This window comes from Stomoxys calcitrans, chromosome 1 (assembly GCF_963082655.1).
Source record: "Stomoxys calcitrans chromosome 1, idStoCalc2.1, whole genome shotgun sequence".
Taxonomy (NCBI): domain Eukaryota; kingdom Metazoa; phylum Arthropoda; class Insecta; order Diptera; family Muscidae; genus Stomoxys; species Stomoxys calcitrans.
Window position 1 is genome coordinate 147,709,766 of NC_081552.1, and position 72,089 is coordinate 147,781,854.

A 72,089-nucleotide genomic window follows, 5' to 3' on the forward strand; every position below is an offset into this window, starting at 1 on the left:
CGTCCAATTTCATTTTTACCAGCATTATCGAAGGCTTTGGATGTGATAATAAGAAACCAACTTGTAGATCATCTGAATAGCTTTTCACTAATTGATCCTTGCAAATCGGACTTTAGAAGCGTGGAGAGATGCATCTCAAATCTTGATGATGACATTGGTCGAATGTGTCAGCGGGCTCGTTCCAATAACCAGACAATTAACATTGGCAAGACCAAATGTATTGTATTTAATGGATCTCGCCGTGTTTACTCGCATCAAAATATTATTGTCCAGAATAATGTTGTCACTTCAACAGATTGCGTAGCTTTTTTAGGCCATGAAATTGATTCAAATGTCCTCTTTACACTGCACATAGCGCATATATGTTCTAAATTAAACCTTTTACTTAAAAAGCTATACAGTCTAAACGTTATTTTACCAACCCAAATAAAATAAGTAAAAGCTTGCTAAGGTCGGCCGGGCCGAATCTTATATACCCTCCACCATGGATCGCATTTGTCGAGTTCTTTTCCCGGCATCTCTTCTTAGGCAAAAAAACGATATAAGAAAAGATTTGCTCTGCTATTAGAGCGATATCAAGATATGGTCCGGTTTGGACCACAATTAAATAATATAATGGAGACCTGTGTAAAATGTCAGCCAATTCCAATAAGAATTGGGGGCTCAAGAAGTAAAATAGAGAGATCGATTTACATGGGAGCTGTATCAGGCTATAGACCGATTCAGACCATAATAAACACGTATATTGATGGTCATGAGAGGATCCGTCGTACAAAATTTCGGGCAAATCGGATAATAATTGCGACCTCTACAGACTCAAGAAGTCAAGATCCCAGATCGGTTTATATGGCAGCTATATCAGGTTATGAACCGATTTGAACCTTATTTGACACAGTTGTTGAAAGTAAAAATAAAATACGTCATGCAAAATTTCAGCCAAATTGGATGGTATTGGGTTGCCCAAAAAGTAATTGCGGATTTTTCATATAGTCGGCGTTGACAAATTTTTTCACAGCTTGTGACTCTGTAATTGCATTCCTTCTTTTGTCAGTTATCAGCTGTTACTTTTAGCTTGCTTTAGAAAAAAAGTGTAAAAAAAGTATATTTGATTAAAGTTCATTCTAAGCTTTATTAAAAATGCATTTACTTTTCTTTAAAAAATCCGCAATTACTTTTTGGGCAACCCAATAATTGCGCCCTCTAGAAGCTCAAGAAGTCAAGTCCCCAGATCTGTTAACATGACAGATATATAAGGTTATGGACCGATTTGAACCATACTTGGCACAGTTGTTGGATATCATAACGAAACACGTCGTGCAAAATTTCATTCCAATCGGATAAGAATTGCGCACTGCAGAGGCTCAAGAAGTCAAGACCAAAGATCGGCTTATATGGCAGCTATATCAAAACATGGACCGATTTAAACCATACCTAGTGCAGTTGTTGTAAGTGATACCAAAACACTACGTGCAAAATTTCAGTCAAATCGGATAAGAATTGTGCACTCTAGAGACTCAAGAAGTCACGACCCAAGATCGGTTTATATGGCAGCTATATCAAAAGATGGACCGATATGGCCCATTTACAATCCCAACCGACCTACACTAATAAAAAATATTTGTGCAAAATTTCAAGCGGCTAGCTTTACTCCTCCGAAAGTTAGCGTGCTTTCGACAGACAGGCGGACGGACATGGCTAGATCGACATAAAATGTCACGACGATCAAGAATATATACTCTATTGGGTCTCAGACAAACATTTCTAGTAGTTACAAACAGAATGGCGAAATTAGTCTACCCCCATCCTATTGTGGAGGGTATACAAAAAAATTGGCTCATTTATTGCATATGACTCACATATTATACGGTGCCGGGGTCTATACAGGGTCAAACAGAACTAATCTTCCCGTCTACACCGGTCGACGGTTATGAATACTCTTCTCATCAGTTTCTTGGGTGTTCTTTTAAACACTTTCTAAATATTAGATGTTTTTGATTCTTCTATGATGCCTTAAAGCATGGAGAACCGATTTATCATCGCCCTAACTTTCAATTATTGAGTTCAACTCGAAATTCGCTTTCATAATATTGTAGTTTAGAGATCCTTTGTGATACGTTCGGCGAGATTATTTTTAAAGCCTTCTTGGAGTAGGCCAAAAAGGACTCCAAAGACCCCACTGCTGCGGTGGTGGCGTCAGACCGTAGCATGTTGTTCTCCTCTCCTTTTGGCACTTTTAGTAGAGAGTAAGTTTGGCACTTTTAGTAGAGAGTAAGTAAAGGGTGATTTTTTTGAGGTTAGGATTTTTATGCATTAGTATTTGACAGATCACGTGGGATTTCAGACATGGTGTCAAAGAGAAAGATGCTCAGTATGCCTTGACATTTCATCATGAATAGACTTACTAACGAGCAACGCTTGCAAATCATTGAATTTTATTACCAAAATCAGTGTTCGGTTCGAAATGTGTTCATTCACCGTTCAGCGATGAGGCTCATTTCTGGTTGAATGGCTACGTAAATAAGCAAAATTGCCGCATTTGGAGTGAAGAGCAACCAGAAGCCGTTCAAGAACTGCCCATGCATCCCGAAAAATGCACTGTTTGGTGTGGTTTGTACGCTGGTGGAATCATTGGACCGTATTTTTTCAAAGATGCTGTTGGACGCAACGTTACGGTGAATGAACACATTTCGAACCGAACACTGATTTTGGTAATAAAATTCAATGATTTGCAAGCGTTGCTCGTTAGTAAGTCTATTCATGATGAAATGTCAAAGCATACTGAGCATCTTTCTCTTTGACACCATGTCTGAAATCCCACGTGATCTGTCAAATACTAATGCATGAAAATCCTAACCTCAAAAAAATCACCCTTTAGTAAGAGCACTACTAGTCGTCAGACTTATTAATCAGGAAGAGACGGATAAACCAGAGGTATGCACAGTTCGTCACTAGCCTTTAAATAATGGTGGTGTTTCTGACTCGGATTCCGACATTGACGGTGTCAATGAAACAGTAATCGCAGCTGAATCGAGAGATGAGGGCATGAGGATTACGGTAGAAGTGAACGATGGCTTTACTAAGATCACAAGCAGACAGAGAAAGCTATCCGGGGCATGACGAAGGAGGCAGAGAAGAATGTACCGGCGGCGCAATCATGCGGAAGTGCAGGATGCTGGAAGGAATAGAACTGACATTCCAGGCACTTCTACGGAAGCTGGAAAGAGAATCAGATCTCCCGAAGAGCATAACACTGCAAAAATGGTGAAGAAAAAAGAGTTCCCCGCATTCAAGTACTCTGGGAAAACCAAGCCAGCCATCTCGCAATGGAGACTCCAGACAGTGTCCTGCGGAGGAAGACAAAGTCGGAACATGATCGAAGGAAACGCACACGGCCCCTGAGTCTTCATGGTGGACTATGACTTCTAAAAGGATGCCACAGCCATTACGGAAGGGGAAGATGGTCGCTGACAATGGTAAGGAGTCGCCCTCTTACGCCAGAGTGGCAAGGAAGCACAACAGGGATGAGATGACTTATGTAGTCATCAATATCGGCTTTGCATCCAGTGGGGTTCCCCAGATCATCGGTCCCAAGTGGAGGATCTGGTTAATGACCGGATTTTCGTACATACAAATGATGAGCTGCTAGTATAGAGGGGACGTCTTTACGCTGCGTCTTGCTTCGGCGGAATGTATTGATACCGTGAAACAGCTCGTCAAAGGTATCCACGCTCCCTAGGGAGCGCAAAGCTCGACCTGTTGAGAAAGATTGATATCCCCCAGCTCAAAAAGGCGACGGTCTTCATCAAAGGACGGGGCAGTATATTTGCGACGGAACGTATCTTGGGCTTCTTGGGCAAGCAAAACCAAGGTTTGGTCGCAGAGAAGTGGGAGGTCTTCCACAGGGAGCTGAAGGAGGAAGGAACTCTTTCTGTGGTTGGCATTGATAAAGTCTCCGTGGCGAGTTTGGCTAAGACTAAAGGCATGGCGCACTACGGGAGTATGGCTGTATTTTTCAAGATTGGGAGGACTAGTATAGACAAAAATCCCCGTTTTTCTCAAGATTCGGAAGACTAGAATAGGTACAGTTCTTAATATTGAAATATCAAGCAGCGCAGCGACAGGAATCTCAATGCAGCTTAACGAACATTTACTTAAGATTTGGAAGACCAGGATAGGCAAAGATCCTAATATTGAAACATCAGGCAGTACGGGGGCGGGAAATTTAATACAGCCTAATGAACCAACACTAATAAGCGGGGCCAAGCCCTGGCAGAGTTCTTGAATACTATCGATCTAATAACACTTAATATTGGTTAAAACGCTACCTTTGATAATAGAATTAGGGAGAAGGTATTAGATGTGACGATATGTTCGGAAAACCTAATCGATGAAGTTCAGGATTGGAGGGTCTCTATGGAACACTCTTTCTCTGGCCATTGCTACATTAGGTTTAGAATAGCACGGCCAACACCGGATCCGATAAACTTCCGGAATAAGTTGAAACCCAACTGGAAACAAATCGGAAGACTACTTAGAAGAAGACTTGGGCAAAAAAATTTAGATTGTCCAAGCACATAAGACATTGCCAACAATGTCAACAGGATTACAACTGCACTAGTGGGGTCTTTCGAATATAGTTGTCCTCTTCGCGAAAGGAAATCTGCACAAGAAAAACCCTGGAAAGCCGGCGAGATTCCCAATATTGAGAAAGAAGTCCGCAGACTTTTAACAGAGCACGTCGTAAAAAAAGAAGAAGATTGTTGGGACGTGTATTACTCACGACTCTAGCAATACAATAAGGTTACCAGAGCGGCAAAACGTGCCTACTGGAACCTTGTCTGCGAACAGGTCGATAGCGTTAATGACGCCGTCAAGGTAAAAAAGTTTCTCAAAAACCCATGTCAAAACTTTAGTAAACGTCACAGGAGTAATAGCAGAGACAACGGTGGACATGTTGAGCTTTTGATGAAAACCCATTTTCCATAGGATACGACGGGACTCACGGAGACACCGGAATCTTGGAATAATAATGTTGATCGAAGGTTTATAATTACGGAATTGATGGTGAAGGAAAACTTGAGGAGCTTCAAACCATTCAAGTCACCCGGACCTAATGGAATATTTCCGGCGTTACTACAGAAGGAGGCAGACTATCTGGCGCACCACCTGGCCAATATTTGCACAGCGTGCCTGGGACTTGCATATACTCCGAATGCCTGGCAAGGCAAGTTATGCGACACCAATGGCCTACAGACCTATAAGCCCGTCCTTTCTACTCAAAAAACTTGGAACGTATTGTGGTCACCATGATAAAGAGTAGGACATCCATCAAACTGTGCAAATACAAACACCATGCCTATGTCAAGGGAAGGTCTGTGAAGACTGCCCTGCACGAGGTTGTGCATAAAATAGAAGAATCCTTCGATGCCAAAACGTACACGCTGACGGTATACATTGACATCGAGGGTTCCTTTAACAATGAGCTGACCGACACACTGATCCAATCCTTAGACTAGTATCGGGTGAACCCGGACCTTAGAGACTGGATAAATCATATGCTAAGGAACAGGTTAATACATAGTGTGTTCCATAACATAAATACAAGGAAGAAAGTGGCACAAGGCACGCAACAGGGGGGCATTTTAATGCCTCTTCTATGGATGGCCACCATAAATGACCTATTACGGATGCAGACTAAGGAGGGATTTGAACCCGTATGTTACGCAGACGATGTTATAATACTTCTAAGGGTACGGACCCGAACCAGCTATACAGAAGGGCCGAAAAGGGTCTTGCATATGGCATATGACTGGGCTAGACCCAGAGGTCTCAATATTAACCCAGGGAAGATTGACCACGAAGAAGACGAAGGTGGAGCAATTTAACGCACCACGTTTCCTCAATAAGACAATTTTATTATCTGACAAGTTCAGGTAGGTGAGATCTTGGACAAGAAACTGAATTGGAAGTGTCACATTCAGGAGCGTACTGAGAAAGCTCATAGATGTTGGGCACTATATTGACGGGCCGTAGGCTCGAAATGGGGCCTGAATCCGAGGATAGTCCACTTGCTCTACATGAGCGTGATTAGACCAATACTTACTTACGCCTCAGTAGTTCGAACTGCTATGGAGAAAAAGTGCAACATAAGGACCATACAACAGGTTCAGAAAATATATTGTCTTGGCATAGGCGGAGCGATGAGCACCACGCCCACTAGGGCACTGGAGACTATTCTAGATATCCGACTTATTGACATACAGATTAAGTGTGAGGCCGCCACTGCGGCTATGAGACTTAAGGCGATTGGAGAATGGATTGAGGATGGGAGCAGCTCATACCATCGCTTTATAATCGAGGCGACGATAGGAAACCTGGAAGGAAAGGAAGACGATTCCGACTTGAGGTCGAGTGCGGAGGAGAGTGGATTGACGAAACATTAGTATTGTCATCTGGAAGATCATGTTACACGAATATATCAAAGCTAGAGGACAGAGTGGGCCTGGGGGTCAACATTGAGGTCTGAGATCTGTTTTAGACTGCCTGATCATAATACGGTCCTGCAGTCGGAGATCCGGGCGATCACGGAATACGTGACGTGATGTGATGCTAAGGAATGTGAACTTCTTTACGGACATTAAAATGGCCATAAGGGCAATAACAACCAGGACGGTAAGATCACGAACGGTCTTGCAGTGTTAGAAGGAGACTAACGCCTTCTTTTAGGATGGGGGATGAAAGGGCAGACGATTTGGTGGTTAAGGCCAGAGGATTGTCGTCAATAAACTTGTTTAACCCGAAGCTTTTCGGGTCGACGCAGGCGGAGTCAAGGGTGTGAGCGTCGAATGCTCATGCATCCCTATGGAACAGCGAAACCGTCGGTAGGATGGCGAAAATCCTATGAAGGGATTCAGATCGTGAGAGGACGAGGCTATTACTGAAAGGAAGTAAGAAGGAGGTCAGTATAGCCATTGGTATCATAAAGGGACACATAGAACTACGAGCTTACTTACATAAAATCGGTGCGGCAAGGTGATGAGACGATGGAGCATTTCCTTTGTCATTGCCTGGCTTTCGCGACGAAGAGATACCGGCAATTAGGTGTTGACACAATACCAGACATGAACCAACTTAAGGGCGTGGCATGGGTTTTGTAAGTAGCACGAAATTCCTAACTTAGATTTTCTTTTTCAAGGTTATTTTTTTTTTTTAATATTTAGAGCGCACAACAGCCCGATTACTGGCTTAAGTGTATGTCCATAGTGGCATGTGGCGGATTAACCAACGAAAATACTTTTTTTGACCAAAAAATGCAAAAAATACACTATTTCACATTTTTTTATTTCCGATCTGTATAACTTTTAACTGAATTAGATGTGAACACTATTTGCTGCAAAGTAATTGTAAATTTTGCCACAATTCCAAATCATGCATAAAACTGAAAATCTAGCTTCAAATTCCATCGTAACTTGCAAAATATGCAACAGGTTTCGGTCAAAATTGCAAAAAAAAGTCGAAATATTGTAGACCTCAACCGGACATTCTGTAGTGGTTTTCGAGCATTATCCAGCAAATAAGAAAATTTTGGAAATCGCACCACAAAAGGTAATTTGGCAGCCCGAACAAATTATCGAAATTCCTAGCACTCCCTCGTTTGCTTCCACAAGTATCCATGCCTCGGAACCATATAACAACACTGGTAGTATCCCATGGCGACCGGTTGTACGTACCGGATTGACCAGTTGAGATCCTTCAACGGCAAGGGCTGCCGCCTCAGTGTACAACACTGTATTATTCTTCGCTTTACTTCAAAACTGGTGTCGTTCATTGCGGTTATGGCAGTGTCGATGTAGATAAAGTTGCTGACCATCTTAAAATTGGGGTTGCCAACTTTCTCCATTTTCTTTATCTGCTCGGTTGTACAAGGCGTTTTGGGAGTTGATACCATCCATTTCGTTTTATCTCCATTTACTGGCAGACCCACTTTCACTGATTCTCTTTCGATTCATTCGAAGGCTGTTGCTATCTGGTGACCGACCGATGATATCTATCGTCGGAATAGGCAAGAAGCAAGTGTTCTCTTGTGAATAATGTGTCACATCTGTTGACATCTGCATCTCGTATAATCTTCTCCAGCAGGTTATTAGAGGATCACACTATAAGCTGTCTCACTGTCTGAAATCTCGTTTGGTATTGAATGGTTAGGAGAGATTATTTCCTATTCTTACTGAGGAACGTTTGTTTTGCAAGGATGCTTTGTAGTCAACTATGGTATGGTAAGAATTGACCTGTCCTTGTCGTTTCTTTTCCAGGATGTGGCGCAGTGTGAATATCTGGTCTAGGTGGATTTATCAGGTCTAAAGCCGCATTGATTGGACCCAATTATCTCATTGACTTTAGGTTTTAATCTTTTACACAGTAGGCACGAAAGTTTCTTGTATGCGATGGGAAGGAAACTTATTTCCCTATAGTTGGCACATTCCGTTTTGTCTCCTTTTCTGTGTACGGGACATAGTATGTTCCAATCATCGGATATGTGTGCTGCTAGGCAAATTGCGCAGACGGTCATAAACAGTTCAGCGGGCCACCGCCACCATCGGCTCCTGCTGCCTTGTGGATCTTCAGTTGGGTCAGTATTACGTGGCTGATAATGTGTTCATGACTGGCATGGGTTTTTTTAATTTAAATAAAACCAGTAAGGAAAGGCAAAAGTCGAGCGGTGCTGGCTTTATAATACGCAACACCTACCCTAGAAGTACAAAGTGGTAGCTATTGTAAATCTAATACTGAATCATTTTTGAGCAAATATGTATCAAATTTCGAGCAAATATGTTCAAACCATTATATATATGGTTGACAAATGACAAGATTATTGCAAATTACGCAAAATCAGACGAACATATATATAGGAGCTACATCTACATCTGAGCCGATTTTGACAAAAAACTTCTTAGACATTGTGGTAGGCATCGAGGAAAGCGTTGTTCATAATTGTGGCAATATTGATCAATAAATGCGCTTGCAGTTGCTATAATAGTAAAAATCGGGCTATAAACATATATCGCAACCATATCTAAATCTGGAATATGAAATTCACCAGCAATATTAAAAGTAATAAGAAAATCCTTCCTGCCCAATTTCGAGAGAATAAGTTAACAAATGATCAATTTATGGCAAAATTTCTTAAAATCGGACGAATACATATATGGGAGAAATACCTAATTCTTAATTGATTTCGAGCAAACTTCTTAGATATTGTGAAAATCGTCGAGGAAAGCGTTGCACAACATTTTGCGAAGATAGGTAAAAAATGCACTTCCACAGTGGCTCTAGGAGTTAAAATCGGTTAACAAATGACAATTTTATTGCAAATTGGACGATCATATATATGGGAGCTATATCCAAATCTGAACCGATTTTTTTCCATTTTCAATAGACTTCGTCTCTTAGGCGAAAAACATTACTGTACCAAATTTCAAGATGATCGGATGAAAATTGCGACCTGTAGTTTGTACACTAATTAGCATGGACAGACTGACATAGCTAAATCGAATCAGAAAGTGATTCTAAGTCCATCGGTATACTTATCATTGGGTCTATCTCTCTTCCTTCTGGGTGTTACAAACAAATGCACTAAGTTATAATACCCTGTACCACAGTAGAGGTGTAGGGTATAAAAAGAATATGGAAAGTATACATTCAATGGTGATAATAAACACACCCTAAGACACACATTTGTATTTCATTTTTTGTTCTACCATATTTAAGCTGCAGTCATTTTCAGCAAACAACAGAGTTCTCAGCCGTCAGCCTGCTGCTCTGAAAGTGCAGAACTACAGCTAAAATAGCACCAAAATTCAGCGGACATTGTTGGCTATTTTCAGCAAAGTTTTTTCTATGAGTGTACTGATTGCAGGGATGCCTGTGTGCCGCTCTTGGTCTTGCCATGAGTTTCTTGAGGAGGCTTCTGGTACCCAAGTACAAATTTCGCAGTATTTTCCATGGAGTGGGCCCTTTAGCGTTAAAGGCCGTAATACTTTATCCAACCGATTCACAAAGTGTATGTTGAATCTTATCTTGAAGAAGAGGTTTCTTACAATCCGTCATTATTTAGGTATAGGATAATAGAAATTTGTGACACCTTCAGTTTCGCATAATATCCCCGGTTTGCCTTCATAATGCCTAATACAATCGCTTGCATGGCTAGAAAGTTGGTTGATTGTTTTGGCAGGAGATCAATTCTACATGTCCTCATGTCCATCAGTAAGAAGGAGCCAATGGACGACGAGTCTGTGGATGACAGTCGCATTAAGGACAATTCACCTAATTCCTCTAGACATCGTATGTGAGTATTGAGGGCACTTAAAAGCATTGCAAACTATGTGAATATGGCGGTAGTCGGCAATACGGATTACACACTGGCTGAGCCACTATTACTACATTGATTTGATAGATTTTCGTCAATACATTGGTTGGTGCCTGCACTACGGTATTTGCTATAAAATCTTGAAATTAGATGTCACATGCAGATGTAGCTAATATAAAAGTATTTCATCAAAAGATGTCATGATTTCCAAAAAGAAGACCTTTCAAAAAAGCTCAATCTGATATTTAGATAAAGCAGGAGCCAATCAAAAAAATTTTGATTATTACTTTTTTGTGATTCAAGGGAATCAACCTAAGCTTTTGTTGCAATTGAGTGTTTTCCTATTCTTAAAACTCAAATGTAGCTATATATGATTTCCATAACATTGTATGTCTGCCATTAGTGCAAGGCACTCCAAAAAAAAACCCTCAACAGGACAATTACCAATTGGAGCAATATGGGTATTAAATGAAAGGAATTAAAGGGAAAAGTGCGAATTTAATATACTCTTAGAAAAATTCTGCTGATAATAGCAAGCACTGTCTTTGTGTCTGCTGAATGTAAGTACTTTATGTTAATGTTACTACAGCAGTAGTTCTACTGCAGTTATTCAGCAAAGCACTTGCTCTGACCAGCATGCAACCTGTTAAAAGTTTTGTTGTTTGGTAAAAATGTCTGCTACTTAATCAACAATTGGGCAATTAAAAAGAGAAAAAAAAATAATTAATGAAAGGAAACAAAAGAAAAAAATATGATATAATGTATAAAATATCTTGTACATAAAAATTAAATTTTGTTTGTTTGTAGGTTTGTTTGTATGTTTGTGCGTTCCTTATAGACTCAGAAACGGCTGAACCGATTTTCTTGAAATTTTTACAGATGGTGCATAATGATCCCGTGGTGAAAATAGGTTACTACATTTTTTGATATCTGAAGAGGGAGCGGTCCCTCCCCCTTACCCTAATTTTCAGAAACGCCAGATCTCGGAGATAGGTGGTGCGATTTAAGCCAAATTTTGTGTGCTCTCATATAATACACTGAAAATAAAAATGTTGTGTCCAAATTTCGGATGGGGCACCTAGAGGTGACGCCCCACCCTAAAACCTACCAAACATATATTTAGACCAATCACGACAATATGGGACTCAAATGAAAGGCATTAAGGATAAGAAAACGTATCTGATATCCAATTGTCGTACCAAGTGTTAGGTGGACCACCCCAGCCCCCAAAACACCCCAAAATCGGGCATATTTTCCAACCATGGCAATATGGGACTCAAATGAAAGGTACTTGCGAGTAGAATACGAATCTAATATCCAAATGTGGGACCAGGTGTTTGGGGGGCTGTCTCTCACCAAAAACATCCCCAAAAGGGACAAATTTACGACCATAGCAATATGGGGCTCCAATGAAAGGTCTTTGGGAGTAAAGCACGAATTTGATATCAATATTCTATGGGGCCACCCCACCCCCATAACACCACCCAAATAGTAAGTATTTTCTGACTATTGCAATATGAGGCTCAAATAAGAGAGCTTTTAAAGTGGAACACGAATCCGATATATATTTTCAAGGCCAACTCACTGAGTGGCCGCCCATCCCCCAAGCCGGTTTGCCGACAATGGAAATATGGGGCTCGAATTAAAAGTAAGTGGGAGTAGACCACGTATCTGATATCAACATTAGAAGTCAACTGTTTAGCGGACATCCCACCACCATAACAACCCCCAAATAGGACGTATTTGCTCACCAAGACAATATGGGTCTTAAAGAGAGTGGAACTAACTATACATAGATTTTAGGGCCAATACCCCAAACCGGACATATTTGCTGACTTTTGCAATAAGGAGTTTAAATGAGATTAGAAAACGAATTTGATATCGAATTTTGAGGGCAATGGCAATATGGGGTTCAAATAAATGATATATAGATATATAAGAATAGAGCACATTGCTGATATATTTTCCGGGCTTAGTGTGTGGGGGACCACCCCAATCTCCAAAACACCCCTAATAATATTTACCGACCATGTCAATGTGGAGCTTAAATATGTGGAGCTCCAATAGCAAAACAGTTCTTATTCAATATTATTTGTTTGCCTAAAAAGAGATACCGCGCATAGAACTCGACAAACGCGATCCATGGTGGAGGGTATATAAGATTCGACCCGGCCGAACTTAGTGAGCAAAAAATGTGAGCAAAATCTGATTTTTTATTGCTACAAATTGCTCAAGTTGTAATAACAATTTAATTTGGGGTTACAACAAAAACAGCAGATTTCTTGGTGTTTTTGTCAGAAGGAATAGAGCACCGCTCTAATCGAAAAAATAACAGTGCTATTTTGAAAAGTGATTTCCATGTGTTATTTTTATTCGAACACTATGTGTGCAACTTTAGCAATAGAAAACAAGTAAAAAGGCGTTAAGTTCGGCCGGGCCGAACTTTGGATACCCACCACCTCGGGTATATATGTAAACCACCTTTCATAAAAATTCGGTGAAAATTTCATACCTTATGCTCATATACCTCATTCCGATCTGAATTATATACGTCAAGGATGTCGAAAAGCCGAACATAAGTCACTGTGTCAAATTTCAGTGAAATTGGATTATAAATGCGCCTTTTATGGGGCCAAGACTTTAAATCGAGATATCGGTCTACATGGCAGCTATATCCAAATCTGGACCGATTTGGGCCAAGTTGCATAAACATGTCGAAGAGCCTAACACAAAGCACTGTCTCAAATTTCGGCGAAATCGGACAATAAATGCCTCTTTTATGGGCCCTAAACCTTAAATCCAGAGTCTATCAAATCGGTCTATATGGCAGCTATATTCAAATCTGGACCGTTCTGGGCAAAATTGAAGAAGGACGTCGAAGAGCCTAACCAAACTCACTGTCTCAAATTTCAGCGACATCGGACAATAAATGCGTCTTTTATGGCCCCAAAACCTAAAACCAAGATATCGGTCTATATGGGAGCTGTATCCAAATCTGGACCGATCTGTGCGATATTGCAGAAGTATGTCAAGGGGCTTAACTTAACTCACTGTTCCAAATTTCGGGGACATCGGGCAATAAATGAGCATTTAATGGGCCCAAAACCATAAATCAAGAAATCGGTCTATATGGCAGCTATATCCAAATTTGAACCGATCTGGACCAAATTGAAGAAATATGTCAAAGGGCCTAACACATATCACTGTCCCAAATTTCAGCTAAATCGGATAATGAATGTGGCTATTATGGACCTTACACCATAAATCGGAGGATCGATCTATATGGCAGCTATATCCAAATCTGGACCGATCTGAGCCAAATTAACGAAGGATGTCGATGGGCCTTACACAATTCACTGCCCCGAATTTCATCAAAATCGTATAATAAATGTGGCTTTTGTGGGCCTAAGACCCTAAACCGGAGGATCGGTCTATATGGCAGCTATATCCAAATCTGAACCGATCTGGACCAAATTTGTGGCTTTTATGGGCCTAAGACCCTAAATCGGCGGATCGGTCTATATGGGGGCTATATCAAGATATAGTCCGATATAGCCCATCTTCGAACTTAACCTGCTTATGGACAAAAAAAGAATCTGTGCAAAATTTCAGCTCAATATCTCTATTTTTAAAGACTGTAGCGTGATTTCAACAGACAGACGGACAGACGGACAGACGGACGGACATGGCTAGATCGTCTTAGATTTTTACGCTGATCAAGAATATATATACTTTATAGGGTCGGAAATGGATATTTCGATGTGTTGCAAACGGAATGACAAAATGAATATACCCCCATCTTTCGGTGGTGGGTATAAAAACCCATGTCATAAAACTTGTCATAAGACAAAAACATGTATTGTGATGGCACCTTAATTGATGATCATGATTATCACTGGCCGATACAGCTGTGATATTTTTTTCAGTTCGCACTCTTCGTAAGCGTGTTGGTGGTTTAATGTCCAACAATGTAAATTTGGTGCGAAATTTAGTCACAATAGCCCGAATAACCCCTTTAGTGGGTCGATTAAACTGACCATAAAATGGAAGAAGCGCGCGACAATAAAGTTCAATAATTTGGTTAAATTATAGACCAAACTGAAGATGTTTGATAGTGAAACAAAACACGAAACGTTTGTGAGCTGTTCAAACCAGTGTTGCCAAAAAGATAAGAGCTAAAAAATCAGACTAATTGATTTTGAAGCAAAACCACTTTCGGATATAATTCGGTATGACATTTCTTCTTTTTTTATAAAAAAAAAACTTTAATAAAAATTTGTTATCAATGAGATTTTTGTAGTTCTGCAAAAGAGTAAGCACGAAAAACATGTGGAAAGACAACATAGATCCATCTTACACATTAATCTGCACGGTTTTCCGGAATTTTAACTGATATCGGAATCTTTGGCCGATTGTGTGCCAAATATCACAAAGATCAGATAATAACAAACGTGGGCAAATTGAGTATGTGATTTGGACCAAAATCAGTAATCACATATGAAATTTGGTCGTTTCTCTTCTGGTACAACCTATATAGAACCTATAGCAAGGACTGCTCTGCTGCGCCCGATAATGCTATATTCGAGAAAAGTACTCTTAATTGGGAAATTTCTGCCTAATTTCAGTTCCAATTTCTGCCTTATTGCAATTCCAATTTTCCTGTGGTCTTTTCTATCCTCAAATATATCTTACTTAAGCCCCAATAAGTAAAAGTCCTTTTTAGGGGTGTGGTGGATCCCCAGAGACTTGGTCTCAAAAGTGAAAGTAAACTTGGATAAACTTGGATATCAAATTTTCTCAAATACTATAACTTTAATACCCATACTGTAGTGGTTGGTCTTTAAATCCGTTTGAGCGCTTTTGGGGGAGGGCGACCCTCCTAGGCACCCCACCTCAGATTCTGATACCAAACTTTTTATTTTAGGTTAATGTGCCAACAAAAGTTCGCTTAAATCGCCCTACCCATCTCCGATATCTGATGTGTGAAAATTATTGTTAAGGCCCGTCTTAGAGTGGGAAAGTTAAAAACTAATAATACCGCAAAAACAGCAACGAAGTCATAACGAAGATAAATCCTGTATGGTCAATTTTGACCCTGCCCTCTTTCTATTCATGTTGGCTTCTCCAAATTAGCGCCATTTGCTGGCCGTTTTTGATTGGATCAACTAAATCCATTTAAAACAGCCTTTGAAAAAAGTCAGTAGATGGCGCTAACTTAAATGTTTGTGTTACTACTCGCTTCGAGTGGCTTAACGCCTATAGCATTGATCATTATGTGAAAGTTGTCTATAAATGACTATATGACTACCTACTAAATAGTCATCATTTAGTCTTTTTATACCCACCACCGAAGGATGGGGGTATATTCATTTTGTCATTCCGTTTGCAACACATCGAAATATCCATTTCCGACCCTATAAAGTATATATATTCTTGATCAGCGTAAAAATCTAAGACGATCTAGCCATGTCCGTCCGTCTGTCCGTCTGTCTGTTGAAATCACGCTACAGTCTTTAAAAATAGAGATATTGAGCTGAAATTTTGCACAGATTCTTTTTTTGTCCATAAGCAGGTTAAGTTCGAAGATGGGCTATATCGGACTATATCTTGATATAGCCCCCATATAGACCGATCCGCCGATTTAGGGTCTTAGGCCCATAAAAGCCACATTTATTATCCGATTTTGTTGAAATTTGGGACAGTGAGTTGTGTTAGGCCCTTCGACATCCTTTGTCAATTTGGCTCAGATCGGTGCAGATTTGGATATAGCTGCCATATAGACCGATCCTCCGATTTAGGGTCTAAGGCCCATAAAAGCCACATTTATGGTCCGATTTCGCTGAAATTTGGGACAGTGAGTTGCCTTAGGCCCCTTGACATGTTTCTTAAATTTGGTCCAGATCGGTTCAGATTTGGATATAGCTGCCATATAGACCGATCCTCCGGTTTAGGGTCTTAGGCCCACAAAAGCCACATTTATTATACGATTTTGATGAAATTCGGGGCAGTGAATTGTGTAAGGCCCATCGACATCCTTCGTTAATTTGGCTCAGATCGGTCCAGATTTGGATATAGCTGCCATATAGATCGATCCTCCGATTTATGGTGTAAGGTCCATAATAGCCACATTCATTGTCCGATTTAGCTGAAATTTGGGACAGTGATATGTGTTAGGCCCTTTGACATATTTCTTCAATTTGGTCCAGATCGGTTCAAATTTGGATATAGCTGCCATATAGACCGATTTCTTGATTTATGGTTTTGGGCCCATTAAATGCTCATTTATTGCCCGATGTCCCCGAAATTTGGAACAGTGAGTTAAGTTAAGCCCCTTGACATACTTCTGCAATATCGCACAGATCGGTCCAGATTTGGATACAGCTCCCATATAGACCGATATCTTGGTTTTAGGTTTTGGGGCCATAAAAGACGCATTTATTGTCCGATGTCGCTGAAATTTGAGACAGTGAGTTTGGTTAGGCTCTTCGACGTCCTTCTTCAATTTTGCCCAGAACGGTCCAGATTTGAATATAGCTGCCATATAGACCGATTTGATAGACTCTGGATTTAAGGTTTAGGGCCCATAAAAGAGGCATTTATTGTCCGATTTCGCCGAAATTTGAGACAGTGCTTTGTGTTAGGCTCTTCGACATGTTTATGCAACTTGGCCCAAATCGGTCCAGATTTGGATATAGCTGCCATGTAGACCGATATCTCGATTTAAAGTCTTGGCCCCATAAAAGGCGCATTTATAATCCAATTTCACTGAAATTTGACACAGTGACTTATGTTCGGTTTTCGACATCCTTGACGTATATAATTCAGATCGGAATGAGGTATATGAGCATAAGGTATGAAATTTTCACCGAATTTTTATGAAAGGTGGTTTACATATATACCCGAGGTGGTGGGTATCCAAAGTTCGGCCCGTCCGAACTTAACGCCTTTTTACTTGTTTTAAATCAAATCAAATTGCCATATAAAACGATTTTCTGTGGTAAAGAACTAATTTGCCAGTCTATATCTTTGGTGCGGTGGCGATTGTAGATAAACCATGTAAAACTCTTAAACAAAAAAGTGTTGCCCAGCAGCACGTCGTTTGGTCTAAACACGGTGTCCTGCTAGGTCATTATGATTGATCGACTGTTTTGGGGTGAGGAGCTCCGCTAGATATATGTGCAGAATGAAGATATCAGATTCGTAGTCCACAACCTCATACCTTTAATTTAACCCCATATTGTCATGATTGGTGTATACAGCCGTTCTATGGAGGGTGCCTATATGAGGGTTGTGCGCCACACTCCATCTGCCACTTGAGCACATATTTTAATGACGCACTCTAGTCAATAATATCTATCATTTGATCCCCCATTGTTTTAATTGGTCAAATAATCTATTGGAAGCGATTTTTGGAGTAAAGCGCCACCTTGATTATTCGACACAACGTTAATCAACTCCCAAATACCTATCATTTCAGTCTTATATAGCTATGATCGAGTAGAATTTCCATTTGAGGGGCCTTTGGGGATGGGGCGACCTGCAAATACTTAGACATAATTTTTTATGTCATATTCGTAATCTTCTCCCGAATGGCTTTCAATTGAGTCCCATATTGATATGTACGTCCAATATGTTTGTTTGTGGAACTTTTGGGGTTGGAGTGGCCCCTGGGTTCCTTGGATCCAACTTTTAATACCATATTCGTATTCTACTCTCCAATCATATTCGTAATCTACTCCCGAAAACCTTTCATTCGACTCACATATTGTCATTATCAATTTGTATTATACTCCCGAATACCTTTCATTTAATTCCACAATCGGTCCACTTTTATTTTTGGATGGTACATTTGGTGTAAGGGGGAGGGTCCGCCCCCTTGAGATATCAAAAAATTATATAGCCTACTGCTCCTTCCGGAGCACTTTCCACACTCTGTGCAAATTTGAAAGAAATCGTTTCAGCCGTTACATTTAAAGTGATTCAATAAAAAAAAACCTCACTTACAAAAAGATTTTTTCACCGTAAGCAGTTATATAATTAAATAAATTAGAGCCACATATATAAAACATCATCAACGGAGCCAGCGATCAGCCCATAAGTAAAAAATTAATTAACAGATTCTACGAAACCTGTTCTGGGTTTAGGCCTTAGAATAAACGCAAGAAGAGCTAGAATGACACGAGAGTATCAGCTATAATTTCAGATGTTTTGGGGTCTGGTAAGGTTGAAAAGAGGGTGCTTATATTAATCCACCCAATGCCACAATGGACATACACTTTAGCCAGTAATCGGCTTGTTGTGCGCTCTAAATATTAAAGACTTTGGAAAAGAAAATCTAAGTTAGGAATTCCGTGCTACCTACAAAATCCTTAATTATTGTCCATGCCACGCTCTTCTGTAAAGTTTAACCAGACACCATTGGTTATTCACTCCTCTCAGTGACGGAAAACACGAGAGAGGTATAAGAGAAATTTCATGACATCTCTCCAGCCGCCTGTTGCCTAAATATGTGTTTTACCAATGAAGGCTGCTTTCGATTCAAGATAATTGCTCATAAATTCCTGCACAAAGAAGTACTCGGTGTTTGGTGATATAGTCGATCCATAGAGCTCATCATCCATGATAACGAGAAGAACGCGATCCAGCACATTGTGCTGGCAACTGATGAACTTATGTGTGGGGTGACATTCTCTTCGAACATTTGCTGCAGTCGAACTAAAACGCCTGTGTTTGTACCGGTATTTACGCTTGTTTTATCGGCAACAATCATCAAAATTGATCCCCACAGGTTGAACTCATCCAACACATTCTGGAGTCCTTCTGCGATTGTTTGAGCTTTCCCATCTCCTGATTTGGGCGCATTCAACTAAATTTGAGGACTTGAGCACCAGGGCTGATATTCAACTTTCTTAAGGTGTTTGCCGTCAAAGTGCATGCTCCACTTCTCCAGATAAAACGTGCTTACCAAGTACTCCTTCACCCGAGCAGATTTCTTGTGGATTCCTGGCTGACATGGGGTTGAGACGACAGCTTTGAGTTTGTACTAGGGCGTTTTGCAATGCTTGCTGGATTATGATATATATACTATATATAGATATTGTAGAAGTTGTCGGGGAAAGTGTTGTACAAAGTTTTGGGAAAATTGGTCGTCCAATTTTCGGCAATAATGTAATAAAATGGTCATTTGTTAACCGATTCTCTCAAAATTTGGTACGAACTATTTTCTCTTGACTCTCGATATTACGGAAGTATTTCATAGAAATCGATTCAGATTTGGATATAGCTCCCATACATGTTCGTCCAAATTGCAGTAATAATGCAATAAAATGGTCATTTGTTAACCGATTCCCTTGAAATTTGGTAGGAATAATTTTTTCTTGACTCTCGAAATTACTAGTGAATTCCATTGAAATCAGTCCAGATTAAGATATAGCTCTCATATTTATATATATCGCCCGATTTTTACTCCTAGAGCCACTGCAAGCGCATTTATTGACTAATCTTTCCAAAATTTTGTACAACGATTTCCTGGACCACTTTTACAATAACTTTAGAGTTTGGTCGAAATCGGTTCAGATTTAGATATAGCTGCAATATATGTATATCGCCCGATTTTCATTTCTAGAACCACTGCAAGCGCATTTATTGACCAAACTTGCCAAAACTTTGTAAAACGCTTTCCTCAACGACTACCACAATACCCATAAAGTTTGGTCGAAATCGATTCAGATTTAGATATAGCTCCCATATATATATTTTCGTCCGATTTTGAAAAATATTGCAATAAAGTGTTCATTTGTTAACCGATTCTCTCGAAATCGTTTCGAAGGGATTTCATATGACTCTTAATATTACTGGTGAATTTCGTAGAAATTGGTTCAGATTTAGATATAGCTGGCATATATGTATATCGCCCGATTTTCACTTCTAAAGCCACCGCAAGCGCATTTATTGACCAATCATGTCAAAGTTGTGCACAACGCTTACCTCGATTACTTCCACAATGTCTAAGAAGTTTGGTTAAAATCGTTTTAGATTCAGATGTGGCTCTCTTATATATGTTCGTCAGATTTTGGGTAATTTGTTGTCATTTGTCAACTGTAGTTATTACATTTCGAATATATTTGCCTTGCTCGAATTTTGATACAGGGATTTTAATAACCCAACTGAAAACATCAGCCGAGGTCCATCAAAATTGGTTCAGAACAAGATATAGCTCCCACTTTGTATATATATAGGGTTGGTGTAGGGTATTATAAAGTCGGCATCGCCAGACTTTTGCCTTCCCTTACTGGTTTTCTTTAAATTGGAGAATCATACAAAAATTGTCAACAGTTTTTCCAAATAAGTTACCTTCACCTAATTGTTAACAAAAACGAAGTATGTAAACGGATATTTACGATCAATTTGTTCCTAGGTTTTTTAGGTTTTCGTGGAAGTTATAAGACTTGACACATTTTTCCGTTTTGGGTTTGATGATTTTAAGAAAAACAAGTAAAAGCGTGCTAAGTTCGGCCGGGCCGAATCTTATATACCCTCCACCATGGATCGCATTTGTCGAGTTCTTTTCCCGGCATCTCTTCTTAGGCAAAAAGGATATAAGAAAAGAGTTGCTCTGCTATTAAAACGATATCAAGATATGGTCCGGTTCGGACCATTGGGGCTCACAAAGTAAAATAGAGAGAACGATTTATATGGGATCTGTATCGGGCTATAGATCGATTCAGACCATAATAAACACGTTTGTTGATGGTCATGAGAGGATCCATCGTACAAAATTTCAGGCATATCGGATAGTAATTGCGACCTCTAGGGGTCAAGAAGTCAAGATCCCAGATCGGTTTATATGGCAGCTGTATCAGGTTATGTACCGATTTGAACCTTATTTGACACAGTTGTTGAAAGTAAAAATAAAATACGTCGTGCAAATTTTTAACCAAATCGGAAAGGAATTGCGCCCTCTAGAAGCTCAAGAAGTCAAATCCCCAGATCTGTTTATATGACAGCTATATCAGGTTATGGGCCGATTTCAATTATACTTGGCACAGTCATAACAAAATACTTCGTGCAAAAATTCATTCAAATCGGATAAGAATTGTGCCCTCTAGAGGCTCAAGAAGTCAAGACCCAAGATCGGTTTATATGGCAGATATATCAGGTTATGGACCGATTTGAACCATACTGGGCACAGTTGTTGGGTATCGAAACAAAACAAGTCGTGCGAAATTCCATTCTAATCGGATAAGAATTGCGCCCTCTAGAGGCTCAAGAAGTCAAGACCCAAGATCGGATTATATGGCAGCTATATCAGGTTATGAACCGATTTGAACCATACTTGGCACAGTTGTTGGATATAACAACAAAACACGTCGTGCAAAATTTCATTTCAATCGGATAAGAATTGCGCACTCTAGAGGTTTAAGAAGTCAAGACCCAAGATCGGTTTATATGGCAGCTTTATCAGGTTATGGACCGATTTGAACCATACTTGGCACAGGTGTTGGCTATCATAACAAAACACGTCGTGCAAAATTTCATTCTGATCGGACAAGAATTGCGCACGCTAGAGGCTCAAGAAGTCAAGACCCCAGATCGGTTTATATGGCAGCTATATCAGGTTATAAACCGATTTGGACCATACTTGGCACAGTTGTTGGATATCATAACAAAACACGTCGTGCAAAATTTCATTCCAATCGGATAAGAATTGCGCACTCTAGAGGCTCAAGAAGTCAAGACCCAAGATCGGTTTATATGGCAGCTATATCAAATATGGCCCATTTACAATACCAACCGATATGGCCCATTTACAATACCAACCGACCTACACTAATAAGAAGTATTTTTGCAAAATTTCAAGCGGCTAGCTTTACTCCTTCGGAAGTTAGCGTGCTTTCGACAGACAGACGGACGGACGGACGGATGGACGGACGGACGGACGGACGGACGGACAGACGGACGGACATGACTAGATCGACATAAAATGTCGCGACGATCAAGAATATATGTACTTTATGGGGTCTCAGACGAATATTTCGAGTAGTTACAAACAGAATGACGAAGTTAGTATACCCCCCCTCTTATGGTGGAGGGTATAAAAAAAAAAGTCCACAAAAATATAATTTCAAAGTTGTTTGCTCGTGACCTTTATTTACCCTACACCACCACTATGCTACAGGGTATTATAAGTTTGTACATTTGTTAACAACGCTAAGAAGGAGACGAGGTAGACTCATTGGTAAGCATACAGATCGGCTTAGAATCACTTCCTGATTCGATTTAGCTACGTCCGTCTGTCTGTCTGTCTATGTATTCTTCGCATTTGTTGTCTGACTGTCACAATATTTTACACAAGTCACTTTTTTGGTTCACGGACAAACGCTATTGATTTTGAAAAAAATCGGTCCAGATTTATATATAGCTTCCATACATATCTTTCATCCAATATGGCCTATTAAAGCAGTAGAGGCCACAATTTTGGTCCGATCTTTACAAAATTCTCCACAAGATTTTGTACTTGATGTCCCAATACGTGTGCAGAATTTCATAAAAATCGGTTCAGAGTTAGATATAGCTCTCATATATATCTGTCATCCGATATGGTCTTTGTAGGCTATAGAAGCCACAATTTTGGTCCGCTCTTTACAAAAATTTGCACGAGATGTTTTATTTGACGTTCCAATATGTGTGCAAAATTTCGTAAAAATCGGTTCAAATTTAGATATAACTCCCATATATATCTGCCATCCGATATGGACTTTTAAAGCTATAGGAGGCACAATTTTGGCGTGATCATGTCTCGTGTCCCAATATGTGTGCACAATTTCATAAAAATTAGATCAGATTTAGATATAGGTCCTTATATATCTTTCATCCGATATGGCCCATTAAGGCTGTAGAAGCTACAATTTTAGTCCGATCTTTACCAAATATTGGATGAGATGTTTTATATGATATTGCGATATGTGTGCAAAATTTCATAAAAATCAGGTCAGATTTGGATATAGCTCCCATATATATCTTCCATCCGATCCTTACAAAGTTGCATGAGATGTGTTGTTTGACGTCCCAATACATGTCGAAAATTTCATAAAAATCGGTCCAGATTTAGATATATTTCCCATATATATCTTCCATCCGATATGCCCTCTTAATACTATAGAAGCCACAATTTTGGTATGATCTTTATAAAATTTGGCGTAAGGTGTTTTATTTGACGGCTTAGTACTTACTTTACTTTAATTGGCTATGACAGAATATTTGTTCCACTAGCGCCTCGATCTTATGCGCTCATTCCAAAATTTCTGACACCAAGTTTCCAGGTGTCTCCCTCCATTTAATCTTGCCATCGGGCTTTTGGTCTTCCCGGTTTGCGTGTACCACCGTGTTTGCCTTCGAAAGACTTCTTTGCTGGAGCTTCTTCATCCATTCTGACAACATGACATAGCCAATGCCGCCGTTGTATTTTGATGCGTGTAACTATGCTATCGTCGTCATACAGCTCGTGGTTCATACGTCGCCTATATTCTCCATTATCGCAAACTGGTCCATATATTTTACGAAGAATCTTTCTCTCAAATACTCCAAGCACTGCCTCATCTGCTTTCACAAGTACCCATGCTTCAGAACCATATAACAGCATGGGTAGTATCAGTGTCTTGTATAGTGTAATCTTCGTTTCTAAACTGCTTACTTAGTCCGAGATATTATTCTTCGCTTAATCTCAAAACAGGTGTCATTCGTTTCGGTAACGGCAGTGCCGAGGTAGATAAAGTTATTGACTGTCTCAAAGTTGTGGTTCCCAACTTTCTTAGTACTTAGGCTTAGTACGTGTGTTAAATTTTATTAAAATCCGTGCAGATTTAGATATATGTAGCTCCCATATATATATTTTATTTGATATGGCCCTTAGGGCTCTAGTAGCCACAATTTAGGTCCTATTGTAAGAAAATCTTACAAGGTTCTATTCAATATATCAATAGGTATGCAAAACTGAAATCTGATTATATTGCAACATAGGTTTCATGCATTCAAAGTAGTACACTGACTGGGTGGTGTAGGGCATTATATAGTCGGCAACGCCCGACTTTTGCCTTTCCTTACTGGTTATTATTTAATAATTTATTTGAATAAACGTCACCCTAATTCTCATGGCTGATACAATATAAGAAATCGAGAAAAACTTAAACAGATCGGCAAAATTCGCAAGCTAGAGTTCCATAAGCCAAATCGGGCGATATATATGCATATGGAGTCTATAAAGAACCTGAACGCATTTAGATCTAATTAAGTACACCCAGTGAATGTTACACAAGACAACATCTTGCAAGGTTTTGGGAAAATTGGTTGTTAAAAACGTTTGAATCACAAATTCATATCGAAAGCTTTTTGAAAATTTAATTTAGTATAGAAGGAAAACAACTTAATGAGCGCTACACGTTTCTGTTTCTTGCGATTGCACTGAGCAAAAAAGTCCACAAGACCATACGTTTATAGTGAAAATCGAGTTTCCAGATTGATGACTTGTATTCTGTTACGACTGGCAAATATTCAGGTATTGTAAGTCTGCATTTGTTATGCTGACCCAACATGAATTCAGGAATTTTGCCTCAATTACATGGAGCTGTTTTGGACTGGCATTTCACGGTAATTTTTCAATAATCTGTCCAAATTCTGAATATTATTTTGTCCCAAAACATTTTATTTTGCGGTTTTGCAACGAGCGGCCAAGTAAACAAATAATGTTTCAAAAGGTCGCTCGTAGTTGGAAGTGGAATATCGCCTAATTCAGCCTCTAAGCCGAATGCCAATACATTTAGCTTTGATTATCACGCTGATGATTCTGGCTGCTTATCCGTCTCTACTTTCTCTGCATTATTAGAATCCTCTGGTTTATCCATATATTTTTGTATCATATATATAAAAATGTTTTGTATTAGCACTGCAAAGTTTATGCATGAAACAATTATCTCTAAATCTTACATTTGCACCAGATAATTTAGAATGCGTTATTAATTTTATGTGTATTTGATCCTGTGATCGTTTGCAATATACTCACAAAAATACCTCAAATGAATTGACTGAACAATAGCAGAATAAACAAGTGAGAGCGTGCTAAGTTCGGCCGGGCCGAATATTATATACCCTCCACTATGGATCGCATTTGTCGAGTTCTATGCGCGGTATCTCTTTTTAGGCAAAAAAAGAATATTGAATAAGAACTGTTATGCTATTGAAGCAATATCAAGTTATAGTCCGATTCGGACCATAAATGAATGCTGAACATTGTAGAAGTCATTGTCTAATATTTCAGTTCAGGCTCAAGGCCTATATAAACCGATCGGGAGATCGGTTTATATGGGAGCTGTATCAAGCTATTGATCGATTCAGACCATATTAGACACGTAATGTACAAAATTTCTTCCAAATCGGATGAGAATTGCGCACTCTAGAGGCTCAAGAAGTCAAGATCCAAAATCGGTTTATATGACAGCTATACCAAATTATGAACCGATTTGAGTCATACTAAACACAGTTGTTGGAAGGGATACCTAAACACTACGTGGAAAATGCCAGTCAAATCGGATAAGCATTGCGCCCTCTAGAAGCTAAAGAAGTCAAGATCCAAGATCGGTTTATATGGCAGCTATATCAAAACATGGACCGATTTGACCCATTTACAATCCCAACCAACCTACACTAATAAAAAGTATTTGTGCAAAATTTCAAGGCTAGCTTTACTCCTTCGAAAGTTAGCGTGCTTTCGACAGACAGACGGACGAGTCTGTCTGTCGAAAGCACGCTAACGGACGGACATGACTAGATCGACTTAAAATGACATGACGATCAAGAATATATATATTTTATGGGGTCTTAGACGCATATTTCGAGGTGTTACAAACAGAATGACGAAATTGGTATACCCCCATCCTATGGTGGAGGTTATAAAAATAATAAATAGAACTTATGATTTTGGGCTATGAGCAGCTGAAAATAGTAGGTAAGGTAAGGTTAGGTTGAAAAGAGGGTGCAGATATTAATCTGCCCCATGCCACTATAGACATATACCTAAGCCAGTAATCGGCTTGTTGTGCGCTCCAAAAAATAAAATAAGTGAGCTCGTAGTCCTATATGTCTCGTCATGATACCAATAGCTATTATGACTGCCTTCTTACTTCCCTTCAGTAATAGCCGCGTCTTCTCACGATCTGGATCCTCCAAAGGATTTTCGCCGTCCTACCGACCGATTCGCTGTTCCGCAATGTTGCATGCACATTCTTCGCCCACTCCCTTAACTCGGACTGCGTCGACCCGAAAGGCTTCGGGTTAAAAAAGTTTATTGACGGCAGTCCTCTGGCCTTCACCGCCAAATCGTCTGTCCTTTCCCCCTTATTCCGTTATGGCCCGGCACCCAAACGATGCAAATTTTATCATCCTCAAAGAAGGCGTTAATGAAAATGATAATTTATTAAAAAAAATAGTTGCACTTTCGCAAGGCTAAAATTGCCTGAAGGGGCTTTCCAATAATTTTGCGATGTACTAAAAAGTTCTTAAATATTGTCTTTGATCGAATATAGCAATAGTTTTGCTGTTGTATGCCAAAATATCCAAAAAAAAGTGACAAAGGCCTGAGGAAAAACTGCAAGTCAAAATCTGGTGGACTTTTTTGCTCAGTACAATTACAAGAATCAAAAATTCGAAGCGAAAAAACTGCAAGTCAAAATCTCGTGGACTTTTTTGTTTAGTACAATTACAAGAATCAAAAACTCGAAGCGTCCATTAATTTTTTTCCCTTTCATACTAATCGCCCAACCCTATTATTGGTAATACTAAAACCCCGTTCATACTGATGTTAAAATCCGGATGATCATCTGTTTTTCCTATAAAATCAGCTGACGAGAGCCTTAAATCCGGATTTAATGAACGGTGTAAACGGGGTTTAATGCCATTTATAAAATTTTAACTCTTCCCTTTCTTAGGACTTTGAAGACATATAATAAACCAGTCAAAAGGCGTTAAGTTCGGCCGGGCCGGACTTTGGATACCCACCACCTCGGGTATATATGTAAACCACCTTTTGTCAAAATCCGGTGAAAAATGGATACCTTATGCCCCATAGTAGCTATATCGAAATATGTTCCGATTTGCACCAAATACTAATAAGTACAAGTCATTGTTCAATTGTGTATAACGATATGTTGATCTTTTTCGTGGCTATATCTAACAAGTAAAAGCGTGCTAAGTTCGGCCGGGCCGAATCTTATATACCCTCCACCATGGATCGCATTTGTCGAGTTCTTTTCCCGGCATCTCTTCTTAAGCAAAAAAGGATATAAGAAAAGAGTTGCTCTGCTATTAAAACGATATCAAGATATGGTCCGGTTCGGACCATTGGGGCTCACAAAGTAAAATAGAGAGAACGATTTATATGGGATCTGTATCGGGCTATAGATCGATTCAGACCATAATAAACACGTTTGTTGATGGTCATGAGAGGATCCATCGTACAAAATTTCAGGCATATCGGATAATAATTGCGACCTCTAGGGGTCAAGAAGTCAAGATCCCAGATCGGTTTATATGGCAGCTGTATCAGGTTATGTACCGATTTGAACCTTATTTGACACAGTTGTTGAAAGTAAAAATAAAATACGTCATGCTAAATTTTAGCCAAATCGGATAGGAATTGCGCCCTCTAGAAGCTCAAGAAATCAAATCCCCAGATCTGTTTATATGACAGCTATATCAGGTTATGGGCCGATTTCAATTATACTTGGCACAGTTGTTGGATATCATAACGAAATACTTCGTGCAAAAATTCATTCAAATCGGATAAGAATTGTGCCCTCTAGAGGCTCAAGAAGTCTAGACCCAAGATCGGATTATATGGCAGCTATATCAGGTTATGAACCGATTTGAACCATACTTGGCACAGTTGTTGGATATAACAACAAAACACGTCGTGCAAAATTTCATTTCAATCGGATAAGAATTGCGCACTCTAGAGGTTTAAGAAGTCAAGACCCAAGATCGGTTTATATGGCAGCTATATCAGGTTATAAACCGATTTGAACCATACTTGGCACAGGTGTTGGCTATCATAACAAAACACGACGTGCAAAATTTCATTCTGATCGGACAAGAATTGCGCACGCTAGAGGCTCAAGAAGTCAAGACCCAAGATCGGTTTATATGGCAGCTATATCAGGTTATGGACCGATTTGAACTATACTTGGCACAGTTGTTGGATATCATAGCAAAACACGTCGTGCAAAATTTCATTCCAATCGGATAAGAATTGCGCACTCTAGAGGCTCAAGAAGTCAAGACCCAAGATCGGTTTATATGGCAGCTATATCAAAACATGGACCGATATGGCCAATTTACAATACCAACCGACCTACACTAATAAGAAGTATTTGTGCAAAATTTCAAGCGGCTAGCTTTACTCCTTCGGAAGTTAGCGTGCTTTCGACAGACAGACGGACGGACAGACGGACGGACAGACGGACGGACAGACGGACGGACATGGCTAGATCGACATAAAATGTCGCGACGATCAAGAATATATATACTTTATGGGGTCTCAGGCGAATATTTCGAGTAGTTACAAACAGAATGACGAAATTAGTATACCCCCCATCTTATGGTGGAGGGTATAAAAATAAACCGATCTGAACCATATACTACAAGGATGTTGAAAGCCTAACAGAAGTCACTGAGTCTAATTTCAGTGAAATCGGATTATAAATGCGCCTTTTATGGGACCAAGACTTTAAATAGAGATCGGTCTATATGGCAGCTTTACCCAAATCTGGACCGATCTGAGCCATTTGAAGAAGAATATCGAAGGGCTCAACACAACTCACTGTCCCAAATTTCGGCGACATCGGACACCAAATCCGTTTTTTTATGGGCCCAAAACCTTAAATCAAAAGATCGGTCTATATGGCAGCTATATCCAAATCTGGAGCGATTTGAGCCAAATTAAAGAAGAATGTCGAAAGGCCCAACACAACTCACTGTTCCAAATTTCGGCGACATCGGACAATAAATGCGCATTTATGGGCCCAAAACCTTAAATCGAGAGATCGGTCTATATGCAGCTATATTCAAATCTGGACCGATCTGAGCCAAATTGAAGAAGAATATCGAAGGGCCTTACACAACTCACTGTCCAAAATTTCGGTGACATCGGACAATAAATGCGCCTTTTATGGGCCCAAAACCTTAAATCGAGAGATCGGTTTATATGACAGCTATATGCAAATCTTGATCGATCTAAGCCACATTGCAGAAATATGACCAGGGGCTTAATTTAACTCACTGTCATAAATTTTGGCGACATCGGACAATAATTGCGCCTTTTATGGGCCCAAGACCTTAAATCGAGAGATCGGTCTATATGCAGCTATATTCAAATCTGGACCGATCTGAGCCAAATTGAAGAAGAATATCGAAGGGCCTTACACAACTCACTGTCATAAATTTTGGCGACATCGGACAATAATTGCGCCTTTATGGGCCCAAAACCTTAAATCGAGAGATCGGTCTATATGGCAGCTATATTCAAATCTTGATCGATCTGGGCCAAATTGCAGAAATATGTCGAGGGGCTTAACTAAACTCACTGTCCAAAATTTCGGCGACCTCGGACAATAAATGCGCCTTTTATGGGCCCAAGACCTTAAATCGAGAGATCGGTCTATAGGCAGCTATATTCAAATCTGGACCGATCTGAGCCAAATTGAAGAAGAATAGCGAAGGGCCTTACACAACTCATTGTCATAAATTTTGGCGACATCGGACAATAATTGCGCCTTTTATGGGCCCAAAACCTTAAATCGAGAAATCGGTCTATATGGCAGCTATATGCAAATCTTCATCGATCTAAGCCAAATTGCAGAAATATGTCGAGGGGCTTAACTAAACTCACTGTCCAAAATTTCGGCGACCTCGGACAATAAATGCGCCTTTTATGGGCCCAAAACCTTAAATCGAGATATCGGTCTATATGGCAGCTATATGCAAATCTTGATCGATCTAAGCCACATTGCAGAAGTATGACCAGGGGCTTAATTTAACTCACTGTCATAAATTTTGGCGACATCGGACAATAATTGCGCCTTTTATGGGCCCAAGACCTTAAATCGAGAGATCGGTCTATATGCAGCTATATTCAAATCTGGACCGATCTGAGCCAAATTGAAGAAGAATATCGAAGGGCCTTACACAACTCACTGTCATAAATTTTGGCGACATCGGACAATAATTGCGCCTTTATGGGCCCAAAACCTTAAATCGAGAGATCGGTCTATATGGCAGCTATATGCAAATCTTGATCGATCTGGGCCAAATTGCAGAAATATGTCGAGGGGCTTAACTAAACTCACTGTTCCAAATTTCGGCGACCTCGGACAATAAATGCCCCTTTTATGGGCCCAAGACCTTAAATCGAGAGATCGGTCTATAGGCAGCTATATTCAAATCTGGACCGATCTGAGCCAAATTGAAGAAGAATATCGAAGGGCCTTACACAACTCACTGTCCAAAATTTCGGTGACATCGGACAATAAATGCGCCATTTATGGGCCCAAGACCTTAAATCGGGAGATCGGTCTATATGACAGCTATATCCAAATCTGGAGCGATTTGAACCAAACTGCAGAAATATGTCGATGGGCTTAACTAAACTCACTATCCAAAATTTCGGCGACATCGGACAATAAATGCGCCTTTTATGGGCCCAAGACCTTAAATCGAGAGATCGGTCTATAGGTAGCTATATTCAAATCTGGACCGATATGAGCCAAATTGAAGAAGAATATCGAAGGGCCTAACACAACTCACTCTCCCAAATTGCACCAAAATCGGATAATGAATGTGGCTTTTATGGGCCTAAGACCATAAATCGGCGGTTTGGTCTATATGGGGGCTATATCAAGATATAGTCCGATATAGCCCCTCTTCAAACTTAACCTGCTTATGGACAAAAATGAATCTGTGCAAAGTTTCAGCTCAATATCTCTATTTTTAAAGACTGTAGCGTGATTTCAACAGACAGGCGGACGGACCTGGCAAGATCGTCTTAGATTTTTACGCTGATCAAGAATATATATACTTTGATGGATGGTCGGAAATAGATATTTCGCTGTGTTGCAAACGGAATGACAGAATAAATATACCCCCATCCTTCGGTGGCGGGTATAAAAATGGTATGCGTACATTCTAACCTCTGCCCAACGGTGGCGTCCGAATTAACTGCAAATGTATTTAAATGCTTTCGAGCTGAGTCAGAAACAAATCTGCTTCAAATAAGTTGCTTCTGTTGTGTGTCGTTGAATGACTTTTGTTTGTGTTAAGTTGGCTTAGAGAATGCCGCATATTTTGCAATCAATTAATAGACAATTTTCGTGGGAATGAAGTTACATGTAATAAAATAAAAAGTTTGAAACATTTTTACGACAAACCGGTTACATGGGAGCTAAATCAGGTTATAGACAGATTTGGACTGTATTTGGCACAGTTGTTTGAAGTCGTAACAGAACATCGCATGCAAAATTTCATGCAAATCGGACAAAAACTGAGGCTTGTAAGATTTCAAGAAGTAAAATCGGTAGATTGGTTTATATGGGTGCTTTATCAGTTTATCGACCGATTCGAACCGTACTTGACACAGTTATTTGAATTTATAACCAAACACCACGTGCAAAATTTCAGCCAAATCAGACAAGAATTGCGGCTTGTTAGGGCTCAAGAAGTAAAATCGGGAGATCGGTTTATATCGCAGCTATATCTAAATCTGAACAGATATGGCTGCGGTACAAAGTGGGAGCTATATCTAATTCTGAACCAATTTTGATGAACCTCAGCGCATGTTTTCAGATGGGTTACTAAACAATCCGTACCAAATTTCGAGCAAATATTTTCAAACTGTAATAAATACGGTGGACAAATAAGAACATAATTACAAATTATCTAAAATCTGACGAACATATACGTGGGAGCTACATCTAAATCTGAACTGATTTTGACCAAACTTCTTAGATATTGTGGTAGGATTCGAGGAGAAAGTTGTGCAAAATTTTCGTAATATTGGCCAATAATGCACTTGCAGTAACTTCAAAAGCGAAAATCGGGCGAAATTCATATATGACAGCTATATATGAATCGGAACCGATTTCTATAAAATTCACCAGTAGTATTAAAAGACTTAAGAAAATCCCAGCAAAATTTTGATAGAATCGGTTAACAAATGATTACTTAATTGAAATATTAGTCGAAATCTGACGAACATATATAAAGGAGCTATATCTGAATCTGAACCGATTTCTAGCAAACTTGTTAGATATTGTGGTGGTCGTCGGGGAAAGCGCTGTACAAAATGTTGGCAAGATTGGTCAATAAATGCGCTTGCAGTTACCATGGAAGTGAAAATCGGGCGATATATATACACAGATTATGACAAAGCTGCTATATATATATATATATATATATATATATATATATATATATATATATATATATATATATATATATATATATATATATATATATATATATATATATATATATATATATATATATATATATATATATATATATATATATATATATATATATATATATATATATATATATATATATATATATATATATATATATATATATATATATATATATATATATATATATATATATATATATATATATATATATATATATATATATATATATATATATATATATATATATATATATATATATATATATATATATATATATATATATATATATATATATATATATATATATATATATATATATATATATATAAATATAAATATATATATATATATATATATATATATATATATATATATATATATATATATATATATATATATATATATATTGGGACGCCCAAAAAGTAATTGCGGATTTTTTTTAAAGAAAGTAAATGCATTTTTCATAAAACTTAGAATGAACTTTAATCAAATATACTTTTTTTACACTTTTTTTTCTAAAGCAAGTTCAAAGTAACAGCTGATAAATGACAGAAGAAAGAATGGAATTACAGAGTTACAAGCTGTGAAAAAAAACTTTTCAACGCCGACTATATGTATATGTATATATATATGTATATGTATATATATATATATATATATATATATATATATATATATATATATATATATATATATATATATATATATATATATTTATTTATTTATATATATATATAGCAGCTATATCAAAATCTTAACCGATTTCAATAAAATTCACCAGTATTATCGGGAGTCGTCAGAAAATCTTTTCTGCCAAATTTCGAGACAATCGAAAAACAAATTACCATTTTTACTGCAAATCGTACGAACAAATATATGGAAGCTATATCTAAATCTGAACCGATTTCTAGCAAACTCCTTAGATATTGTGGTGGTCGTCGGGGAAAGTACAAAATGTTGGCAAGATTGGTCAATAAATGCGCTTGCAGTTACCATGCGCTTGCAGTTCCCGTTTTCAATGAAATTCAGCCGTATTATCGGGAGTCTTAAGAAAATCCTTTCTGCCAAATTTCGAGAGAATCGAAAAACAAATGATCATTTCATTACATTATTACTGCAAATCGTACGAACAAATATATGGAAGCTATATCTACATCTGAACCGATTTTTTCCAATTTCAATAGGCTTTGTTTCTAGGCCGAAAAACATGCCTGTACCAAATTCGAAGACAATCGGATTCAAATTTGAATACAATCGCATTAAAACTGCGACCTGTATTTTGTACACAAATTAACATGGACAGATGGACAGACAGACGGACATAGCGAAATCGAATCAAGGTGATTCTGAGTCCATCGGTATACTTATCAATTGGTTTCTCTCTCTCTTCCTTTTGGGTGTTACAAACAAATGCAATAAGTTATAATAACCTGCACCACAGTAGTGCTGTAGGGTATAACAAAACAGTGAGGGAAGGCAGAAGACGGGCGAACCGATGGAACCTATGTTGAAATCTAGCCAAACTTTAATTTTGCATACCTATTGAAATTTTGAATAGAACCTTGTAAGATTTTCTTGCGATAGGACCTAAATTGTGGCTTCTACAGCGTTAAAGGGCCATTTGGGATGAAAGATACATATGAATACATCGGAGCAATTTCTAAATCTGGACCGACTCTGATGAAATTTTGCTTACGAAGTGGGAATTCAAATAATCATGCCAGATCGGATCAAAACTGTGGCGACTATGGCCTTCAAAGACCATATCGGACGAAAAATATATATGCGATCTATATATAAATCTGAAACGATTTCTTTTTTTAAATTTTGCACACGTATTAAAACGTCAAATAAAACACGTCATGCAAAATGTTGTCAAGATTGAATGAAAATTTTGGCGACTACGGCCTTCAAAAGCCATATCGGATGAAGATATATATGGGATTTATATCTCAATGTGATCCGGTTTTTTTTCAAAATTAATGGCGTTTGTCCATGGACCAAAAAGAGAAAAATTATGTAACAATCGGACAACAAATGCGACCTGTACATTGATTACAAGAATACATGGATAGACACGACAGACGGACATAGCTATTGTAAATCGAATCAGGAAGTGATTCTAAGCCGATCGGTATACTTGTCGATGGGTCTAGCTCTTGCAAACAAATGCACAATGTTATAATAGCGCGTACCACAGTGCTGCTGTAGCGTATAAAAATTATTTATTGTAGTTGTTGCTTTCGCACATTTGAATACCTACTTTGGGATGGATATTTTTAATTGCGTAAATATATATAGTAGGTTGCCCACTATATATATATCATATAGTCGGCGTTGACATTTTTTTTCACAGCTTGTGACTCTGTAATTGCATTCTTTCTTCTGTCAGTTATCAGCTGTTACTTTTAGCTTGCTTTAGAAAAAAAGTGTAAAATAGCATATTTGATTAAAGTTCATTCTACGTTTTATTAAAAATGCATTTACTTTCTTTTAAAGAATCCGCAATTACTTTTTGGGCAACCTAATATTACGGTGATGACTTTTTTCTTAAAAATTATTTCCTGTTGCAAGAATGAATGAAGTATTGCCTGTTATTGACTAAAATTACGTTTATTTTATTTAAGTGTTAAGAAGGTCACGCACAAAACCACTTTTAAATTATATTTTTGTGAAAAAGAATTAATCAAAATTTTTTCTTTTTTTTTAAATCATACAAATCTAAAACAAAATGAGATACTAATCGTAAAAATCGGTTAACATACTTCGTTTTTATTAAAAATTAAGTGAAGGTACCTCATTTGGAATAATATCTTTTTTTATGATTTTCAGATTTAAAGAAATTAGTAAGAAACAAAAGGTTATGTAATTTTTATAATTGTGTTAGGAAACTAATAAACTCTTAAAATTTATGCCGAATGGCCCCTCGGGGTCACTCCGTTTACATCCAATTTTCACTTTTGAAGTTACTCCAAGTATTGGCCAATATTGCCAAAATTGTGCACAAATTTTTCCTTACCAAAATATCTAAGAAGTTTGGTCAAAATCGGTTCAGATTTTGATGTAGCTCCCACATATATGATTTTGGATAATTTGTAATTATGTTCTTATTTGTTCACCGTTTTTATTACAGTTTCAACATATTTGCTCGAAATTTGATATGGATTGTTTAATAACCCATCTGAAAACATGCGCCGAGGTTCATCAAAATTGGTTCAAAATGAGATATAGCTTCCACTTTATACCTAAAGTGTAGGTATAGGGTATTATAAAGTCGGCACAGACCAACTTTTGCCCTTCCTTACTGGTTTTATGTATAACATAATGACTGCAACAGATCCTATACAAAACCATAATAGAGTTATGCGAAGATGGAAGGCTTTTAATATAATTATGTATCATAACATTGAAATAAACTCTGAGAGGGTTTTAATTACCAACTGAGATCTGCTTATAAATGGTAAAATTTTCAGTTTCAATTATGTTACAACCAGTGTTGCCGTTTTTTTGGTAGGTTCCTGCCAAAATTAGTAGGTTCCTGCCAAAATTGGTAGGTTTTTATTCTCTTGGTAGGTTGGTAGGCTGACCTCAATTTTTGGTAGATTTTTCCAACATATAAATATAACATTAATAACTGAAACAAGTAAAAGCGTACTAAGTTCGGCCGGGCCGAATCTTATATACCCTCCACCATGGATCGCATTTGTCGAGTTCTTTTCCCGGCATCTCTTTTTAGGCAAAAAAAAAAAATGATATAAGAAAAGATTTGCTCTGCTATTAGAGCGATATCAAGATATGGTCCGGATTGGACCACAATTAAATTATATGTTGGAGACCTGTGTAAAATGTCAGCCAATTCGAATAAGAATTGCGCCCTTTGCGGCTCAAGAAGTAAAATAGAGAGATGTATCGGGCTATAGACCGATGCAGACCTTAATAAACACGTATGTTGATGGTCATGAGAGAATCCGTCGTACAAAATTTCAGGCAAATCGGATAATAATTGCGACCTCTAGAGGCTCAAGAAGTCGAGATCCCAGACCGGTTTATATGGCAGCTATATCAGATTATGAACCGACTTGTACCTTATTTGACATAGTTGTTGAAAGTAACAATAAAAAACGTCTTGCAAAATTTCAGCCAAATCGGATAGGAATTGCGCCCTCCAGAGGCTAAAGAAGTCAAGACCCAAGATCTGTTTATATGACAGCTATATCAGGTTATGAACCGATTTGAACCATACTTGGCACAGTTGTTGGATATCACATCAAAATACTACGTGCCAAAATTCATTCAAATTGGATAAGAATCGCGCCCTCTAGAGGCTCAAGAAGTCAAGACCCAAGATCGGTTTATATGACAGCTATATCAGGTTATGGACCGATTAAAACCATACTTGGGACAGTTGTTGGATATCATAAAAAAACACTTCGTGCAAAATTTCATTCCAATCGGATAAGAATTGAGCACTCTAGAGGCTCAAGAATTCAAGACCCCAGATCGGTTTATATGACAGCTATATCAGGTTATGAACCGATTTCAACCATACTTGGCACAGTTGTTGGACATCATAACAAAACACGTCGTGCGAAATTTCATCCAAATCGGATAAGAATTGCTCACTCTAGAGGCTCAAGAACTCAAGACCCAAGATCGGTTTATGTGCCTTATCAAAACATAGACCGATATGGCCCATTTACAATACCAACCGACCTACACTAAGTAGAAGTATTTGTGCAAAATTTCAAGCGACTAGCTTTACTCCTTTGGAAGTTAGCGTGCTTTCGACAGACAGACGGACGGACGAACGGACGGATGGACAGACGGACGGACGAACGGACGGACGGACAGACGGACGGACATGGCTAGATCGCCATAAAATTTCACGACGATCAAGAATATATATACCTTATAGGGTCTCAGACGAATATTTCGAGTAGTTATCCAAATTTCGTCAATTTTCAATCGGAACACAGGGCTATGTTGCAGCTGCAAATAAATATGGTTGATCTGGTCAATACTCAGATGTTGAGGGGTCCAAGCAACTCACTGTAACGGCGAAAATTTCTCGCATTTCTTGGCTCAATGCTTTAATCGGGAGATCGCTTTAACCAAACTTGGCACGGTTGTTCATTGAAATAGGGGCAAAAATACTACTTTATGAAATTCAGATTTCTTATCGGGAGAACTGTATTAAAGGTGATATATTAAGATATAGACCATCTTTGAACTTAAGGCTGTAGAGTAATTTCAACAAACAGACGGATGGACACCCCCTCAAGACGGTATAGAGATCGTATCATATGCGGACGATTGTACGATCATGGCATCAGGCCCACACCCATTGTTGACATCTTGACTAGAAACAAGGTCCTCAAGTCACTAACCGGTAGCACTTGTAGTGCAGACAAGGAAACCTTGTTGGCCACGTACAAAGCAATTGGCCGGTCTATGGTAAGTTGTGCAGCGTCAGTGTGGTCTCGTCAGCCCTGTGACACGCAGTGGAATAATATTCAGATCTGTCAGAATGCCTCCCTCCGAACTGCAACGGGCTGTTTCCTCAATTCTCATGTGGACTACCTCTATCAGGAGACAAAGATCCTACCAGTGCGAAGACATAACTACATCCTGTCTAAGCAATACCTTTTGGGCTGTTATCCCAGAGACCATCCAAATCATCATCTTGTGGATAGATATCCACCTCCCAGAAGCCTCAAGGTAGATCTACATGATCTGGAGCGTGATGTTCAGCGCTAGAAGAGGACCACTAGATCAAGCGGCATATCAAGCGGGTCTAGACAACATTGATGCAGACACGGTAGCAGATGGGATAAATTGCTGCCGGGTGAATGAAGTCCTTGGAGAACTACCACCTCCCATTGCCCCTGAAGAAATTGACTTCCGCCGGCAAACCGGAGTAGTTTAAGCTTAATTACATTCCGGCAGTTGCAGCCGCCTTAACTCCTACAGAGCAAGGATTGATGCCGACGTGCAAGAGGTATGTTCCGATTGTAACCAGCGACACAATACACGTCACCTGTGTAACTGCCTAGCCAAACCCATTCGACTCAGACCCAGATACCTCTGGCCGCACACCATCTTAGTCGTAGAGTTCCTGGATCTTGACACTCAACAGAATCAAGCAGACGAAAGATAGAACATAACAAACTGCTACAACAACAACAGCAGACGGACATGCCTAGATCATCTATATAACGACGATCTAGTACTTTGTAGCGCTGAAAATGTGTACTTTGATGCGTTGCCAATGGAATGGAAAATGGCGAACTCTCCGGCAATGGACATCGAACATCTCCGGCAATGGCTAGTAGAACATTTGGTAGGTTTTGAACAGATTTGGTAGGATTTTTCTTTTCCTTAAATTTTGGTAGGAAATAATTTTCATGAGTGGCAACACTGGTTACAACATCTAATTCAACTTGGCTTCCTTTCCAAGATGCACAAAATGCAAATTTGCCCATGAATATTCAATCGAGGAACAGGAACAGCAAAATACTCCCTTATCAATGAGTGCGGTCCGAGTCAAGTTTAAGCTCAATAATAATAATAAGGGGCTTCCTTTTTATAGCCGAGCCTGAACGGCGTTCCTCAATGCGGCACCCCTGTTCCTTAATGGAATTTCGCGGGCAAATTTGCGTTTACTTTTCATAACCACAACCGAAGAATGGGGGTATATTCGTTTTGTCATTCCATTTGCAATACATCAAAATATCCATTTCCGACCATCCATTAAAGTATATATATTCTTGATCAGCGTAAAAATCTAAAACGATCTAGCCATGTCCGTCCGTCCGTCTGTCTGTTGAAATCACGCTTAAGTCTTTAAAAATAAAGATATTGAGCTCAAACTTTGCACAGATCCTTTTTTGGTCCATAAGCAGGTTAAGTTCGAAGATGGACTATATCGGACTATATCTTTATATAGGCCCATTTAGACCAATCCGCCAATTTAGGGTCTCAGACCTATAAAAGCCACATTTATTATCCGATTTTGCTGAAATTTGGAACAGTGAGTGAAGTGAAGGGCACTCGACATCCTTCTTCAATTTAGCTAAGATTTGGATATAGCTGCATATAGACCAATCTCTCCAATTAAGGTCTAGGCCCATAAAAAACGCATTTATTGTCCGATTTTGCCAAAATGTGGGATAGTAAGTTGTGTCAGGTTAGTCGATTTCCTTCGTCAATTTGGCCCAGATTGGTCCAGATTTGGAAATAGCTGCTATATAGACCGATCTCTCGATTCAAGGTCTTGGGGCCATAAAAGACGCATTTATTGTCCGATTTTGCCAAAATTTTGGACAGTGAGTTGTGAAAGGTCAGTCGACATCCCTCTTCAATTTGGCCCAGATTTGGATATAGCTACCATATAGACCGATCCCTCGATTTAAGGTTTTGGGGCCTTAAAAGGCGCTTTTATTGTCCGATTTCGCTGAAATTTGGGACAGTGAGTCATTCTTCTCTAATTTGGCTCAGATCGGTCTAGATTTGGTTATAGCTGCCATATAGGCTCATAAAGACGCATTTATTGTCCACTTTCGCCCAAATTTGGAACAGTGAGTTGTGTTAGGCCCTTCGACATCCCTTTTCAATTTGGCTCAGCTTTGGATATAGCTGCCATATAGACCGATCTCTCGATTTAAGGTTTTGGGCCCATAAAAGGCCCATTTATATTCCATTTTCCATAAGTCACAGTGACTTATGTTAGGCTTTTCGAAATCCGTGCCGTGTATGGTTCAGATCGGTCTATTTTTGGATATTGTTCCCAAAAAGACCAATATTTTGTTCTACAAAATTGAACAATGACTTGTACTTATTAAATCGCTCATGTCCGTGCCGAATTTGGTCCAAATCGGACCATATTTCGATACAGTTGCTATGGGGGCATAAATTATGTATTTTTCACGGGATTATGCCGAAAGATGGTTTACATATATACCCGAGGTGGTGGGTATCCAAAGTTCGGCCCGGCCGAACTTAATGCCTTTTTACTTGTTTTATAGCAAATGTACATCATTTCCCTCCGCCGTCCATCGTTAGTCGTGAATTCGGCACATTTTGATGTTAAAGTCACTTTGGTCACGATAAACCTTTTATATAATTTGTCTGTGGTAAAGGATGGCTCTTTTCCGGAAAAAACAAAACCTCTATTAGGCCAAAAATGCTCCGTTTACAGCAAAAGACGATATTTTACATGAAAAGTTGATTTTTATACCCACCACCATAGGATATAAAACTTATCTAGTCATTCCGTTTATAACACCTCGAAATATTCGTCTAAGACCCCATAAAGTATATATATTCTTGATCGTCTCGACGCTCTGAGTCAATCTAGCAATGTCCGTCCGCCGTCCGTCTGTCGAAATCACGATAGCTGTCGAACGCATTTGCACTGCACAATTTTGCACTGATACTTATTATTGATGTAGGTCGTTGGGATTGAAAATGGGCCATCGGTTTAGATTTAGATATAGCTCCCATATAAACCGATCTCCCGAATAAACTTCTTGAGCCCCTAGAAGCCACAATTTTTGTTCGATGAAAATTGGCTGAAAATTTACACGTAGTGTTATGACTTCCAATAATTGCTCCCATATAAACCGAGCTCCCAAATCGACTTCTTGAGCCCCTGTAAGCCGAATAAAGTTCCCATGTAAACCGGTCTTTCGATCATCCTTGTTCGGTTCCTAGAAACTTAAATTTTTGCGGATATGACAAAAATTTTGTATGTAGAATAAAATATTGCCCTTCAACTAAATTTATTTTGCAAACATTTTTAGCAGAATCCATGGTGGTGGGTTCCCAAGATTCGGCCCGGCCGAACTCAGAAAGCGACAATTTTTCAAATTTTAGTATAGGTGTGAAAAATGCTCGTATTTAAAAAACTACAAACAAAAAACCTTATACTAAACGGCGCCAGGTTGGAGGGAACAACAATTTCTACAGCAAGAGCTTAGCAATATTTTGCGCCATAAACAAATATTCATCCTTTGTGTTCGTCCAAATGTTTCAACAAAAAAATTTAAATTCACATTTTTTTAAATTAAGAATTACCGTTATTTTTACAGACTCCTATTGTTTTTAGTGAAAATGTCAATGATCTTTTGCCTTTAAAGAAACTTTCAATAATTTTTTCACAAAAATGTAATTGAACTTTAGAAAAAATTAAAAGTTTGTCTTAAGAAAAATTTTCATTAAATTTTGTCTTAAGACGATCGGACGAAAATTGCGACCTGTACTTTTTAACATGGACAGACGGACATAGCTAAATCGAATCAGAACGGTATTCTAAGTCGATCGGTATATTTATCAATCGGTATATCTCCCTTCCTTCTGGTTGTTACAAACAAATTGAGTAAGTTATAATACTTTTTATCACAGTAGTGGTGTAGGGTATAGAAAGTCATTATAATTTTGTGTTAGAAACAAGTAAAAAGGATTTAAGGTCGACCGGGTCGAACTTTGGATACCCACCACGTCGGGTATATATGTAAAGCACCTTTCGTCAAAATCCGGTGAAAAATGCATACTTTATGCTACATAGCAGCTATATCGAAATTGTTCAATTGTGTATAACAACTAATCTGGACCGATTTGGCTCAAGTTGCAGAAAATTTTCGAAGAGCCTGACACAACTCACTGTCCTAAATTTCGGCGAAATCGCACAATAAATGCGTCTTTTATGGCACCAAAACCTTAAATCGAGAGATCGGTCTATATGGCAGCTATATCCAAATCTGGACCGATCTAAGCCAAATTGAAGAAGAATATCCAAGGGCCTTACACAATTCACTGTCCCAAGTTTCGACGACATCGGACAATAAAGGGCCCAACACAACTCACTACCCAAAACCTTAAATCGAGAAATCGGTCTATATGGCAGCTATATCCAAATCTATACCGATCTGTGCCATATTGCAGAAGTATGTCGGGGGGGGGGGGCTTAACCTAAGTCACTGTCTTAAATTTCGGCGACATCGAACAATAAATGCGCCTTTTATGGGCGCAAGACCATAAATCGAAGAATCGGTCTATATGGCAGCTATATCCAAATCTAAACCGATCTCGGCCAAATTGAAAAGGGATGTCGAAGGGCCTAACACAACTCACTGTCCCAAATTTCAGCAAAATCCGATAAAAAATTTGGATTTTATGGGCCTAAGACCCTAAATCGGCGGATCGGTCTATATGGGGTATAGTCCGCTATATGAAGATATGGTCCGATATAGCCCATCTTCGAACTTCGAACCTGCTTATGGACAAAAAAAGAATGTGTGCATAATTTCAGCTCAATATCTCTATTTTTAAAGACAGTAGCGTGATTTCAATAAACAGACGGACGGACATAGGTAGATCGTCTTAGATTTTTACGCTGATCAAGAATATATATACTTTGATGGATGGTCGGAAATGAATATTTCGATGTGTTGCAAACGGAATGACAAAATGAATATACCCCCATCCTTCGGTGGTGGGTATAAAAATGTCAAATTTTATATTTGGAAAAAAATTCATTAAAATTTTATGTTTTAGAAAAACTTTCATCAAAATTTCAAGCTTTAGAAAAAATTTAATTGAAATTTTGTCTTAAGACATTTTGTCTCTATGAAGAATTTCGATCAAAATCCGTACAAAAGTCGCAGGGAAATAGTTGGGCAACTTTTTGGAAAGAACGGTTGAGAAATGCGCTAGCGAACGAATGAACGAATATGGTGAACTGACTTAACCCATAAACATCGAATGCCAGAATAATACAAAAGAAGTAAGTGCGTGCTAAGTTCGGCCGGGCCGAATCTTATACCCTCCACCATGGATTGCATTTGTCGAGTTCTATGCGCTGCATCTCTTTTTAGGCAAACAAGGAATATTGAATAAGAACTGTTATCCTATTGGAGCTATATCAAGTTAGTCCGATTCGGACCATAATTGAATGCTGATTGACATTGTAGAAGTCATTGTGTAATATTTCAGTTCATTCGGATAAGAATTGCGCCTTTTAGGGGCTCAAGAGGCAAAATCGGGAGATAGATTTATATGGGAGCTGTATCAAACTATTGATCGATTGAGACCATATTGGAAGCGTATGTTGAAGGTCATGAGAGATGCCGTTGCACAAAATTTCTGCCAAATCGGTTGAGATCACGGATCGGTTTATGTGGCAGCTATATCAGGTTATAGACCGATTTGCGCCATACTTCGCACAGTTATTGGAAGTCATAACAAAACACCTCATGGAAAATTTCAGCCAAATCGGATGGGAAATGCGCATTCTATTGGCTCAAGAAGACAAAATCCAAGATCGGTTTATATGACAGCTATACCAGATTATGAACCGATTTAGATCATAGTTAACACAGTTGTAGTAAGTGATACCAAAACACTACGCGCAAAATTTCAGTCAAATCAATTCAGTCGCGACGATCAAGAATATATATATATATATATATATATATATATATATATATATAAATAAATATATATATATATATATATATATATATATATATATATCTAGCCGCTTGAAATTTTACACAAATACTTCTTATTAGTGTAGGTCAGTTGGGATTGTAAATGGGCCATATCGTTTCATGTTTTGATATAGCTGCCATATAAACCGATCTTGGGTCTTACCTTCTTTAGAGTGCACAATTCTTATCCGAATGCAATGAAATTTTGCACGACGTGTTTTGTCATGATAGCCAACAATTGTGCCATGTATGGTTTAATTCGGTCCATAACCTGATATAGCTGTCATATAAACCGATCTTGTGTCTTGCCTTCTTGAGCCTCTAGAGGGCGCAATTCTTATCCGATTTGAACGAATTTTTGCACTAAGTATTTTGTTATGATATCCTACAACTGTGCCAAGTATGGTTCAAATCGGTTCATAACCCGATATAGCTGCCATATAGTCCGATCTGGGATCTTGTCTTCTTGAGCCGTTAGAAGTAGTAATTATTATCCGATTTGCCTGAAATTTTGTACGACGGATCCTCTCATTACCATCAACATACGTGTTTATTATGGTCTGAATCGGTCTATAGCCCGATACAGCTCCCATATAAATCGATCTCTCTATTTTACTTCTTGAGCCCCCAAAAGGAGCTTATTCGATTGGCTGATATTTTACACAGGTCTCCAACATATAATTTAATTGTGGTCCAAACCGGACCATATCTCGATATCACTCTAATAGCAGAGCAAATCTTTTCTTATATCCGTTTTTGCTTGTTTTTTTTTAATTTTTTAACGGTTCGGTGTCAACTCCGCAGTCGGAGTCGAGAAATCTTCCTGTAGTCGGAGTCGAGTTAAAACAGCTCGACTACGCAGCAATGCCTAAAACTCCGGCGTGAACATCAAAAAATTTTTCAGCGGTGGTTATTACTTTACTAAGGCTGGACACATTTTTATGGTATCCTGCTATGCCATAACTTCCCTGCCAAGTTGTGTCGGTATGCGACACGCCATTTGGACTTAGCATAAAAAGGAGAACCCTTGCCATTGAACTTCAGCATTCCTTAATGGAATGTTCATGGGAAATTTAGTAGTATTCCTAATTAATTCTAGTAAGTCCCCTGTTCTAACTGTGAGATGTACTGTAATTGTCTATGTTACATCCATCATAGCTAATGGTGTAAACGCATTAGATTTGAAACCACGCGTTTTATTTTGTGTGCAGTCTGCCGTTGTATGTACAAGACATGATTGATTGACAAGATTACATTTTCCAATACTACACTCAAATGACAACACAAACCCTTAGTCTGTGGTTTGCGCCATCTACGAAAAATAAGTTGTATTAAAATGGCACGAGACTGGCTAAGTAACCTTTCCTATCCCTAAACCCATATACCCTTATTAGTATGTTCACAAACCAATTATAGGAAAACTTATAATAGATATTTAAACTTAATATAATGTAGGAAATAAAGATGGCGCCTTTCACATACACAGAAAAAAATTTAAATCTTGATTTAATTAAGAAAATCGGTCCTATAAACATATTTGTATTATTAATAATCGATTTTGCAATTTTCATTTATGACAAGCTGAGTAATTCAATTAAAGCCGTTATAAACTCAACAACCCAATTCATTGGAAAACTGTTTATTCTTTCCAAAACATGCTTATTTTACCTAATTAAAATAAATTATTGATATTTTTACTTCAGACGATTAATTGCGGATACGTAATGAAATATATTGCATTTAAATATTTTGTAATTTTAATAAAAACAAAAATTTTAGTTTATACATTGTTGCGTGAAAAAATTCTTCCATTACAAAAGTGTTTTGATAGTCGCAAACGATTATTCGTGTTCTGAAGCAATAGTTATTCTCTAGCTTCTCTCATACTAGAAAGAAAGGGTGTGTTTTTGGTCGTGATGGGCAAATGTACTAACACTATTGCACACTACACAAGAAAATAATCCAAAGCTGGACCATGGGCTTGCAAATAATTTTAGTTGGGTAATCGTCACTGCTATGGACACATTCTCTCACACAATATGTTTTCAGTTTTTTTTTGACTCACCAAAGAGCTCGGTATATTGGGCAGATCGGACGAGAGCTGAAAGTGACAATTTTTTAAGTGTCGGTACAGAAATGCTGGTTGGACATACCAGCATTTTGACAAAAATCATTGGAGCAACACACAAATAACTGCCAGGTAAAAAAAACACAACAAGAATTTCTAAGGCACATACAATTTTGGTAACATTTTTTTTACTTTACTTAAATTGGCTATGACAGAACATTTGTTCCATCGGGCTTTTGGTCTTCCCGGTTTGCGTGTACCACCGTGTTTGCCTTCAAAAGACTTCTTTGCTGGAGCTTCTTTAGCCAATGTAGCCGTTGTATTTTGATGCGTGTAACTATGCTATCGTCGTCATACAGCTCATACAGCTCGTGGTTCATACGTCGACTATATTCTCCATTAACGCAAACTGGTCCATATATTTTACGAAGAATCATTCTCTCAAATACTCCAAGCACTGCCTCATCTGCTTTCACAAGTACCCATGCTTCAGAACCATATAACAGCACGGGTGTATCAGTGCCTTGTATAGTGTAATCTTCGTCTGTGGAGAGGTGGAATTGTTTCAAAACTGCTTACTTAGTCCAAGGTAGCATCTGTTTGCCAGTATTATTCTTCGCTTAATCTCAAAACTGGTGTCATTCGTTTCGGTTACGGCGGTGCCGAGGAAGATAAAGTTACTGACTGTCTCAAAGTTGTGGTTCCCAACTTTCTCCATTTACTTTATCTGCTCGGTTGTGCACGGCTTCTTTGGAGTTGAAACCATCCATTTCGGCTTATCTCCATTTACTGCCAGACACATTTTTACTGACTCTCTTTCGAATCTTTCAAAGGCTGCAGTTACTACTTCCGGTGACCGACTTATGATATCGATTTCGTCAGCTTAGGTGAGTAGCATGTTTTCTCTTATGATAAGTGTGCCATATCTATTCACATCTGCATCTCGTACAATCTTCTCCAGCTGGATATTAAAGAGATCACACGATAGGCTGTCTTCTTCTTACTGAGGAACGCATATCAGCAAGCGTCATCCTGCAGAGTCTTATTATTTTGCAGGAATACAAAACTCAGACATGGCTTGAAATACCTTTGAACGTAAAGGAGTATCGAAGACGGCTTTGTAGTCAACAAAGAGGTGGTAGGTGTTGATTTGTCCTTCTCGGGTCTTTTCCACGATTTGGCTCAGTGTGAATATCTGGTCTGGGGTGGATTTTCCAGGTCTAAAGCCGCATTGATAGGGCCCAATTATCTCATTGACTTTAGGTTTTAATCTTTCACACAGTACGCTCGAGAGTATCTTGCATGCAATGGGGAGGAGACTTATTCCTCTGTAGTTGGCACATTCCGTCTTGTCTCCTTTTTTGTGTACGGGATATAGCATGCTGAAGTTCCAATCATCGGGTATGCGTTCTTCTAGCCAGATTGCGCAGATAAGCTGATGCACATCGCCTTCGCGCGTCGCCTCCGGTCTTAAATAGTTGAGCGGGTAACCCGTCGGCCCCTACTGCCTAGTTGTTCTTTAGTCGGGTCACTGCTACTTGGACCTTATTCTGACTAGCAGTTAAACATTCCATACCATCATCAGGATTGGTTCTGCGGTATCCTCTTCACCGCCAACATCGGACACTAGCAGTTGGGTTAAATGTTTTGTCCATATCCTCAGCATGCTATATCATATACCGACAAAAAATTGCGTGGCTACACAAAAAAAATTTCAAGAAAAATAAAAAGTGTAGTTTCTGTATCTCTCCATAAAATATAAATAATTTAATTATAGTTTCAAAGTAAAAAAATGTATGTTACGCTGCAATAGTGAAAAGCGACAAAAATGTTTATTGTCCATAGAGATTATATTAACGTGGAAAACGGCGCCGTTTTCAACATAACATATGTGGATCTAGATTTTATGGTAAGGTTCGCCAAATGCTGAGATTGGTAATTAAAAGATTTATTTTAGATACGTATATAGATTATTTTGCTTATAATACTCTTTACAGACCAAGTCCCCGACAAGGAAGTGAGGATCATAATGGAAACGACATTTGTTCTTCTTTTTCCTAGGCATGGGATAGTTAAATAGGATATATATATATATATATATATATACACTCCACCATAGGATGGGGGTATACTATTGTAATTTCGTCATTCTGTTTGTAACTACTCGAAATATTCGTCTGAGACCCCATAAAGTATATATATTCTTGATCGTCGTGACATTTTATGTCGATCTAGCCATGTCCGTCCGTCCATCTGTGATTGTAAATGGGCCATATCAGTCCACGTTTTGATATAACTGCCATATAAACCGACGAAAACGTGTTTTGTTATGATATCCAAATATCCACTGTGCCATGTATGGTTCAAATCGGTCCATAACCTGATGTAGCTGTCATATAAACCGATCTAGGGAATTGACTTCTTGAGCTTCTAGAGGGCGCAATTCCTATCCGATTTGGATGAAATTTTGCATGACGTATTTTATTCTTACTTGCAAAAACTGTGTCAAATAAGGTTCAAATCGGTTCATAACCTAATATAGCTGCCATATAAACCGATCTGGGATCTTGACTTCTTCGATTTGCCTGAAATTTTGTACGACGGATTCTCTTATGACCATCAACATACGTGGTTATTACGGTCTGAATCGATTAATAGCCTGTTACAGTTCCCATATACATCGATATCTCTATTTTACTTCTTGAGCCCCCAAAGAGCGCAGTTTTTATTCGAATTGGCTGACCATTTACACAAGTCGTCAACATTTAATTTAATTGTGGTCCAAACCGGACCATATATTGATATCGCCCTAATAGCAGAGCAAATCTTTTCTTATATCCTTTTTTGCCTAAGAAGAGAGGCCGGAAAAAGAACTCGACAAATGCGATCCATGGTGGAGGGTATATAAAATTCGGCCCGGCCGAACTTAGTACGCTTTTACTTTTTTTTTTGTAGGCAATTTATTTCATCATGTTTTATACGCAATTTAATCCAATAAAATAAAAATTTTTTTATTCATATGAAAAATATCAAAAAATTGGTTTATGGAGTTAATAACCACTTTAATTGGATTTTTGAGCATATAAACCTTAATTGCCAAATTAATCAATAATACAAATTCCTTCATAGGACCGATTTCAGCAAATTTTTTAATGCATGTACAAATTTCTTAATTGAACCTAGTTTTTAATTTTTTCTGTGTGTCGTTGGATTTGGTACCAAGCCGTCATTGTTTCAATACCAATCTAAAACAAGTAAGAGCGTGCTAAGTTCGGCCGGGCCGAATCTTATATACCCGCTACCATGGATCGCATTTGTCGAGTTATATGCGCGGTATATCTTTATAGGCATGCTATTAGAGCTATATCAAGTTATAGTCCGAATCGGACCATAAATGAATGCCGAACATTGTAGAAGTCATTATGTCATATTTCAGTTCATTCGGATAAAAATTGCGCCTTGTAGGGGCTCAAGAAGCAAAATCGGAAGATCGGTATATATGGGAGCTGTATCAAGCTATAGATCAATTCAGACCATATTTCTCATGTATGTTGAAGGTCATGGGAGAAGCCGTTGTACAAAATTTAGCCAAATTGGATTACAACCGATTTATATGGCAGCTGAATATATCAAGTTATCTACCGATTTGCACCATATTATGCACAGTTGTTGGACAAACACCTCATGCAAAATTTCAGCCGGATGAAAATTGCGCTCTCTGGCGGCTCAAGAAGTCCCGATTCAAGATCGGTTAATACGGCAGCTATACCAGGTTATTAATCGAGTTCAACCGTACTTAGCACAGTTATTGGAAGTGATACCAAAACACCACCTGCAAAGTTTCAGTCAAATCGGACGAGAATTACGCCCTTTAGAGGCTCAAGAAGTCAAGATCCATGATCGGTTTATATGGTAGCTATATCAAAACATGGACTGATTTTCCCCATTTACAATTCCAACCGATCTACACTAATAAAAAGAATTTGTGCAAAATTTCATGCGGCTAGCTTTACTCCTTTGAAAGTTAGCGTGCTTTCGACAGACAGACGGACGGACATGGCTAGATCGACTTAAAATGACATGACGATCAAGAATATATATACTTTATGGGGTCTCAAACGCATATTTCGAGGTGTTTCAAACAGAACGACGAAATTAGAGTACCCCCATCCTATGGTGGAGGGCACAAAATTAGTTGAAACCTCGAATAACATTTTTTAACATCAAGAAAGAAAGGTATTGGCACCGTTAAAAAATTTATATGTGCTACAAATTTTCGCAAGAATTTATCGCAAAACATGTACTTTTATCGTATGTTTATTGTTTATTTGTTTGTGGGTTTGTAAATTTGTTTGTTCCGTATAGACTCAAAAACGGCTGAACCGATTTCTTTCAAATTTTCACAGATTGTGGGGAGTGGTCTGGAAGGAGCAATAGGCTATATAATTTATTGATATTGGAAGGAGCGGAAAAGTGAACCCATCCGAACAATACGGGATCCAAATGAAAGGTTTTCAAGAGTAGACTACGAATTTCATATTAACAAGTAAAAGCGTGCTAAGTTCGGCCGGGCCGAATCTGTCGAATTCTTTTCCCGGCATCTCTTCTTAGGCAAAAAAGGATATCAGAAAAGATTTGCTCTGCTATTAGAGCGATATCAAGATATGGTCCGGTTTGGACCACAATTAAATTATATGTTGGAGACCTGTGTAAAATGTCAGCCAATTCGAATAAGAATTGCGCCCTTTGGGGGCTCAAGAAGTTATATAGAGAGATCGATTTATGTGGGAGCTGTATCGGGCTATAGACCGATTAAGACCATAATACACACGTATGTTGATGGTCATGAGAGAATCCGTCGTAAAAAATTTCAGGCAAATCTGATAATAAATAGGCAGCTATTTCGGGTTATAAACCGATTTGAACCTTATTTGGCACAGTTGTTGAAAGTAAGAATAAAATACCTCATACTAAATTTCAGCCAAATCGGATAGGAATTGCGCCCTCTAGAAGCTCAAGAAGTCAAGTCCCTAGATCGGTTTATATGACAGCTATATCAGGTTATGAACCGATATTAACCATTCTTGACACAGTTGTGGGATATCATAACAAAATACTTCGTGCAGAAATTTATTCAAATCGGATAAGAATTGCGCCTTCGAGAGGCTCAACAAATCAAGACCCAAGATCGGTTTATATGGCAGCTATATCAGGTTATGAACCGCTTTGAACCATACTTGGCAAAATTGTTGGATATCATAACAAAACACGTCGTGCAAAATTTAATTCCAATCGGATAAGAATTGCGCACTCTAGAGGCTCAAGAAGTCAAGACCCAAGATCGGTTTATATAGCAGCTATATCAAAACATGGACAGATATGGCCCATTTACAAGACCTACAATAATAAGAAGTATTTGTGCAAAATTTCAAGCGGCTAGCCTTACTCCTTCGGAAGTTAGCGTGTTTTCGACAGACAGACGGACGGACATGGCTAGATCGACATAAAATGTCGCGACGATCAAGAATATATATATATAAATTGTGAAATTTAACGATCTACGGCAAAGAACGTGACAATGAAATTATTTTCAATGTTTTTATACCCTCCACCAGAGGATGGGGGTATACTAATTTCGTCATTCTGTTTGTAACACCTCGAAATATACGTCTGAGACCCCATAAAGTATATATATTCTTGGTCGTCATGTCATTTGAAGTAGATCTTGCCATGCCCGTCCGTCCGTCCGTCTGCCAAAAGCACGCTAACTTTCAGAGGAGTAAAGCTAGCCGCTTGAAATTTTGCATAAATACTTTTTATAAGTGTAGGTCGGTTGGGATTGTAAATGGGCCAAATCGGTCCATGTTTTGATATAGTTGTCATATAAACCGATCTTGGATCTTGACTTCTTGAGCCTCTAGAGGGCGCAATTGTTGTCCGATTGGACTGAAATTTTGCACGTAGTGTTTTGGTAAGTATGGCGCAAATCGGTAAATAACCTGATATAGCTGCAATACAAACCAATCTGGGAACTTGACTTCTTGGGCCTCAAGAGGGCACAATTATCATCCGATTTGGCAGAAATTTTGTACAAGGGCTTCTATCGTGACCTTCAACATACGTGTCTGATGTGATCTGAATCGATCAATAGCTTGATACAGCTCCCATATAAACCTACTCCCGAGTTTGCTTCTTCAGCCCCTACAAGGCGCAATTCTAATCCGAATGAACTCGAATATTACACAATGACTTCTACAATGTTCACCATTCATTTATGATCCGAATCGGACAATAACTTGATATAGCTCCAAAAGCATAACAGTTCTTATTCAATATTATATGTTTGCCTGAAAAGAGATACCGCCTATAGACTTCGACAAATGCGATTCATGGTGGAGGGTATATAAGATTCGGCCATGCCGAACTCAGCACGATCTTACTTGCTCATCCTATTTCAATGAAATTTGGCATAGCGTGTTCAGGTACCCCTCTTAACCTTTTTTAATATCGTGCAGATCGGACCATATATGGATATAGCTGCCATATAGACCGATCTCCCGATATAGAGGATTAAGCCCATAAAATGAGCATTTTTCATCCGATTTTGATGAAAATTGAAGCAGTGAGTTTTGATAGACCTCTACACTTGTTTGTTGAACATTTTTTGAAAAATGTTATTATACCGAAGACATCTGCAAAATTATAAATACCCGGCTTTTGGGTAAATAACCGGATATTTACCCATTTACCGGGTTAATGCCTATTGGGTATTTATCCATCGCCCATCTCTAGTAATGACAAATTTTTTATCTGTGGCAATTGCATTACTTCCATGGTGCACATGATTCTGTGGATCTGTTGGAAGTTGTATTGTTGGAAGTTTTTTGCCTGTTAGGGCGAAGATCATTAAATTTCACAATTTTTGTTTGTTTCTCCTTCGAGACGAGCTAAATGATCGGAGATTTTCTTTGCCATTTCATTTAGTCTCGAAAGATTTGTTTCTCTTTCAAAAATTGTTCAATAATTTTTTTATTTTATTTCGATTATGTATGTCATTAATCTCTGTTTATAAAAAACGGCTAAAGCTAAACCATGAAATTTTTCACGAATGCTGATCTTAGTTCATAGGCATGGCAAAACGGTGATATTCATCAATTCAGGTACCACAAAGTGTCAAAAAAAGTTTGCCAAGGGGAATGTTTCCCATGTTTTTTTTTTTGGCTAAGATGGAAAAATGGATTGTTGCATACATATAAGTCGTTATCTATGTGTTATTTCGGGCTTACAATCCGCCTTACTGGCTATAAAACCACTAAACCTAAAATATCAGTGTCTTGTCAGCATTTGGGATATGTAATAGTTAACCTCCCCATGTCTCCTATAAAAAAAGTTCTTGGCATCTACTATTCATGTGGTAGACCAAAGAGTAATCAAAAGCTGCCCTGCCGTGCTGCCTTTAGGATAACCCTTTTTTATACCCTCCACCATAAGATGGGGGTATACTCATTTCGTCATTCTGTTTGTAACTACTCGAAATATTCGTCTGAGACCCCATAAAGTATATATATTCTTGATCGTCGTGACATTTTATGTCGATCTAGCCATGTCCGTCCGTCTGTCCGTCCGTCCGTCCGTCTGTCTGTCGAAAGCACGCTAACTTCCGAAGGAGTAAAGCTAGCCGCTTGAAATTTTGCACAAATACTTCTTATTAGTGTAGGTCGGTTGGTATTGTAAATGGGCCATATCGGTCCATGTTTTGATATAGCTGCCATATAAACCGATCTTGGGTCTTGGCTTCTTGAGCCTGTAGAGTGCGCAATTCTTATCCGATTGGAATGAAATTTTGCACGACGTGTTTTGTTATGATATCCAACAACTGCGCCAAGTATGGTTCAAATCGGTTAATAACCTGATATAGCTGCCATATAAACCGATCTTGGGTCTTGACTTCTTGAGCCTCTAGAGTGCGCAATTCTTATCCGATTGAAATGAAATTTTGCACGACGTGTTTTGTTATTATATCCAACAACTGTGCTTAGTATGGTTTAAATCGGTCCATGTTTTGATATAGCTGCCATATAAACCGATCTCGTGTCTTGACTTCTTGAGCCTCTAGAGGGCGCAATTCTTATCCGAATGGAATGGAATTTTGCACGACGTGTTTTGTTATGATACCCAACAACTGTATCAAGTATGGTTTAAATCGGTCCATAACCTGATATAGCTGCCATATAAACCGATCTTGGGTCTTGACTTCTTGAGCTTTTAGAGGGCACAATTCTTATCCGATTTGAATGAATTTTTGCACGAAGTATTTCGTTATGATATCCAACAACTGTGCTAAGTATGGTTGAAATCGGTCCATAACCTGATATAGCTGTCATATAAACAGATCTGGGGATTTGACTTCTTGAGCTTTTAGAGGGCGCAATTCCTATCCGATTGAAATGAAATTTCAATTGAAATTCTTATTCGAATTGGCTGACATTTTACACAGGTCTCCAACATATAATTTAATTGTGGTCCAAACCGGACTATATCTTGATATCGCTCTAATGGCAGAGCAAATCTTTTCTTATATCATTTTTATACCCACCACCGAAGGATGGGGGTATATTCATTTTGTCATTCCGTTTGCAACACATCGAAATATCCATTTCCGACCCTATAAAGTATATATATTCTTGATCAGCGTAAAAATCTAAGACGATCTAGCCATGTCCGTCCGTCTGTCCGTCTGTCTGTTGAAATCACGCTACAGTCTTTAAAAATAGAGATATTGAGCTGAAATTTTGCACAGATTCTTTTTTTGTCCATAAGCAGGTTAAGTTCGAAGATGGGCTATATCGGACTATATCTTGATATAGCCCCCATATAGACCGATCCGCCGATTTAGGGTCTTAGGCCCATAAAAGCCACATTTATTATCCGATTTTGTTGAAATTTGGGACAGTGAGTTGTGTTAGGCCCTTCGACATCCTTTGTCAATTTGGCTCAGATCGGTGCAGATTTGGATATAGCTGCCATATAGACCGATCCTCCGATTTAGGGTCTAAGGCCCATAAAAGCCACATTTATGGTCCGATTTCGCTGAAATTTGGGACAGTGAGTTGCCTTAGGCCCCTTGACATGTTTCTTAAATTTGGTCCAGATCGGTTCAGATTTGGATATAGCTGCCATATAGACCGATCCTCCGGTTTAGGGTCTTAGGCCCACAAAAGCCACATTTATTATACGATTTTGATGAAATTCGGGGCAGTGAATTGTGTAAGGCCCATCGACATCCTTCGTTAATTTGGCTCAGATCGGTCCAGATTTGGATATAGCTGCCATATAGATCGATCCTCCGATTTATGGTGTAAGGTCCATAATAGCCACATTCATTATCCGATTTAGCTGAAATTTGGGACAGTGATATGTGTTAGGCCCTTTGGCATATTTCTTCAATTTGGTCCAGATCGGTTCAAATTTGGATATAGCTGCCATATAGACCGATTTCTTGATTTATGGTTTTGGGCCCATTAAATGCTCATTTATTGCCCGATGTCCCCGAAATTTGGAACAGTGAGTTAAGTTAAGCCCCTTGACATACTTCTGCAATATCGCACAGATCGGTCCAGATTTGGATACAGCTCCCATATAGACCGATATCTTGGTTTTAGGTTTTGGGGCCATAAAAGACGCATTTATTGTCCGATGTCGCTGAAATTTGAGACAGTGAGTTTGGTTAGGCTCTTCGACGTCCTTCTTCAATTTTGCCCAGAACGGTCCAGATTTGAATATAGCTGCCATATAGACCGATTTGATAGACTCTGGATTTAAGGTTTAGGGCCCATAAAAGAGGCATTTATTGTCCGATTTCGCCGAAATTTGAGACAGTGCTTTGTGTTAGGCTCTTCGACATGTTTATGCAACTTGGCCCAAATCGGTCCAGATTTGGATATAGCTGCCATGTAGACCGATATCTCGATTTAAAGTCTTGGCCCCATAAAAGGCGCATTTATAATCCAATTTCACTGAAATTTGACACAGTGACTTATGTTCGGCTTTTCGACATCCTTGACGTATATAATTCAGATCGGAATGAGGTATATGAGCATAAGGTATGAAATTTTCACCGAATTTTTATGAAAGGTGGTTTACATATATACCCGAGGTGGTGGGTATCCAAAGTTCGGCCCGGCCGAACTTAACGCCTTTTTACTTGTTTTGCCTAAAAAGAGATGCCGGGAAAAGAACTCGACAAATGCGATCCATGGTGGAGGGTATATAAGATTCGGCCCGGCCGAACTTAGCACGCTTTTACTTGTTAGTGTTTATAGCTTCTTCCAGTCTGGGCTTTTTGAGTCTCTCCAGTAGTTTACCGGCTGTGTCAAACATACATAGAGGTCTGTAGGACGAGGCTGCTATTGCGTTTCTCTTTACTAGCTTAACAACACCAACTTCTGTTCTTTCCTTCGATTCTGACCATAATTGAATCAAACGTTGGAGACCATAGTAGAAGTCATTGTATAAAATTTCAGCCAAATCGAATAAAAACTGCGCCCTTTAGTGGTTCAAGAAGTAAGACACGGAGATCGGTTTAAAGGGGAGCTGTATCAGGCAATAGACTGATTCAGACCATATTTGACACGTATGTTGAAGGTCATTGGAAAAGCCGTTGTACAAAATTTGAGCCAAATCAGATAATAATTGCGCCCTATAGAGGCTCAAGACGTCTTATTCGGCACAGTAGTTGGAAGACATAACAAAACATGACATGCAAAATTTCAGCAAAATCCGAAAAGAATTGCGCACTCCAGTCTTTCAAGAAGTAGAGATTCAAGATCGATTTACATGGCAGCTATATCAGGTTTAGGACCGAATTAACCATATTTAACACGATTGTTTGAAGTCGTAACGAAACAAAATTTCAGCTAAATGGGATAAGAACTGCGCTCTCCAAAAGCGCAAGAAGTCTAATCGGGAGATCGGTTTATAAGGCAGTCATATCAGAATATGAATCGATTTGAACCATACTTGGCACAAATGTTGAAAGCAACATCAAAAATTTCAGCCAAATCGGATCAAAATTGCGCCCTCTAGAAGCTCAAGAAGTCAAGACCCAAGACAGTTTTATATGACAGCTATATCAAAACTTGGACCGATTTGGCCCATTTCAAATACCAACCGACCTAAACTAATAAGAAGTATTTGTGCAAAACTTCAAGCGCCTAGCTTTACTCCTTCGGAAGTTTGCGTGCTTTCGACAGACAGACGGACAGACATGGCTAGATCGACTTAAATGTCATGACGATCGAGAATAAATATACTTTATGGGGTCTTAGACGCATATTTTGAGGTGTTACAAACGGGATGATGAAATTAATATACACCCATCTATGGTCGACTGTATAAAAAATGGAGGGTATGCGTTTCTCTTTGCAAAAAAAATTCTCCTTTTTAGCATGGGACGGTCTAGTGTGTATGTTTTATTATGCAACCTTGTTTTCTTGTTTTTGTAAAAAACTATAGTTAATTTTTTTATGATTAAATTTCTTTTAATTTTTAGATGCCAATTTCAAAAATAGACGAAACAAAAGCAATGATGTACAAGAGAAACAGAATCTGTCTCACAAATCACCAACTCCTTATTTTCGCGATAGAGAACGAGAGCAAGATCGAATACGACACCTTTATGGGTCTGATTCAAAAGTAAAAGCATACAAAACTAAAGAACAAACCATCAGAAGATCACAAACTTCTCGATGCAATGGAAATAATACAAATATCGCCCGACATCAACCAGCACATCATCAGACCAAAATCCGTCATGGAATAGCCAATCACGAACACTGCTGTCATTGCAATGCTAATATGCCGCCTCCTGTAATTTTTGTTCCTGTGCCGCATTATCACTGGCCTTCATTTTATGTACCACGCTTTCAGATGGGGATGCCTACTTCGCCAAATAGGATGATGGGTCCATCGAATCGTCCACGATTTGCTGCTAATAACAACAGACCTGAACTAAAAAAATTTTATCCGTATTAAAATGTTAGTTCATCACAACAAAACTTTAATGTTATTATTGAAATAAATGATTTTTGGGGTTTAATCAAATGTTTTAATGAATTGAGTTACAGCCTTAATTAAGTTACTGAGTGAATTTTGGTGAAATGCACATGGATAATTTAAACGCATGTGAAAGCTAAGGGATAATGCACTTCCAGAACCAACCATATCTTAAGCTTAAGTCAATCAGCGGGTTTTTCTATCAGTTGATTACCATTCAGTATAGATACGATGATTGAGACTACATTTTATGACACATACATAGCAAAGCTGTGGACCTCTTGTTTAAATTGGGCCAAATTATGCTGACGCGCCAAAACCCCTAATTCATGTCCACCTGTCATACGGTTTCTAGTCCCAAGTCTAGTAAGTTCATCTGCTCTACAATCCCGCTGAATATCTCTATAAGCCGGTAACCAGAACAGGTAAATTTCAAACAGTTCAGCCATCTCTGTCAAAGTCAAGTGCGGTTTATGAATTCAGAAATACGTTATCTATAGATTTGGCTTTCAGACAGTCTGACAAGATTTTTATGCCAATTGTCGTTATGAGAGTATATCTTAACTATTCTCCCTCTTCTTTTATTTCAAGAATCTTCGATTGATATTCACTATAGTGATCGGGTAAACTTCTCGATATACCTAGTCCAAGTTCTTCGGAGTACACTCCAAAGCCCACATGGTCATCCAGTGTGGAATCAACCTGTAGAAATCTGCAAACCCTCTATCACCAGGGATATTATAACTTCAATCAGGAATATCAGGAACAGTGAAATAATAATTTTTATAAAAATAGCTGCTCAAAAAACGTAGTCCACACTTTCTTGTATATCGGGCAATGACCAAAGGAGAATGTCCCATATCCTCACGGCAGAGGTTGCAGCAATTTGTCTAGCCACAATGTCCAGAGGCATTAAGTGCAGTATTTAATTCAGTGCGTCGGATAGTTTCATCCGCAATGGAGCTAAGATGCACAAAACAACCCATTCTTGGATCCGATATTGTTCCCCACAGGTATTTTGCACTTTCAGTTAGGCCACCAGTCTTGCCATATGTGACCAAGCGTTGCCATGATGGAAATTGTAGCCTCTCGAATATTGTAGTCGTTTTACGTTTGTTGATCTCTTCAAATAAACAAACTATTATTCAAAAAAAAAAAAAACAAGTGAAAAGGCGTTAAGTTCGGCCGGGCCGAACTTTGGATACCCACCACCTCGGGTACATATGTAAACCACCTTTCATCAAAATCGGGTAAAAATTGCAAACCTTATGTCCAATAGCATTTATATCGAAATATGATCCGATTTGGACCAAGTACTAATAAGTACAAGTCATTGTTCAATTGTGTATAACAAAATATTGGTCTTTTCAGTAGCTATAACTAAAAATAAACCGATCTGAACCATATAAAGGGTGATTTTTTTGAGGTTAGGATTTTCATGCATTAGTATTTGACAGATCACGTGGGATTTCAGACATGGTGTCAAAGAGAAAGATGCTCAGTATGCTTTGACATTTCATCATGAGTAGACTTACTAACGAGCAACGCTTGCAAATCATTGAATTTTATTACCAAAATCAGTGTTCGGTTCGAAATGTGTTCATTCACCGTAACGTTGCGTCCAACAGCATCTTTGAAAAAATACGGTCCAATGATTCCACCAGCGTACAAACCACACCAAACAGTAGATTTTTCGGGATGCATGGGTAGTTCTTGAACGGCTTCTGGTTGCTCTTCACTCCAAATGCGGCAATTTTGCTTATTTACGTAGCCATTCAACCAGAAATGAGCCTCATCGCTGAACGGTGAATGAACACATTTCGAACCGAACACTGATTTTGGTAATAAAATTCAATGATTTGCAAGCGTTGCTCGTTAGTAAGTCTATTCATGATGAAATGTCAAAGCATACTGAGCATCTTTCTCTTTGACACCATGTCTGAAATCCCACGTGATCTGTCAAATACTAATGCATGAAAATCCTAACCTCAAAAAAATCACCCTTTACAACATGGATGCCGAAAAGCCTAACATAACTCAATGTGTTATATTTCAGTTAAATCGGATTATAAATGCGCCTTTTTTGTGGCCAAGACTGAAAATCGAGTTGTCGGTCTTTATGGCAGCTATATGCAAATCTTGATCGATCTAGATCAAATAGCAAAAATACGTGGAGGGGCTTAACTTAACTCTCTGTCCCATATTTCAGCAACATCGGACAATAAATGCGCCTTTTAATGGCCCAAAACATTAAATCAAGAGATCGGTCTATATGGCAGCTATATCCAAATCTGGACCCATCTGAGTGAAATTGAAGGTGGATGCCGAAGGGCCTAACACAACTCACTGTCACAAATTGCGGCGACATCGGACAATAAATGCGCTTTTTATGGCCCTAAAACCTTGAACGGAGAGATCGGTCTATATGGCACCTATTTTCAAATCTGGACCGATCAGTGCCATAATGCAGAAGTATGTCAATAAATGCGCCTTTTATGTGCCCAAAACATTAAATGGAGAGATCGGTCTATATGGCAGCTATATCCAAATCTAGACCGATCTGAGCCAAATTGAAAAAGGGTGTCGAAGGGCCTAACTTAAGTCACTGTCCCAAATTTCGGCGACATCGGACAATAAATTCGCCTTTTATGGGCGTAAGACCCTAAAGCGGAGGATCGGTCTATATGGCAGCTATATCCCAATCTAGACCGATCTGGGCCAAATTGACGAAGGATGTCGAAGGGCCTAACATAACTCACTGTCCCATGTTTCAACAAAATCGGACAATAAATGTGGCTTTTATGGACCTAAAACCTTAAATCGGAGGATCGGTCTATATGGCAACTATATTCAAATCTGATCTGATCTGGACCAAAACAGATGTCAAAGGGCCTAATACAACTCACTGTCCCCAATTTCAGCAAAATCGGATAATAAATGTGTCTTTTTGGGGCCTAAGACCCTCAATCGGAGGATCGGTCTATATGGCAGCTATATCCAAATCTGGACCCATCTGGGCCAAATTGACGAACGATGTCGACACACAACTCACTGTCCAAAATTTCTGCAACATCGGATAATAAATGTGGCTTTTATTGGTCTAAGACCCTAAATCGGAGAATGGATGTATATGGGAGCTATATCAAGATATAGTCCGATACAGCCCATCTTCGAACTTATCCTGCTTATTGACAAACAAATGAATCTGTGCAAAGTTTCAGCTGAATATCTCTATTTTTAAAGACTGTAGCGTGATTTGAACAGACAGACGGTCGGACATGTCTAGATCGTCTTAGATTTTAACGCTGATCAAGAATATATATACTTTATAGGGTCGGAAATGGATATTTCGATGTGTTGCAAACGGAATAACAAAATGAATATACGCCCATCCTTCGGTGGTGGGTATAAAAATACAGAGAATTAGCTTGCCATTCACATTCGGCTACGGCGTTGATTTGGCAGGGCTTAACATATGACTTTTTGGGCTTTGAATTATTGTAAAGCATAATTCTGTCATCACCATTAACAATATGTTGCGAATAGCCGGCGTTTTTATACCCACCATCGAAGGATGGGGGTATATTCATTTTGTCATTCCGTTTGCAACACATCGAAATATCCATTTCCGACCCTATAAAGTATATATATTCTTGATCAGCGTAAAAATCTAAGACGATCTAGCCATGTCCGTCCGTCTGTCCGTCTGTCTGTTGAAATCACGCTACAGTCTTTAAAAATAGAGATATTGAGCTGAAATTTTGCACAGATTCTTTTTTTGTCCATAAGCAGGTTAAGTTCGAAGATGGGCTATATCGGACTATATCTTGATATAGCCCCCATATAGACCGATCCGCCGATTTAGGGTCTTAGGCCCATAAAAGCCACATTTATTATCCGATTTTGTTGAAATTTGGGACAGTGAGTTGTGTTAGGCCCTTCGACATCCTTTGTCAATTTGGCTCAGATCGGTGCAGATTTGGATATAGCTGCCATATAGACCGATCCTCCGATTTAGGGTCTAAGGCCCATAAAAGCCACATTTATGGTCCGATTTCGCTGAAATTTGGGACAGTGAGTTGCCTTAGGCCCCTTGACATGTTTCTTAAATTTGGTCCAGATCGGTTCAGATTTGGATATAGCTGCCATATAGACCGATCCTCCGGTTTAGGGTCTTAGGCCCACAAAAGCCACATTTATTATACGATTTTGATGAAATTCGGGGCAGTTAATTGTGTAAGGCCCATCGACATCCTTCGTTAATTTGGCTCAGATCGGTCCAGATTTGGATATAGCTGCCATATAGATCGATCCTCCGATTTATGGTGTAAGGTCCATAATAGCCACATTCATTATCCGATTTAGCTGAAATTTGGGACAGTGATATGTGTTAGGCCCTTTGACATATTTCTTCAATTTGGTCCAGATCGGTTCAAATTTGGATATAGCTGTCATATAGACCGATTTCTTGATTTATGGTTTTGGGCCCATTAAATGCTCATTTATTGCCCGATGTCCCCGAAATTTGGAACAGTGAGTTAAGTTAAGCCCCTTGACATACTTCTGCAATATCGCACAGATCGGTCCAGATTTGGATACAGCTCCCATATAGACCGATATCTTGGTTTTAGGTTTTGGGGCCATAAAAGACGCATTTATTGTCCGATGTCGCTGAAATTTGAGACAGTGAGTTTGGTTAGGCTCTTCGACGTCCTTCTTCAATTTTGCCCAGAACGGTCCAGATTTGAATATAGCTGCCATATAGACCGATTTGATAGACTCTGGATTTAAGGTTTAGGGCCCATAAAAGAGGCATTTATTGTCCGATTTCGCCGAAATTTGAGACAGTGCTTTGTGTTAGGCTCTTCGACATGTTTATGCAACTTGGCCCAAATCGGTCCAGATTTGGATATAGCTGCCATTTAGACCGATATCTCGATTTAAAGTCTTGGCCCCATAAAAGGCGCATTTATAATCCAATTTCACTGAAATTTGACACAGTGACTTATGTTCGGCTTTTCGACATCCTTGACGTATATAATTCAGATCGGAATGAGGTATATGAGCATAAGGTATGAAATTTTCACCGAATTTTTATGAAAGGTGGTTTACATATATACCCGAGGTGGTGGGTATCCAAAGTTCGGCCCGGCCGAACTTAACGCCTTTTTACTTGTTTTTCTTTTTTAGGTCTTTAGTCTTTTTGAGGCACAAGATTGGATATTATTATAATAGTTATTAGATCTAACAAAATATCGAAGGCACTATCGATATATAGTTTTTTGACTGAATATCGATTTATATTTTAATCATGGATACTATCGCAAAAGTTAAATTTTTTTTGCAAAACTAAACCAAAAAAATAAGCAATCCGACACTGAATGCATCCTTAAAGATACATTACGTCTATAGAGGGCGCAATTTTCATCCGATTGGACTAACATTTGGTACAATATACAACTGACTTTATTACCTTGGTTGTATTTGGCCTATGCATTGATATTGCTTCTGTATAAATCGACCTCCTGAATTTTACTTCTCATTTTCGTTTGAAATATTGGTGATGGGAAATTAACGCTAGTATCGATATTTATTATTAAAGCTATCGATATCGAATGTTGCGATTATCGATAGTTTGCCAGCTCTAATAGTTATCGCATAATGACTAAGATGAAATGTCAAGTGAGTGAATTTTCATTCACGCACGCTCAATAGAAAAAAAATCACTCACACATGATTCTTGAGAAAATCACGACTCACAAGGCACTCACTAGAGAATCTCGGCTCCTGAGACACTCACGAAAAACGCACGCCTTACGGTTGAAACGTATTTTTCCACGAAGGAATAATAATTTGTTTCCTATGCATCTTAAATGATGCGGCATTTCAACATAGGAATATTAATTTTAATAAATGTATCACCCCTGCTTAACATTTTACCTCTTTTTATACCCTCCACCATAAGATGGGGGGTATACTAATTTCGTCTTTCTGATTGTAACTACTCGAAATATTCATCTGAGAGCCCATAAAGTATATATATTCTTGATCGTCGTGAAATTGTATGTCGATCTAGCCATGTCCGTCCGTCTGTCTGTCGAAAGCACGCTAACTTCCGAAGAAGTAAAGCTAGCCGCTTGAAATTTTGCACAAATACTTCTTATTAGTGTAGGTCGGTTGGTATTGTAAATGGGCCATATCGGTCCATGTTTTGATATTGCTGCCATATAAACCGATCTTGGGTCTTGACTTCTTAAGCCTCTAGAGTGCGCAATTCTTATCCGATTGGAATGAAATTTTGCACGACGTGTTTTGTTACGATATCCAATAATTGTGCCAAGTATGGTTCAAATCGGTCCATAACCTTATATAGCTGTCATATAAACAGGCTCAATTTCTATCCGATTTGGCTGAAATTTCGCAAGACGTTTTTTATTGTTACTTTCAACAACTATGTTAAATAAAGTACAAGTCGTTTCATAACCTGATATAGCTGCCATATAAACCGATCTGGGATCTTGACTTCTTGAGCCTGTAGAGGTCGCAATTATTATCCGATTTGCCTGAAATTTTGTACGACGGATTCTCTCATGACCATTAACATACGTGTTTTTTATGGTCTGAATCGGTCTATAGGCCGATACAGCTCCCATATAAATCGGTCTCTCTATTTTACTTCTTGAGCCCACAAAGGGAACAATTCTTATTCGAATTGACTGACATTTTACACAGGTCTCCAACATATAATTTAATTGTGGTCCAAACCGGACCATATCTTGATATCGCTCTAATAGCAGAGCAAATCTTTTCTTACATCGTTTTTTTTTTGCGAAGAGATGCCGGGAAAAGAACTCGGCAAATGCGATCCATGGTGGAGGGTATATAAAATTCGGCCCGGCCGAACTTAGCACGCTTTTACTTGTTCTTTTTACTTCTTTCATACTTTTCCAATAGTGACAGTGTGCCTGAGTTCGTACGTTAAATTACCATCTAATTTGATACGCCCGCAATACGTTATTTTTATTAACCGTTAGTCGTGAGAATGATTTAACTCGTTCACGCACGAAGAATTTTTACTCAGTCACGGTCACGCATGATCACATGATTGGATTTGGATCTCACGAAACACGTGACACGAGAGCTCACGTGCACACCTCTAAACACGACGCGTATCAAATTAGATGTTGCCAAATCGAAAAATTTTGGAAATCATTATGGAACTTTTGAACGGATGGAGCTATGGACACGAAACTTAACATTGTCAATGTTGAGGTGTTTTCCAATAAGTATGCAAAATCCGGGAACCTAGTTGGTGCAGAGGCTGACCCATGGGGCTTCAAATTTGGTCGCCTCCAGTATGTCAATTTTTTAATTGCTTTTATGGGGCGATCGGCTGGATTTTTTAAAGATAGAGCTCGTACCTTAACCCTACCCTAAACTTGCAGAAATATCTAGTATATCTCGAACAGTTTATGAGTTTTTGGACGTACAAGGTTACAAAATTCTACGAGTTTTGTGATAATTGTTCCTTCCTAATTAAAGTTATTCGCTTCAAAATCAAACATTTCTGAAAAAATTAAAATTTTGCATTTTTTACAAAAAATGTAACATCATTATTTCCTTCATGCGTTTTTGTTTTCTTCCAGTAGGTATTATATCCTCTTTTATTTTTAATAAAAATTACTAAATGTAGATGCGAATAATGTTGCAGTAGTCTTGATTTGACCAACTAAGATGTACGTTAAGGCCGTCCCAAAATTTTTAGACAAACAATTTTTATACCCTCCACCATGGGACGGGGGTACACTAATTTCGTCATTCCGGTTGTAACATCTCGAAATATTCGTCTATGACCCCATAAAGTATATACATTCTTGATCGTCATGACATTTTAAATTGATCTAGCCATGTCCGTCCGCCTGTCTGTCGAAAGCACGCTAACTTTCGAAAGAGTACTAGATATTTTGCACAAATATTTATTACCAGTGCAGGTTGGTTGGGATTGTGGGGATTGGGCCAAATCGGTCCTAATTTGGTATAGCTGACATATAAACCGATCTCGAATCTTGACTTCCTGAGCCTCGAGAGGGCGCAACTCTACATAATATAGGTATCTTATTATAACGTCCAACTGTGCCAAGTATGGTCTACATCGGTTCATAACCTGATACAGCTATCATATAAGCCGATCTGAGATCTTGATTTCTTGAGCCTCTGGAGTGCGCAATTATTATCCGATTTAGCTGAAATTTTGCATAAAGTGTTTTGTTTCGTCTTCCAAAACTATCTAAATCGGTTTATAATCTGATATAGATCCCATATAAACCCATCTCCCTTTTATTATCCAATTTGGCTGAAATTTTTCTCAATGACTTCCATTATGGGAAAGGAAACAGCCAGCAGGCAGGGTTGTCGAGCGTGGATAATGTGGAATTTATATCATGGAGGAGTTTTCGCAATAAATACGATATAAGTACAACATACCAAAGCACGGCTCTGGATGAGTCATTCTAACCAAATGACGAAACGCTTCCCATAGTGGTAGATGTGTGTGTGGTGATCTCTGGCTTTCCTTTTCCATTGCAAAAAATCTCCGATCATTGAGCTCGTCTCGAACGAGAAACATAGGAAAATTCTAATAAATGTGGCTTTATAATAAATGTGGCTTTTATTGGCCTAAGACCCTAAATCGGCGGATCGGTCTATATTGGGTCTATATCAAGATATAGTTCGATACAGCCCATCTTCGAACTTAACCTGCTTATGGACAAACAAATGAATCTGTGCAAAGTTTCAGCTCAATATCGCTATTTTTAAAGACTGTAGCATGACTTCAACAGACAGACGGACAGAGGGACGGACATGTCCAGATCGTCTTAAATTTATACGCTGATCAAGAATTTATATGCGTTATAGGGTCGAAAATGGATATTTCGATGTGTTGCAACCGGAATGACAAAATGAATATACCCCCATCCTTCGGTGGCGGGTATAAAAAAAGGATTACCATTATGTAGGTGTTGCCAAATAACGGAGTAATTTTTTCGATAGGTGTTATCTGATATCGAGAAATCTTTAAAGTTATATAATCTGAAAATTCTAACTTGAAATGATTTGTTCATGTAACCTTTGGCCACAGGAATGATAATCTTATTTCGTCGCGTACGACCAAAACTAAACGAGCCTACAAGGAAACGGGGTGATTGCGCTTTGAATATGTTGTGGAAAAAGATCATAAAGCGCAATAAAATTGTTATGCCAACTTTGGGTAAATTTTACTCGACATAATACCATACCTTTTTGTTGGTGTAGCTGCCATATAAACAAATCTCTCGATTTATCTTCTAGAGTCTGTAAATGCAAATTTTGCCCATAAACATTCCATTAAGGAACAGGGGAGGTGAACCTCTATGACTTCTAGATTTCCCATGAACATCCCACTAAGCAACAAGGGATGCTTCTCTCATATCAATGAGAGCAGTCCGATTAAATTCTAAACTCAATGATAAGGGGTCTCCTAAGTAGAGAAGTTCAAACATGGTAGGATACTTATTGAGATTTCATTGCAAGATACCTCATAAATGTAGCTAGCAATAGAAAGGGTAACATTTTCGGTTGTTCACGCCAGGGTAAGCGTCCATGTTAACCTCTGCTTCATGATAGTCTCCCTCTTGAGCCTCTAAGGGTCGTAAATATCATACGATTTGGCTGAAATTTTGCACTTACATTTATTTTGCCCTGAGTTACAACATCCGTGCCCAATTTGAATTCTTTAAGCTTTAAAGGGCGCAATTAAGTTTTTAATTGGCTTAAATTATGAACGTGATATATTTGTATAACTTCTACACTCAAAAAAAAGTGAAACCCAAACGAATCAAAATTGAGCCAAATGGGAGTAAAATTGACCATGATTTGGCGCTTAAGATTTCTTTGTTCCGTTTGGTATACACAATTCCTGATTTTTGGTATATGCGAGTGTAATAAAATGAAAATATTCTATAAGATGGGATATCTAAACTAATTTCAGCATATTTTTAACATAATTGTAAGGAAAATTCTTGTGCGTTTAATGCCAATTTCACAAAAGTTTTTCGTATGATAACCCTTATTTATAACATATAAATTGAGAAATATTTATGTATTTCTTAAAAATTATTTATGAAAATTAATTTCATCGTATAAGGTACAGGCAGAATAAATAAAAGTAAGATTTTATTTATGTTAGGTGGTAGAAATAATAGTTCCGAGGAATACTCTACCCAAAGGTTATAGATTGTGTAATAAATATATAACTAAATGAGAAATTTATCATTTTATAAAGTTTTAATTTTTACCTCTATTTTATTTGCCCTTAATCGAAAAGTAAAGATTTAAACAATGGTTATTAATTTACAATTTAAATCGAACAAAAAGTTCATATTTGATGGCTTTATAATCTTTGCATTTCACTTTCAAGATACACTTATAAATAAATTATCTAAAAAAATTATTTACTTAAAGATCAATTATTATACGCATCCTTCGAAGCATTTTTACCCTTCTTCTAGGCATTTATCTACTGCTAGAACCTATGGTTACTTATGGCCTTGATTATATTAACCGGAGTTAAGATGTCCTGAATAAAATGTCTAAAATTAAATAAAACAAATAAGAGCGTGCTAAGTTCGGCCGGGCCGAATCTTATATACCCCCCAGCATGGATCGCATTTGTCGAGTTCAATGCAAGGTATTTCTTTTTTGGCAAACAACGAATATTGAATAAGAATATGCTATTGTGTAATATTTCAGTTCATTCGGATAAGAATGGCGCCTTGTAGGGCTCAATAAGCAAAATCGGGAGATCGGTTTATATGGGAGCTGTATCAAGCTATTGATCGATTCAGACCATATTAGCCACGTATGTTGAAGGTCATGAGAGAAGCCGTTGAACAGAATTTCTTCCAAATCGGATGAGAATTGCGCCCCCTAGAGGCTCAAGAAGGCAGCTATATTAGGGCATGTACCGATTTGCGCCATACTTAGCACAGTTATTGGAAGTCATAACAAAACATCTCATGCAAAATCATGCAAACCGACCTACACCAATAAAAAGTATTTGTGCATAAGTTCAAGCGGCTAGCTTAACTCCTTCGAAAGTTAGCGTGCTTTCGACAGACAGACGGACGGATATGGATAGATCGACTTAAAATGATATGACGATCAAGAATATATATACTTTATAGAGTCTCAAACACATATTTCAAGGTGTTACAAACAGAATGAGGGTGAAAGGGAAGAAAGGGAAGAAAAAAGAAAATGAGAGACCTCGTACTAACGAGCGTGAGGTTAAGAATAGCACCTCCCTACACAAGCACGGATCTACCTACGGCGAATAAAAAGCCCACAGTGCCTTACGGCTTCTTTCTTCGGTGTTCCTCTTCCAGGGCAGTTTCGAATCGAGGACTATATCTAAATGAAAACAAAAATATCTACATATTAAAGTTACTATAAAATTATAAAACTTATTAGCTGATAGTTTTTGTAGCTAATGCTAAGTTGTCCTACACTATTAGGCTTATATATACTATGAGTTTTATAAATATATACACGCATGGTGGTCCAACAACAAAACAAACTCAGAAAAAAATCATACCCTTTCCGTTACGATGATTGTGTGGACACATCGAGCGCTCACACACACTCATACTCACTTTCACATCAGTCCGAAATAAAATTTTAAGGAAAAACCACGAGCCGCGGCCTCTGCCGAAATATACCAGCCCATACAAAGGCAGACATAACATATCCACACAAACACATTCAAAACAAGTAAAAGCGTGCTAAGTTCGGCCGGGCCGAATCTTATATACCCACCACCATGGATCGCATAAGTTAATTTATTTTTTCGGCATCACTTGTTAGGAAAAACAGGATATAAGAAAAGATTTGCTCTGCTATTAGAGTGATATCAAGATATGGTCCGGTTTGGACCACAATTAAATTATATGTTGGAGACCTGTGTAAAATGTCAGCCAATTCGAATTAGAATTGCACCCTTTGGGGGCTCAAGAAGTAAAATAGAGAGATCGATTTATATGGGAGCTGTATCGGGCTATAGACCGATTCAGATCATAATAAACACGTATGTTGATGGTCATGAGAGAATCCGTTGTACAAAATTTCATTCCAATCGGATAGGAATTGCGCACTCTAGAGGCTCAAGAAGTCAAGACCCAAGATCGGTTTATATGGCAGCTATATCAGGTTATGAACCGATTTGAACCATACTTGGGACAGTTGTTGGATAGCATAACAAAACACGTCGTGCAAAATTTCATCCCAATCGGATAAGAGTTGCGCCCTCTAGAGGCTCAAGAAGTCAAGACCCAAGATCGGTTTATATGACAGCTACATCAAAACATGGACCATTTACAATACCAACCGACCTACACTAATAAGAAGTATTTGTGCAAATTTCAAGCGGCTAGCTTTACTCCTTCGGAAGTTAGCGTGCTTTCGACAGACGGACGGACATGGCTAGATCGACATAAAATGTCGCGACAATCAAGAATATATATACATACAAACAGAATGACGAAATTAGTATACCCCCCATCTTATGGTGGAGGGTATAAAAATACACAAGTTTTTAGACAAGAACTTGTCATCTACTTTGCTGAAATCCTGCTAAGATTAATGCCATCATTTGCCTCAATTTATGAAAAATATGAATTTAATCATAAATAATTGAATACACACAAATTATTTTGTTTTTAATGTATGTAAGAAATTCTTAAAAACTTAGTTTCGTTAATGAAAATTTATAAAAAAAGCCATAACAAAACATGCTGATTGTTTTCTAAAGGAGTATATCTTCTACAAGAAGTTAATGAAAATGTCTAAAAAGTCAATTTACATATTTTTAGGATAATATAAACCACACTTCATTCCCCACTCACTAAAAAATTGTATACTAATCTTGCTTTTACAACCTGGTGGACTTCATACTGTCATGTGGTCAAAATATATGGTTACAATTTAGGATGTAATTATCCCTTCCGCAAGAATTTTTGAGCGAAAATTTTAGATTTTTAAACTGGTTATAAAGAAAAATGTTTAAATAATGTCCATACCCATTTCAAGTATATGAACTATTTGCGATTTCTTTGAAATAAGGATATGTTACTGTAGTTTAGCAAAATTTCATTACAAAAGAGAAAATTTTCTTAAGCGTAATACAATTTAAATACCAATTTTGGGTAAATTTTTTACTACATTATACAACACCCTTTTTTTCAGTGTAACAGCCATGACGAGTATAGTCCATAACGGTCTGTAACTTGATATAGGTGCTATATATTTGGAAAAATTATTCAAAAAACTAGTCACATGCTGTATGGGCATATAAGATTCGGCCCGGCCGAATTATAATCGAAAACAAGTAAAAGATTCTCGATTTTAAAATGTAGAATTTCTGAAAGTTGTACTCATTATACGAAATCATGCGAAATATTTAATGTGAAAAATGGGTGGTGGAATAAATATATAATTCATCAGAAATACATATAATAACATGTGGATACAAAAAGTGCCACTTCTTATTGAGTACTAGTTGTGATTCGATA

General features: G+C 38.4%; 1 protein-coding gene across 2 annotated transcripts; it reads left to right on the plus strand.

Moving 5' to 3' along the window:
* Positions 1-24,930: 24,930 nt before the first annotated feature.
* On the plus strand, positions 24,931-58,520 carry LOC131994157 (uncharacterized). Of its 2 annotated transcripts, none has more exons than XM_059360558.1 (2): positions 24,931-25,012; positions 57,983-58,520. In XM_059360558.1, the coding sequence occupies exons 1-2, from the start codon at positions 24,943-24,945 to the stop codon at positions 58,462-58,464; spliced, it is 552 nt and encodes a 183-aa protein (XP_059216541.1). In that variant the 5' UTR covers positions 24,931-24,942; the 3' UTR covers positions 58,465-58,520. The 2 variants fall into 2 exon arrangements, 1 of the variants encoding a protein (XP_059216541.1); XR_009396494.1 differs by lacking the exon at positions 24,931-25,012 and adding an exon at positions 43,437-43,657.
* The last annotated feature ends 13,569 nt before the right edge of the window (positions 58,521-72,089 follow it).

Coding starts and splice junctions, on each gene's coding strand:
- LOC131994157 (XM_059360558.1), top strand. CDS start 24,943: ATGCTGACCCAACATGAATTCAGGAATTTTGCCTCAATTACATGGAGC. Junction 25,013..57,982: donor TTTTGGACTGGCATTTCACG/GTAATTTTTCAA, acceptor TTTAATTTTTAG/ATGCCAATTTCAAAAATAGA.